The sequence below is a fragment of the Haliotis cracherodii genome, unplaced genomic scaffold (assembly GCF_022045235.1).
Source record: "Haliotis cracherodii isolate W230 unplaced genomic scaffold, xgHalCrac1.p SCAF_8, whole genome shotgun sequence".
NCBI classification, from domain to species: Eukaryota; Metazoa; Mollusca; class Gastropoda; order Lepetellida; family Haliotidae; genus Haliotis; species Haliotis cracherodii.
The window spans coordinates 47,019,455-47,086,797 of record NW_027266341.1 but is presented as its reverse complement, the minus strand read 5'-3'; the positions used below and the strand labels follow the sequence as shown (position 1 = coordinate 47,086,797).

Genomic DNA, 67,343 nt, shown 5'->3' with positions numbered 1-67,343 from the left:
CCAAGTACAATTATCATTTGGGGTGGAGGATCGAACCCTAATTACACGTTTACACGCATAAAGATGAACTTTTTTTATACACTCATATTTTCTATGACCCCATATTTCTGATCCATAAAGTAAATATGGCATCATCTTTGCATAAAAAATTTGAAAGTATAAATAACAGGGCAGATTATCATATTTTAACAAACTTTGTAGGATCGACATCAACACTTTCTTAGCTTTAACATATGTAGATTCTAGATATTTATTCCAACTTAAAGTCCGAGCAACAATATTTCAAGGTTAGTATAAGATGCAACTACTTCTATATGTGCATCTTTGTATATCAATTTCTCTAATTTTGATAATTTCCCACCGCTTTTAAAAACAAGAACTTTAGTTTTATTTAGATTGACGGACACTGACCTCTTGTCACAGTAATGTTCCAAAATATTGATTTGACGTTGAAGATCAATACCGAATCAGAAAAAAGGACAACATCGTCAGCAAAAAGTAAAAGGAATATTTCTATTAGATCCGGATATAACTGGATGCTATTTTTAGATTTTGAGTAAATTTCAAGAAAAAGTTCATTTATGAAGAAAGAGAGCAAGAATGGGCCTAATACACAACCCTGCCGCACACCCAAAGGGCAAGCAAACATACTTGTAAGGTTACAGCCATTGGTTCGTACACAATCTTTAACTGATTGGTAAATGGCTTTGTATAATGATCTTTCCATCTTTGATGCCCACCCATGTTTACCAAATAAGTGCCTGAGTTTTTTTTCTTTGAACGGAAATCAAATGCCTTAGCGAAATCAACAAAACAAGCATATAATTTACTTCCCCTTTTTGAGATATATTTTGTAATTCAAGCTTGTAAATTGAAATCTTTGTCCATTGTGGAATATCCAGCTCTAAATCCTGCCTGTTCTGCTTCTAAAATGTTTCCCACTGCATCTGACCAAAACGTTAATCTGCCATTAAGAATCATGATATATAATTTTCCTAAACAACTGAGTGCAGACATTCCCCGATAGTTATCAACATTATCCTCATCACCCTTTTTATGCGATGGAACAATGATTGCTTTTGACCATTCCGAAGGAAAACCACCTTTATCATGTAGAGAATTGAACAATACAAGTAAATATGGAACAAGGATATTACCTCAACATTGAAACATTTCACTGATTGCATAATCTGTTCCAGCTGCTTTATTACAATACAACTTACGAATATTCTCTTGTATTTCCTCACTGCTGATAGGGGCATTGAATATATCATTCGTGGCAGATTTAACCCAATTAGTACCAGTGAAGCTTATAAAACATGCATCATTCAGTTACATACAACTATTGGCTTCCGAGGCAGAGTGGAAATATGAGTCACAGCCAACATCACTTTCGAGAGTTGTGTCCCTTAGCTATCAGGATCCGTAGATTGAAGGTTCCAGTTATGACTTTGGTCTGTCATCATCAGATGATACGTGTGTGTTTGCAATGTGGTTTGGCGTCAGCTGCAGTTGCAGTCTCACGCTGACCAACTATAATCTGTGTTAATCTATCACATCTCAAACATGCGTTGAATTATCGACAGGTCGGTTATTTGCTTATAGAGTTTGGTTTGTTCAATTATACAAAATGTAAGTAGTGATTACATCTGATTATCTTTTCTTCCCAAAACAAAGTGAGTGAATCCATGGATTTAATAATATGTCGCCGTGACCTTTCGTTTGAAAATGCAGGGATGTGTCATAAAACTATCAATGACTACCAGAAATCATCTCGCTATGTGATGTGTGTGATAAATATCATATTAATTTTTATGTCGCTAGTTTGTGTCTCACTTGTGCTGAATGTGCGAATGGTCATGCACACTACTCAATGTGTGTACAATAATTGGTTCGAATAAATATTTTTTGTATGTGTTTCTCTTCGAGTTCAGTTATTAAATCAGTAAACAATCCCACCTTTCAAATTGATGTTTTTTTTAGTTCACGATGAATGGGCATTTTTTATCAAATAAATTATAAATATACTGAACAGCATTGAAAACGCACCAGCAATAAATCTTGAAATATTACAAAAACAACTTGAGCAATGACCGATTTTGATTAGTACAGACATAGACAGATTATTAAGAAAGACGACAAAGGAAACAGGAATACCACACAGTAATTACAATTACAGAGTAAGAACGACACATAGGGTTAAAATGAAAAGTCAATATCTGGTATGTCCGCCATTGCAATTGACTCAGGCCACACAACGTCTTCTCATCGATCGAATAAGTCTGCGAATAGTGTTCATGGGCACATCACTCTTGACGTAGTGTATCTTCAAGTTCTCTCAGGTTCTGTACTTGTGGACGACGTGAGAGGCGTTGCCCCAGGTTATCCCATAGATGTTCAATTGGCGATAGATCGGGTGACAGGGCTGGCCATGGAAGCAGAGGCACATAATTGTTCTCTAGGTACTGTGTTGAAACACGTGCTGTATGCGCTCTTGCATTATCTTGCTGGAAGGTGTGCATATCCTGGTGCTGATGAAAGAATGGGATGACGTGATTTGCCAATATGTTATTCCTGTAGTAAAGGGCATTACCTCTTCCACGACAAACATGGGGGTCTGTTCGATGGTTATGACTGATGCCGCCGTACACCATGACACTACCTCCCGTGGCTTTTAAAAGTATGTCTTTTATAGCCCTATTCTGCATGCTTCCCGTGAAACAAAACACGTTTTCCATGATGTGCACTCACTTCTTGTCTGCTGGTATCTGCTCAGTAGCCTGAGGACTGTTGAAGGATTGCATTGAAACCGTTGTGCAACGACTCTACTTGACGTACAAACTTGAAGCATGCCAAAGGCACGTTCACGTTCCTCTGCTGTTAATCTTGGCATTTCTTGTGTCAGTACTCTTTACGTCTGCAGCAACAAGTGATGTGGCTTTTAAAAGTATGTCTTTTATAGCCCTAATCTGCATGCTTCCCGTGAAACAAAACACGTTTTCCATGATGTGCACGCAATTTGCTGCGTTTTGGCGATTTCCCTCTCCAAAAAAATAGGAATGTGTTTTGACGAGCTGTTCTTCTTCATGCTTCGTCCAGAACCTCGTATATTACTCATTCACTTATATATTTTCATACGACTTAAGCCCGGATAAAAATACATTCATTTTCATGGTGATGCGTTTTCAATGGTGTTCAGTATATATTAATGATATGTTGACCGTGGTACTGCCGAATCATAAATATCTCTCATCTTTCCAGAAAGGTTTTCACACCCCAACAATCGAAAACAACTAAAAGTGCGGGTGTTTTGTTATTTAGAACCATCATAGCGGCGTGTGAGTGATTTGTAATATTCAGAAAGCCCACGTCCATTAGATCAACTGATAACACGTTAACCATGTCGTTATGTGTACTCTTTCCGATTCACTAAGTCCCCAACACATGTCAAACGGAATAGGACAACATGTTAAGGAGATTTATTAAGAACTCTTCGTCTTGGTATTACGGTTTATTTTACACCCGTATCGTAAGCAGCCCTCGACCGCTGTAATAACATTATCCCGACACGCCCTGGGGCTCAGCTTCGAATATGTTAATACTGCGAGATATGAGTTTTATTTACATGGTTTAATGGTTCCATTCAACACACAAACAATGAACTATACACACTTACTCTGTCTAGCTGTCTATCACCTCCAGTTGAAACACAAGCCGATTATTGCTAAATTCGTTCATGCTTCGATTGTTGGGAAGCAATGTTAGGACGGTGTGGTTTCTTGGGTTCCTACTGATTGTATTGGGATTACTTAGGTGGCATGTGTAGCTATGGACATTATGCTTACTGCAGAGGTATTATTTATTGTTATATTGGCTCCCACACCGGAACACAGCTGTTGTGCACACTCGAGAGACGGGTCAAGGAATGTATATATAGGCAGTGCGTTTTGGAAATAAACGGTGAGTTTTAAATTCAATCAGTGTTAGATATCAACAAGTAATGTAATATGGACCAAGTTGTTCTATTTGGATTTTCATTGGATCATGATTAGAAAAAAATGCGGACATTTCCAAGATGAGATACTTGTATATCGACTGTAGACAAAGCCATCAGCGAGGGAATGAGGTTTCTTTGTAGCCAATATATCAGTAAGATGATATATCAACAAACAACGCGGATGTTTTCCAGTCGAAAGTGATTTCTCCAGGCGTATAGGGATTAAATAATAAACTAGACAAAAAGAGAGTCCAAATATTTGTGCTTGTCAGAACTCCTGGATGACACACACACACACACACACACACACACACACACACACAGCTTATACATACAGATTGCTTATTGTACGGATGATGTACTGGTTTTAAGGCAATACATTCATCTGTGCCACGCTAGTGTTCATGTTCATATTTCACATGATGCATTGATGAAGTCACATCGGTAGTAACCTGTAATGTAGTTATCCTGTAGTTCATGTCTTACATAAACCTTCAATAGGTCCCGTGGCATTCTCCTTCGAATTATTAACGGCTTGTGTATTTTATGATATTACTGATTAATTTTGCAATTACCGATGTATATTTATATATCTTATTAGATTTACAGGTCATAATGAGGAAATTTTAATATTTCTTTCATGAAATTGTGTGCTTAGCCTTCACTCCAAAACACGTATATCGAGTTATCAGTTTTTTTCGAGAAATGCAGACATGGCGATCAAAAGTTTGTGGGGGAAAGTAAACGACGTGTCAAAGAAACGGAGTCCGCGTTAACGAGAATCCACTGTGCACGTTGTCCTTTATGAGAGAGTGCCCGTTGAAGCTCCATTACATCCTCAATAGCAATTTTAACACGGAAATAATACGATGATTGTTAATATTACTGGATGTAATTATATAATAATAACAACAACAACAACAACAACAACAACAACAACACTACTACTACTACTACTACTACTACTACTACTACTAATAATAATAATAATAATAATAAATGTACAAATACATGTCAGAACAAAGTATAATGTATATTTAAGTATGACCCCTTCCTTTGGTTAAAACCTTTACCTTTATCAGAGTGCAAAGTAATCAACAAACAAACCCAGCCACACGACGCCGCCTCGTAAATATGCAGCATGTCCCGCTCACTCAATACACACTGTAGCTACCTCATCCTGCTCTATTACACAGCTCATAAAGAAACAACGAAAACACACGTGCAGCAAGTAAACCCCCTTCTACACACACAGGTGATCAAACGCATGGCTGTGTTGCCCAGGTGTGCCTCGAGTGGGCACACTTAGCTGACGTTCTGCTGACAGCGGTAGCCGACAGGGCTATAAACATGCCTACTAGTATCTGCCAGCTTTACTGGTAATCGATTCAAGTTAAAGTGGCACTGATTATGTTTTCATAGAGTATCAATACAAATAGGGTTTGTTGGTTTTATATTTTCAGGTCATTTGTTATCTCGAGATCAGAATGATGGATTAGCTGAGGAATATTTGATTTTTTGGTCAAGATGATGGTCAGGTGGACATGTACATATACTTATGGCATGCCTGATGCTCTGTTGCAGTGAAGGTATACATTTCTATTTTAGTCGTAGGTGTTTGTTCTTTTTAAAATGTCCGGTTCAAACAGAGATGTGTATCAATGATAGTGTAGCAAGAGTTATGCCCCTTGGGGTCTCGCCACAGACTGTACCAGTCCAAGTCGAACAGACCTTTACATAGGTTTATATAAATACTACGGATTAAGGGCCGTTTCTGTTAAATTTTTCCTTTGTACTGATAAAGGGTAAGCTGTGTAAAATTATGTGTTGTGGTTTAGCTTGAACTATTGTTACTGCATATATTGTCGATGGCGACAAGCCTAACATGTTTTCTTTCATCATGATCAACATGACCATCATCATCAACAACATCGTCATCTCCAAGTTTATTTGGTTTGCTCTGCCTACAATATGTGCAGTGAACCTCGGCATATATTGTCGCATGGGTCAATAATACGCCAGCGACAATATGCCGTAACAACTGTTTACATGTCATTGACACCCTAATTATTTTGCAGCACTTTTTGCAATATTCCTGCAATATCACGGCGGGGGAAACCTAAATGGGCTTCACACATTGTACCCATGTGAAGAATCGAACCCTGGCCTTCAGCGTGACGAGCAAACGCTTTAACCACTCGGCTATACTACCGCCACATTGACAACCTGAACACAAAAAGAGACGTATGAAATGAGTACACGTAAATAATCAAAGAAACATATTGTCTTGTGTCTGTAACATAGGCTTCACATGCCTCGCAGGTGGAGTGTGTACTTGAAGTGATGTATCGGCATGTCGTCCATACCGTGGTTCATATTTCACAACCTATCGTCGACGACAGGTTAATTTGTACCCTCAGTCGGCCTGCCGGTGATCAGACAATGTGTGCACTATAGATAGGGATATACATTTCATGATGTCAATAGCATACTTGAAATAAGCACATGGTGTTCATGACAATACCTAAACCCAGCTGTTTATCCATTGTAGGTTTTCAATGCGTAGGTATTTCTCAAAATACCCTATATATAATGTAATGCTGCGTTACTAAACATCTGCATACCATGCATGCGGTGAGCTCATCACCGTACAACTATGTAATATACGCGAGGATGTGTTTATTGTAATATAGTAATAATGCATATACTACTCTAAGGTTTTATTAAAAAATGCATAATTGTTTTTGACATAATTTCAAATCAGGAACTTCTTTTTTTATTATCTTCAACGGCAGTTTTAGTCATGTTGATTGATGAGAAGACGAACACGGGTTATCAAAGCCGAAGTTGGATACAGAACAAATTAACTGTGACAGTTGCAATTGCCAATCTTGTAAGATTTACGATATAAGTTTAAGGATACGGTGACACGGTGGTTTCTTTGTTAAGTTTGATCCCGTCCGTTATCGATCGGTTTTAGCAGTTTCAAAAACATTCTTGGAAGAGTCCTTTACAGTGTAGGGGATAGATCGTAGAAATGTTTATCTATGTATAAAGTCACGTTGTTTCGTTCTGACAAATGCAAAGTAAAATTGCCGTATATGAAGACACAGTAAACTAGAAACATAAGTCTACTTTGATATTGACTTTATTTAAGATTCGTGCAACTAAAATGTTAATATCTTTACCCGACGTACCCTATTTTGTATAATGGGTTGTCCTATATGTGCAAGAAGAGACAACCTACCCGAGAAAGGTATTGATTTTCACAATTACTCTTGTATAAAAGGGTAGCTTACCCGGAATCCTCTTATCTACCTTTTGTTATCAGAGTGATAAAAGGACATGATTTGTCGGGTGTAGTTGTGTAAGCAGACTAACACTCCACAGCCTTGTCAGTGTCGCCGTAACGACGTGTACAGACGCTCGCACATTACAACCCTACTTTAGTGTCTGGTTGTGGCGACACCTTGGTTGTACTTTACCGTGCTTTGCATGCAGTGGACATTCAACATGGAGTTTTATACAAAATCAAGTGAGTACACTGAGTAGCTCCACTGAATGAATCTAAATTCATTTGTTATTATATACAGTTTAACCTTGTCAGCCCAAACAAATAAACCTTGGTCTAGTGGTAGTGCGCCTGCCCGGAGAGAGAAAGGTCTGTTGTTCGATGCCCGGCCGCGTCATACCAAAAGGCGTTTTAAGAAGGCACTAACTCTTATAACCTTGCCTGGCGCTCGGCATTCAGGAGATGAAACAAGGACTGGTTGGCTCGGAGTCATTGTAGTGTGTCTGAGTAGGGTATGGTAGCCATTAAACTGGCTTAAGTCCGGATTAGCAGCCACACACACGCATGCGGGTCGTTTTATAAGTGCAATAATCTTGAATGCAACATTAAGCCCCGTGTCTTCTCACATTACCGGACCCTGAATCTTGAAACGACTTCTCTTCGACGATCTTGAGAGGAACGTGTTTACAAAGGGACATTGCTATGTACTCATGATTAATAGTCATTTGCTATTTCGGACGATTAACAGGGGAGGTACTGATCGCTTTAACGGGAATTCGTTGTAAATGTAGTATTGGTTTTGTACGAGATAAAATGCCGGGCCAAAGAAAGTATACACTTGGAAATTGGACTTGGTGCAAAACGGTCAATGAATCCCGTTGAGATGGACGACATTAAAGGGAGACATTAAAGATATTGTTGAACTGTCTGAAACAGATATAAAGAAGATGTTGGACTAACGTGGACTTTTATTTTATTATATATAATATTACATGTACACCGAGTGAACATTTACCTCATTTGTTAACAATTTTAAAGTTTCAGTGGACTGGTTCAAAGCTAGTCCGTGGACAAGTGTGTGATCTCTTTAAGCTAGTCTTAAAGTCTAAATATTAGAATGTTGCTACATAACAAAATAGACCACAAATAATATCGTTACGATAATATCTCAAGTTGCGATCTGTTATCCTTCAAGGTTTTTTTTAACAAACGGCATGGGTGATACTCGTAATATGAGGACTAACGTCTCTCCAACTATACGCATGAGAACTTTTGAATAGTTACACAACATTCTACAGAGAGTGCAGACCCAGAGGGACAGCCTGGCATGTCGGAGAGAGATATGTCACACTGGCTGCATATCAACCATACCATCGCTCGGCGATAAAAGTGACAGTCTTGGTATAGGGTAGATTATCAGCCGATCTGAAATAGGCTTGTGTACCAAATTATTCAAAGCCATCCCGCGAAGCTTGACGCGCCTGGCGTGCGTACAAGTGGATGAAAGCACCTGATGTGCCATGTACGCCGATCTTGGAGCGACTGAGAGGTGTGAGGAGGGGGTTACGTTAACCCGCCGTCCGTTGTTCTGTAACGTAGTTAGTTATTTATGATGCAGGCGTGCGGTGATGAAAAAAACTTAAAATGTGAGGGTCGTTTCCATTTTCGAGTTGATGTTAAATCCCTCTTATCTTTCTCGAGAGAGGGGACGCCAAGTTAAGATTAAAAGGTATCTTTTGTTTAATGTTGACATGCATTGTGGGTGTGTTAGGACAGGAGCAAAGTCCATGCACTTGTCTGAAAATATAATTTAAGAATCGAATGATCATGAAGCGGTGGTCAGGCGACTTGGCGGATTGTGGTGAGCGTACCCCAGGGACAAAACGTTGATCATGCTATCAACCTCTGGTTTCCCCTGGTCCATCTCGATAATGTTGCCGTGATATAGCTGGACAATTGCTGACTGTAGTGAAAATGGACAAGCTAAATCGTCACAGAAAAGACAGTCATATGTAATAATGTGGATCTTATCTGGGCCTCGGATTAAAAAAAAGATTTATTCCAGTAAAAAATGGAAAAATAAAAATGTTAAAAGGTTTCATCAACCATAATCTATTTTCGCTGATCATGCCTTAAAAAGTGATTTGTTTTATATTGTCCTGCTTCTCTGCAAAAAGGTATTGGGTGCCGTATTTATGTAGCAGTGGTAAGAAAATATAATGTTTCCCAGAACCACCCCACCTTTCCCTCCTAAAAGTATTATATGGTGAGACCCTGTTCTGTGTTATGTGTACCTGACATACTGCCTCCGTGTAATTAGATTCATTATTATATAATTAACAACTAGATCAACACAATTACAACTGACTTGACATTTCGGAGTGTTTTATGAATGGTCTTATTAAAACTTACTGAGTCTGCCTTATGTCCCGAACATAATGCCTAGTTAATCAAGAATGCGTGTCTAAACCATGCATACAACTAAACAATGGTTCTCTCAAGTCCGATGCAAAGCTGCTACATTCTGTATGGCCACGCAAGCTCGGCTGTAGACGATGTCGTAAAAGGTGGATACCTGCAGTATCCAATGTGAAGTACTTAATTTAACGAGGATATCCCTGTATGTTATACTCAGAAAGCCAATCGTTACTCGTGAAATCGATATTCTTGAGCAAACCACACTGTTGATGCATTGTAATTTCAATCAGGGCTTCGGGTAGCCTTCTTCCGATTGATTTAAGCATGTGTATATATTTGTGTTTGGAACATGTAGGCAATCCGGTCCATTATTTTTAATTATCATATTGAATATATACTGAACAACAAAAGTTCCTGTGACATTGAGTAAGATTTAATGCGAAGTTATGTTTTTAACCAAATCTGAAACAATTTCGGTTTCCAACAGATAAAACACTCCTGTAACTGTTCAAATGGTTTAATTTGCCATACTGACTTCAGAAAATGCGGGATTTCATAAATAACATAAACATGCCAAAATGTCAATTTACAAATCAATAGCGTGCATGTGTGTCCACCTCTGGTTGCGATGCAAGCAACGCATCTTCGTCTCATGGAATGGAGTCAGGCGTCGCACAAAGTCCTGTGGGATATCTGTCCATATCTGCTGGAGCATGTTTCGAAGTTCCTGGAGTGTCTGTGGAACACGTGTTTGACGTCGAAGGCGGCGATCCATCTCATCCAACATGTGCTCGATTGGTGAGAGATCAGGGGAGCGAGCCGGCCAGGGGATGACATTCACGTTGTTTTGTTGAAGAGAATCCTGAACAAGTCGAACAATATGAAGCCGGGCGTTGTCATGTTGAAAGGTAATGCCTGGGCCATGACGACGCAAAAACGGTAGAACAACATGACCTATGATGTCGTCGCGGTAGCGCTGTCCATTAAGATTTCCCTCTACCACTAACAAACGGGTCCTCCGTCTTGCTGTAATCCCACCCCACACCATAACGCTGCCGCCCCCGAACCGATCTTCTTCCATGAGTCAATGATTGACGTAAAGTTCACCTCGACGTCGGTACACTCGAATCGGTTCATCGCTGTGGCTGAGGTGAAAACGAGACTCGTCAGTGAATAGAACTTGTCCCCACTGCATGGCCGTCCAGCGTAGACGCTGTCTGGACCACTGTAGACGTGCTTGACGGTGGTTTCCTGTCAAAATGGGACGTCTGGCGGGTCTTCTGGCGACAATCCCTGCACATCTGAGGCGACGACGTATGATGCTTCTTGCAGTCACTGTTGCTGGCTGGAATCGATTTCGTAGGTGTGTTGTTCGAATCCATGCAGTTGTCTTGTCGATTAATGGTTACGCGTGGCCTGCCACTCCGAGGATGGTCTCTGACTGCATTCGTCGATTGCCAACGTTGCCATAAACACCAAATGGTGTTTCTGTTGACGTTAAATTGTCTTGCAACATCACGTTGACTCGATCCTGCTTCAATCATACCAATGGCTCGCAGACGCTCATTTTCGGAAAGACATGGCATTTAGTTATGTTGAATAATTGCGTAATTTTGTTGTTTTTCTGAGTGGTTGTTGTCAGCACGATGCTAAACAATGCATATGGAATCCCGTTAACGCACATGTTCTTGGGTAGTGAAATGCATGGGGCTTGGATAAAAGTCACCTTTTGCATGGAATGCATGTTTTTCTGTAGCAGTTGCGTTTTTGTGACTTGATTCCATACATGTACTAAAATACTGAAAACCAAACTTTATTTTTTTGAAAAATACACTAAGACATATCGGAAACCAAACCTGAATAAAATATCTTTAATTTTTTAGCCCAGTTAGTCTTTATATTCACACAATCTAATACTAATAAATTATCTCGTTAGGCGTATTAATGTTTTTACTCAAATATTTAACAGCCCTTAATATGTGAATATATACATACTAGGATATCGCGATCGTCCACATTCACCTCTAACAACATGGTTTGAAGACGATGTTTTAACATAAGAAACGTTTACAAGCAAACACTGGTATTGTTTCGATTTCTTTGTGAATATCTAGACCTATAATTCTTAACCTTGAAGTAAAATTGGATTAATTTCGGAATGAAAAATGTATAACATAGATGTGGGACTGGCTTGATCATATACGAGGATTTGAATACCCCACGAAGAATCTTCTTCGCTTGTACAGCAGCATTACCAACACGTTGAGGCCATGATAAGGATCTTGGAAAAAAACCAAACCACCCAAATAGAATGAAACAGTTTCAAGCCATACAAATACCATTTGATCATGTTTGGATAGTATACCACCATTTATAGAAACAGCAATCTTCGTTTTTTCCCAAGTTCAAAGATAACTGGTGACGTTCACAGAACCAGTTCAAAACCTTAATACGTTTTTGTAAACCACATACAGAATCTGCGAGAAACACTACGTTATCTGCAAATAACAATAAAAATAGTGGTAGAATATCAGGATGCTTTTGTATCCCATGTTCACAGTTTAATTCGATCTCTAAAGCTTACTCATAAATAAACATGGAAAATAATAGTGGATTTGACAACCACTGGACAATCAAAATCTTGTGACAGATTATTGTATTCGCGTACTCGGCCCTTTACATACTCACAGATGGATATGAGAGCATTAAGCATTTTCGGCGAACACCTCTATGTGTCTGTACAAACCATCGCTTGGACCTATCAACAAGATCAAAAGCCTTTCTGAAATAAACGAATATTGCATGAAGCTTGGGTTTCATTCTTAATAAATAACGCTGAATAATGGCTTGGAGGATGGCCATGTTCTCAATCGTGCTATACCCTAAAACAATAATTGTTTCATAAGAATCAGTCTAGAACGTCAATCTGTTTATGAGTATAGATGTATACAGTTTGCTAAATGTGCTGAGAAGATATATTCCTCTATAGTTGTTTGGGTATTTGAATCACCGTTCAATGGTACAATAACTGCCATATTCCATCCCGAAAAAACAGAGGTGTCAAACAATCTGTTAAACAACAGTTTAATATAAGGTAATATAATACATGCATTGAGTGCTTGAAGAATTCAGGTAGTAAATTATCTTCGCCAGGAAGTTTTTAATTTATTGATAGCTGTGCTAATTTCCGCCTTCGTAATTGGTGAGTCCAGAATACAAGTACTCATGGGATCATTTCATCGAAGGCAAAGTCACAGTCATAATCTAACTGCCCACATGATTCATCATTATTACGTTCGCCTTGAAATAATCGGTAAGATAAGAAAACCATTCATCAATGGATAAATAAATAAATTAATCTTAGAGTTAACTGATGTTTATTTTAAAGATTCTTATGCCATTAGTAAAATAACAACATAAAAACTATTTGTTCACTGAAAAATGCATTTATTTAAGACAAGAAACCCAGCGATTGTTACCAATATTCAGAAGAAGAAAATATTTTCATTACAGCAGGAATAAATGTAACAATCTGCTACTGGATAAAAAGAGGCAATACTACAAAGTAATACAGGTTAAATTGCTTAAGAATATCACTAATGCCAACTAATTCTGGGTTACTTTTAAAGGGTCCCATCTTGAAATGTACACATAGCATCGGTACATTTCAAGATGGGACCCTTTAAAAGTAACCCAGAATTAGTTGGCATTAGTGATATTCTTAAGCAATTTAACCTGTATTACTTTGTAGTATTGCCTCTTTTTATCCAGTAGCAGATTGTTACATTTATTCCTGCTGTAATGAAAATATTTTTTTCTTCTGAATATTGGTAACAATCGCTGGGTTTCTTGTCTTAAATAAATGCATTTTTCAGTGAACAAATAGTTTTTATGTTGTTATTTTACTAATGGCATAAGAATCTTTAAAATAAACATCAGTTAACTCTAAGATTTATCTTAGCTAGGATCGTTTCGAAAATCTAGGCCCTGGTCTTTAACCTAGAAGTCTATTTGAGCGTATCTTGTAGAACTAATATATCGACATTCTTTATTAAACTAAGGCTGATTATGTTTTACACCCATGGTCTTTACCTTTCTCTTAGTAAAATCAGAAGCTTGACGAAAAACATCTGAAAGCATTTCTTTTGCAATTGCTTAAAGTACATCTGACAACACTACACTAACACACTCATCAAAAATATCAGTTATTCGCACAATCGTTGTCCAATTTGAACCTGAAGCTGTCATTAGCAAAGTGTGTAATATCGTGTGCAGCCTTGTTCTTGTTAGCTGAAACACGTGACTGGAATGAACATGTCATTGGCAGGTGTGTTGACTCTGGCCTAGTTTTTATATTGAAATCTGTATAAAATGTTTTTTTTTTTACTTATTTGTAGACGTGACACTATGATAAACTGTTCTTCTTCGTCATTCTTCAGAAACGATATATTGATGAAAGGCATGCCTTTGTACAGTCAATACATTATTATTGATTTTGGGCACACTCAGAATAGGGGGTCGAATCCCGGATTGGAGTCAACTCCAAACAGTACTAGAAGTTGTATTTCACAAAGAAAGTGAAATACCAATTGAAAGATATATAACATTTGTAAACTTTGACCACTTTCTTAAGAGCATTGTGTAGTCATAACTTTCGGGTATGGGAGCCGTGCCAATTTACACTTGTTATTAGCTGTGTATGCTGGCGATTAGGTGCCTCACACAGAGACCGTGGGTTCGAATCCAGGATTTGACTTATCCTAAAAAAGTTCTAGAATTTGTACTTTAATTAAGAAAGTGTAATCTCAAATAATACATTTGCTACTTCTTAAATCAATAAGTGTGTTGATATAGAACACTCTGGTTTGTATAATTGTTTGAAAATACTCTGACGCACAGAAAATTAGGTATAAATGTATTTTGAATTATTGTTTTATCATTTATTTTTAAATTTATTGAAGGAACAAATGTAATCAGGTTATGACATAGGCTTGCTGACGTTATGAACTGTGTTTTAATTACGTGAAACAAATGCAGCCATCTGATAGAATAAATACAACAAAATCTCATCACGGAAGTTTCATATATATCTGCAACGTATTTGCCAACGTGGCCACATTGGTCATCCATTTCTAAAGTGTTAACAACCCACAACATCGCTAGCGCTGCCACCTCCTCATCGGGCAGTAACACCTTGGCTACGAAAATTGCCTCATAACAAACTCCTTGACTGTTGTACGCACATCCAAGGATACAGTGTAAATTATTCACATCCAATCCACCAACACGGGTTAAGAAGTCACCTCTCGGCCGCACTACGGCGTCTGTAGACGTCTCCCATATTAATCAATGTCCCAGATACGGATCCTAAGCTACAAGTTCTCATCACAATACTGAATCATTGACGAAGATGTTCACCTGAACTTGTAGGATTAAATCACATGTTGTTTCAAACATGAAACTGACAGGGTGGCGGATTACAACGTGTCAAGACCATATCTTGTGTTGACATTACTGCCTGCTTGATTGCGATCGATTTCTTGTGACAGCAAACATAATTGGAATTGGAATTAATCACCTCTTCAATATGCCACCCCTAGCTCATTTCAACCAATTCCCCCTTAAGGATAGATGGAATAGAAGTGTAAGTAAACATTTTTTTTATCATTTTCTTCTCTTTATTCATGTGATGTTGAAAGGTATTATAATCATACATGCACATGTTATTGCATGTAAACATTCTACATATCGACAATTATACAAGATCGTGTATAACTGTGCTTTTGAAATTAAAGCACGCATGGATATGTTTTAGTATCGACAATATTTTCAAAATATATGACATTTAATATCATCTATACAAAGCGTCATTATGAAGAGTCACCTACGTATGTAGAGTGTCAAACATGAAAATATACCAATAAGCGTCAATAGGTCTGATATGGTGACAGTGTGATTGATAGTTGAAGAACATGTTGTGTATGCCTATATCCCACTTATCAGATGTTTTTTTATGGAATTGGAAAACTTGATAACGACTATCAAATACAGTTAAAAATTGAAAAAAGCTACCCAAAACACACACCTGAACATAACAATTGGTTTGGCCATTGCACGTGCGATATATGACAAGTAAAAGTCAATGGAGGTATAATGATTCATTCCAGACACAAAGACTCCCAACGCACACCTCATCCCCTTCTTCCTGCCTATGATTAAAGATTAAAGAACATTATCATATTCATTAGTCATATTTCGAATAATCCCTTGGAATACATCCGTTTCAAGACAATGTCGATAGCCAAATCTTTCTCTTTTATGTGGCATAACCAGTTATGTGTTTGCATTTACGAGTGTACATTCTACTTATAGGATAATAATCATTATAAAGACTGTATTAGTTATAGTATGGGAAATTGGGCAGCCAACTTACCATACTGACCTAGTACTTAACGACGCACCATTGATGGGATGAAGTCATTCATGCTCATGGTTATTTTGTGCAATGCAACATCCGATATCCTTCTCCATATATATATGGATACATGTTAGATACATCCAAAAACATATTTGTATTTACTATGTCATCTATAAATGCATTTTGGCTATTATAACGTTAACCCGGTTAAATCTTTAAAAAAGCATCTCAAGTCACATATGTTTACGTAAGTATTAGTATCAGCATTTGGCAAATACACTTTATCACATTTGCAAAGTCAACACAATTAACAAACCTACGTGAAAATAATGAAAAGGTAAAGAAGGTTGTTTGTTGTTCAGTTATATATTGTGTTAATGCTGACACTTTGAAACCGAAGCAAACTATATTATATTCCGCAGTACAAGTCACTATACGTAGATCACTCCCCAAATATGTCATTAGATTTTAAACCCCATTGGTTAAAGGGGATTATTGAAGATCAATATTGTATCGATCATGTCACTGAAACAGTGCTTTCTTGTCAACTACATGAATAACCTCTATTAAACAGTGACAGCATTCCCATGTTAGAGAGTGTCAGCATTCCCCTGTTAAAGAGTGTCAGCATTCCCCTGTTAAAGAGTGACAGCATTCCCCTGTTAAAGAGTGTCAGCATTCCCCTGTTAAAGAGTGTCAGCATTCCCATGTTAAAGAAAAGAATATGCTTGAATGTCAGTAAAACAATTTAAGTTCACAATCTTTTGACTTTAAACATTCACTGAGAGCAAGAAAATAATATCAACAATAACTTAATATTCATTCACACGACAAATGAATTTTGATCAGAAAGTCTTTAAACATGTTTGGAAATTGTACTAACATATATGTTTGTGTTTTGAAGTCAAACATGGGCATCATACAATCAAATCTTCTTGTGTTTATTTAGTCACCAAATTTAGCCAATCGCCAGGTGACATGTTCACACCATAACTGTTGCCGAGATTACCTATGTTGAAACTGTTACCATATGTAACCAATGGCCATGTAGTTATGAGCCAGTCCCGGTTGGCAATATCCTTTATGAAGAAACAATATCACCAGATCCCACATGCGTGTACGCTAAGTCAGTGATTGTTGGCCACGGGTACGTGGGAGATTTGCTATAGATTACACTGGGCGATACGTCACGTGTCAGTGGTTTGTGTCTGAGTGGGGAAGGTACATGTGAACATTTAGTCACCAGGGGTACAGTGTTGTGAGTATCAATGTTCATGTTCCATTAACATTTAGACATTGAATGAGTCGTTATATCATTTGTATAAAATATGTTTAACAAATGTATATTTGGCTCAATTGTGAGCAGAACGTACGTCGACACGTGCACGTGGTTTATAACCTCCACATCATATCTTGTTATATTACGTCGACGGGCACCAATAGTCACTCGGCGTTATGTACTTGTATAGGTAAGCATTTATGAATTGTGATTCGTTGGGAAGGTCAGGGATGCCTCTGCGTTAACTTACCAAGGCAACACGTTTTTACTCCTCAGAGATGTTTATTATATGATCAATTAAGAGTGTTTTCACAGACACAGACTGACAACTAGATATAGACTAACTAACTTAACTGTTTTTAGACGTAAGACAACTTCAAATAAAGAGGGTGCGGCGGCTGTAATATTGACTGATCCCTGGGTTTAAATCACCGAATGGGTACTAATTTCTGATAACTTTGCTGTAGATTATGTCGTTTTAATCCAAATTGTAAACATTTCCAGAATATTTGAAATGCTAAATCATGATTAATTCAGATAACGCTCACAACAGTACATTCGCCTTGGGCACTCATCCGATGTTAGATGACCAGATAGTGGAAACACCAATACGCACACACAAGTGTCAAGACGTGTGGTGGGCCAAGTAACTTAGTTCAAATGTGACTCTGTTCACCCAGCAGGGAATAGGTACCCGATATATGAGGTGGATGTAAAAACCCTCTAGTGCCCGTAGGCAGTTTAGGTCGGGGAACAAATAAACTGCACTTGAGCAGATACTAATACCTGGATAAGTGCGGTTAAACAAATGTATAATAATAATAATAATAATAATAATAATAATAATAATTATTATTATTATTATAATAATAATAATAATAATAATAATAATAATAATAATAATAATAATAATAATAATATTAGTATGTTTAGAGGATAACAATAGAGTATCCATTGGTAGAAGATTACAATAATAGAGTACATGAAAAACATTAGGTCACTATTGGTGTGTTTCATTACACCTGATTGCCTAAAAAATGTCATTAAAAAGTCTAAGTCTAATACGGCGCCAGTGCCTGATGGTATTCGAAACCGGTATTGGAAACTGTTCCCTTGTGTCCAAACGCCATTAATTCACTGTTTTTATTCTCTTGTGGATGCAGGGAATGTTCCGCATTGGTTTTGCAAAGGGCGAACAATACTTCTCCCAAAGAAAGGTGATTTGACTGACCCTAAAAAACCGCCCAATTACTTGTTTGAACACACAGTACAAACTATTTACAGGGTGTCTTACAGATCTCGTGTCATCGTACTGCGCTTCGAATGACATTATCTGCATGGAGCAGATACAGAAAGGAGCCAGAAAGGGATGTTGGGGTTGTAAGGATCAATTGCTGGTTCAGAAAATGATCCTTTAAGAGGCTGAAACTTACCACCGTAACCTCTCAATGTGTTGGATAGACTACAGAAAAACTTATTATTCTGTACCTCACGAATGGATTCCCCGAGCGACTACTTGTTTTACTCAGGTCTTTAGTGAATTACTGGTCAACTCAACTTGAGATGTATTCGCAGGGCCAGGTGGTGGCTTCGGAACCCATTTCTATTAGAAGAGGAATATTTCAGGTCGATTCTTTCAGTCCTTTGCTTTTTCTATTTGTCATTAAATCCTTTAAGCTGTTTGCTTAACAAAGCGGAAGGTTATCATCCAGGACTACCTCGGCAAAGATGCCCAACACCCCTTACTCACATCCTTTACACGGATAACCTTGAACTTATTGCCAATGTAGGATCCACACTCAAAATCAGATTCTCCTTGTCGAGTCCTTTTCTAATGATATCGGCATGTCCTTTGGACTCGACAGATGCAAAATTATTCATCTGAAACGTCGCAAGAAAGAAGAGGGAGGATCAGTCAGTTTACTTGGAGGAGGAGTTATTGACCATCTCGTGGAAGGACAGGTCTATACGTTTTTAGGGATGCAGATTAGGGACAAACTCAAGAATGCCCATATCGAGGAAAAACTTCGGGCAGAGTACAAATGTAGACTTAAGAAATGTAGACGCAATAAAGTAAATGCCAAAAGTATTTATGCTGTACCCGTCCTTTCATATTCTTTTAGTGTTGATGATTGGATGAAACAATAAATTCAGGGCATTGACACCCTCACACGAAGAATCATGTCAAACAATAGATCCTGCCACCCTCACTCTTCCCTCAATCGCTTATATTTACCAATCATTATGGGAGTACGTGGTTTGATTAACGTTGTGGCTCTTCATGTCAAGACCCATGATGAAAACAAGGCATTCCACTGTTTTCGTAAACGACCTTAGGATGTGGGACATAATCTCAATGTCGGTGTTGAAATTGTTGATGATTCTGTACTGCTGGACGGTACGAAATAAGTGTCAACCAAGCGAAGTGCCATATCAAGTCGGCCAAGACTCAGTTCTTCAAGGAGAGGCTTTCTGAACGACCACTGCATCGAGTTTATGTGCAGTGTGTTGAGATCAACAACAAGTGTGCATAGTCCTTCGCTTGGATGAAGTCGTCTCGCCTGAAAAGTGAAACAGAAGGCTCTCTGTTTGCTGCTCAGGACCAGTCACTTCCCACCCGAAACCGTCAATGTGCACCAAAATGTAAATATGAACTGTAGATTAGGTAATGAATTTAATATGACTGTCCAACTCATTGTCGGTGGATGCCCAGTTTTGGCACGAACACAGTATCTTAAACGACATGATGGTGTAGCTCGATCATTTTATTACCGTCTTCACCATGCTTGTGGTTTTGACACAAAGGTCCACCCATGGTACGACCCTGAATATGTGAAGGGCGTCATGGAAAACGATAAATACAAAATTCTTTGGAATAGGCCCATTTACAGCCTCAGGCGTATCCAGGCCAACAAACCTGAACTTTCTTTCCCCTTTGAGTATATTTTGATTGACAAGATTCAGGAAAAACATGGCAAATTTGCAGACCTCGCTTTCGAAATGTCACGCTTGCATCCCAAGTACCAAGTTGTCCGACTCCCCATTGTTCTCGGTGCCTTAGGTTAGGCTGACATTTGGAGAGTACCCGGGTTTGCTACCAGGTATACAGCCCTTCTGACAATCTGTGTAATGCAGAAGGCTGCAGTGTTGGGGAGTCTTCACATTCTCCGAAAGGTTCAGGGTGGGTTTGACAAGGCAGCGCTTCCTAGGAGAAGTCCCATTCGCTGCCTGGGCTGCGTGTAGAGGGGGCAAGGGCCCTGAGCTGATGATGAACCCAACCAGCCTGACTGTGCCAGGATCAACCAAACCCTCTTTGCTGCAAATTTTTTATTTTAATATGTAAATACTAATTCAGTATTCTCGGTGGGATACTACAGCCATTTAAATACGCAATATGTGTCATCTGCACCACGGATATTGAATATTGAATGTATTGATTTTGCTAAGTTCATTAAATGAAATGAAAATATAAATGAAACTATGAGCTAAAATGAATAATCAATAGCTTTAAGAAGATTACGTTTTTTGGCCAGTCGATTTTCTATTTGTTTGTTTATATGCTACCTCAGTAGTGCTCTACCGACTTGAAGGGACAAGTGATGCCTTGCATCCCCGGTAAACGTGGGTATCGATGATATGGTTACCAGAACCAGCCTATCGAGGTAATGGCCGCCATATAAGGCAACGAATGAATTTAACAGGAAATCTGTTTTTTCAGGAATCGTCAAAGGCATGACTGAGTACCGTTATTTCAATTAAGTGCAGGTGTGTCGGTTCTGGTTGACATTCTGCAGAGGAATTAACTTGAGGGTATTTTGTGCATCGTGTACATGCCCGTGATATGTGTTCAATCTGAACTATTCCAAAGCACCGTACAGTGCCGGAGACTATTGAGAAATATGTCAGGTTATCAGTAATTCGAGACACAGGATGTGTCCATGAGTTTTCACACGGATAGAAATGATAATAGAAAGTTCCATCGCATTAAACGAAACATCGAGTTTACAGAGTTCAAGTTTGCAAGGATTCACTGCCTCTTCAAAACTATGAGCAATCAGGAATTAATACGATCAGATTTCTTAGAATCTATTCCGTTTTCATTTCTTTTCAGATTTTACGTACGGCCATTATGGACAAGAAGAAAGTGTTGTTCCGGAAGGACTCCAGTATGTCTATGGTGTCCAATGCTGATGAATACATCGACCGTTTCAATCAGATGACCACACGCTTCAGGTTCAAGTCCTTGGTCACAGACGCCCTTACCTTGACCAGACAAAACAAGTCAGCCGCCATCGACATGCAGCGCCAGGCCGAGGAAAACAGACGGAAGCGGAAGGCACGGTTTCGACTCGCCTTCCGGAAGATGCCGAGACTCTGTTCACTGATGGATGAAGTTACAACGGTAATTCTCAGTCATCAGCCGTGTTGTGATATTGTATTGTACTGTTTAGTGAACATACGTAGTTTGTTGGATTACCACGTCGAATTCAAATAACTCATTTTAAAATAGCTTGTAAGATAAGGAGAACATGTAACTCAAGGCATGTATCTCATCGCTTATTAAAACGTGTTCCGCTGTATCGTTACTGTAAGACAAAGACACGTGAAAGTACACAGCTGGACTAGACACATGGACCGACGTCATGATTACCCCTTTGCTCAGTCCTCAAAGCGTGTCCATTTCCCTCATGGGTACATTATTAGAAGCTAGTCCTTTGTATCCAGTAGCGTGGTGCTGCCGGACTGAAGCTAACACCATGAATGATGAAAATTAACGGAACGAACTCAAAAGAGAGTGAGTGAGTGAGTGAGTGAGTGAGTATGGTTTTACGTCGCTTTTAGCAATATTCCAGCAATTATATCAAGGCGGGGGGGGGGGGGGGGGGGGGGGGGGGGGGGGCACCAGAAATGAGCTTTACACATTGTACCCATGTCGGGAATCGAACCTGGGTCTCCGGCGTCGAACGCTTTAACAAATAGGCCACCCGAGACCGCCCCCGAACTCAGAAGTATACAACATATTAGCTGACATGTCTCACACAGTTGCTGGTCCGTTCATTGTACCTGCTTTAGCCAGTATTGCTGACCGCCGGTTCGTTTGATTGCTTTCATTTAAACGTATACCAGTTGGATCTTTGCCTCTGACATTTCATGTAGGTAAACCTACAATATAAATTTGTGCGAGTGCGGTTTAACGCATCTTGTTAACACTACATTTGGTTCTGTCAAGTCAGGTTAATAAGCCTTAACTTCAGCAGTGTATAGACATTTACGAGTACACGTGTGGTAGTGATAGTTCGAAGATCACTACAATAATACAGATCGATGGCATGGACATGTGTTCCCAAACTTATTCGCGCTTATGATTATTCTTGGTTTGTCGACACCATTTATGACGACCAGCATCACTTTGGTCTTTCTCGCATTGCTATAATTGAAATACTGTTCACAGCTGACTCACTCACTGACTTACCCATACATATCATATACTCACCTATATGTCTAACCATTGCCCTCACTGGGTGACTACTGACTGTGTATTTTCCTTATCAATATTCCCAGAAGATATTCCGGGTCAGAATCGACACCAAGACTATGTTTGCTGTACGAGACGCCTAAATGAACAGGGTTGTCCGATTTGCTGACATGGCTGATTGCATTACGTCGGACAAGGGCTGGGACTTGCTTATTTTATCAATGCCTGGTTGGACTGGTCGTGATAACACACAGGCTTTCGTCATATTGCTAGAACAATTATGACTGTCTGATAAAACAGCAAACAAACTTGGACCCACATACGCTCACCTTTCCGAGAATATTAGGCATCATCACTATTTGATATTGATTCATTAACGCAAGCTCGCAATTGGACAATCGATGAATATGCAAAGTGATTTGTCGCTTTTATCTATATACCAGTTTAAACCGATTGAACGCGGTGAAGCATGATGGGAAAACCAAAACGTTCAAAATAATCGCACACTTATTGAATCTAGGTTTTAAAGTACATAATTCAACTCGGCATTCATTCAGCTGTAGCCATGCACTGACGCCTCAATATGACATGTTGATGCTATCTACGGACCAATGGCACTATACCTATTGGTTTAAGCCTAAAAGACAATGCGTAGAGACGTGCTCCTCCGTACAAAAGGAGGTCTGCTGGCTCGTCGCGTGAAGTAGTGTAATCTCACACCAGCCTTTTAAACATAATTGATCTATTGTAGGTGCTAGACGCCTAGTCACTTATAATCTCGAATATCGATTACATACAATATATGTGTAATCAACTGGCATACCCACGTGGCGGGTATCGGATCCATGGCATATGAATGTATTTGAGTACGTGAGTTCATGAGTCGCCACAAGGAGGCGATACTATAATACATTTGTTCACTTATACAAATATAACATTGTTAGTTTTAAGTTAGAAGCGAACAGTTGATTATCTGTAGTTACGATAGCGCTGCTGATGTAAAGTTGCCATCAGTATAGCAAAAATTCAATGCTGATAAAAAGCACTGTGGATACCAAATGGCAATGTACTTAAAAGAATATACTTACATATACTTATTTCAAAATGAGCCAGGTTAAAAAAGTTATGGTTAAATCATAAATCATATACATGTCACAACGTGTGGTATATGCAGACATTGAGTGATATGCATTACATGTAAATAAAAGCGATCAAATAATGTCCACATTTATAAGAAATGTCTGCTCTAACAACTGCCAATCCGACTATATCTTGCTATGTAAGTGTGTATTCATGAATAACTATCAAAATGTGATGGTATCAGGTTTCATTGAAAAGGTTGAGTGAGTGAGGGAGTGAGTGAGGGAGTGAGTGAGTATGGTTTTACGCCGCTTTTAGCAATATTCCAGCAATATCACGGCGGGGGACACCAGAAATGGGCTTCACACATTGTACCCATGTCGGGAATCGAACCCGGGTCTTCGGCGTGACGAGCGAACGCTTTAACCACTAGGCTACCCGACCGCCCCTTGAAAAGGTTGAGCGTATCCTGCACCACCGGTTGATCAAGGGCACCTGAACATGTAGCACAAGTCAGACATTCGTCAAATTTGGAATTGTCCTTTAAGTGTCTGGCATAAATCCTTTCGAAATCTTACTTAGTTTATATAACCCTGATCAAACCATTTTTAAGAAAGAGTCGTATGACGAGGTTAGTCTTCTTAGAAAGAGCATGCTCGATTGTACCCAAAGTTTGGAGATGCGGGGATATTTATCGACACAATGGAAAAGCTGACTGTTGAAAAGTTGAGGTCATCAAATGTTGTCATTGATCCTTGTGAATAGTATTTAACGCGAATGTTTAGACTTTATGACGTGAGGACAATATGCTTTATGGTAGCCAGCAGTGTATGATAATCATACCTTTCTCTGTGACCACACGTGCAAATATGTCATAAGGGAAGCCATAAATCACATAAAACACCAATAATAAACCTTTACCTTTCGTTCTCAGTAGTAACAGTCTCCACTACGGTCCATTGCTGCAATAAACATCCATCACTTTAAACAAACAAGCGTGTAAAATAGCACCCCATAGAAACCAATAAGCGAGCAATCGTTACTGTTCTCGATGGTACAGCACACACGAATGAAAAAACGATAGAGGGAACAATTGTGCCATTCGTACAATGCCCCTCGCAGTAACACGAGCTGTGGGTTTGCAATTATCGAAGTATTTTCAGACACATTTAGTTGCGTTATTGATAACACTGTGCGTGATCATGCGACGGTTAGGAGATCACGACAGGGCATTGTTTCAATACAACATGGCGGGCTTGTGAATCAGTGATTGGAAACGGATTTTATTTATACAAACATGGACGATGAGGTTCAAGAGGAACAGGATAGTGACACGTTTTTGACGGAACCTTGTGAGGATGTAAGCACATAAATATTCATCAGTAAATATTTGTTTTGTCATATCATGTATGTTATTATATCTGTCGTGCTATTGACACACTTGTCATCCTGTGCTGCACAAAGTAAACATCAGCTTGCCTGACCATCTGTGATGACTATCTGCAGTATGTGACGCCATGTTTAGTTTGTTACGCAGATTTTACTTCAAATATTGACGTGAATCTCAGGTGTACGCTGATAATACCTAACACGACAGGATGATTGCATTCATTCCATTATCTATCTGTACGTATTGGGGAAATCCATGGCCTCATGGTTATGAATACATGTTTGATCTATTGAAACATATTTTTGTGCTGAAAGAAGATTTTTCATGTCCTTTGACTGGCTGATGGAAAAATATTCCAACGGAAAATAGAACCTGTAAATTATGTAATTCTCCATCTATTGCTGAGGAATTTCACTACTTATTCAGATGTATTTTTTTTTTAAAGAGAGAGGCAAAAATTTATTTCATCATATTATAATGAATGGCCAAATATTATATAATTTGTAAAACTCTTATCAACAACAAACACACAGGATCTAAAGAATTTATCGCGATTTATTGTAAAAATGGCCATTAGTATTTAAAATACTAGGCTTATCTAGGCTTATGGTAAATGGCAAGTACGTGGATCGTCTGGTCAGGCTAAGTGAGTTGGTTAATTGTGAATAGTTGACCTAGATGCAAAGATACGTTGTTCATGATACCAATCACTGGTTTGATTGGCTCAGAATCAATCATTTACTGTACCCCGTCAATCAAAGAAAACAGACAAGGCATGTATTCTATGACGGAAAAATGTTTTTCACTCAATAAGGATTTTCAAAATGACAAATGAATAAAGTGTTACCACGATAAGTACAATATTTTATTAAAATGTATAGTACACAGAATAAAATATAATAAGCGCCAAAGAACAACGATACTCGAAACTCCACCAAAACATTTTCCATTGGGCAGGGGCAAAGTAGCAGTGAACATATGAAGAAACTCATAATTTCACTTCGTCACTTTGTATGTAGAATTTCATATTGTCACTATTAATGTTTCATCAAGAACAACACGTTATGCTTTATATGCATCACAACTCATTTGAATAACGATAAGAGGTTGGAGTTATAATGATAGAAACTTCCGTATCAAAAGTTAGTAAGTGTATATATACAGTATGTACCGTACCATGTCAATATCAATGACGGATTGTCAATATATATCATATAAGTTTAATACAACGTGTAATCTGGTGTTTATCGTCAGCCGTTTCAACGTTTCCGTCGGTGTGCCATTGCTGTGATGCGACTCATCCAAGTATGCAGAGCTTGTAAAGAGTAAGTAAAAAAGTCCTTTCCACAATGTAACATGTAATCACTGCACTTCTATATTTTGTGTCAAACATATATGCGTGTCTGACGTAATTCCAATGCATACCAATGACCTCTGTTGGCGCTCTGATTTGTTCATGAGTGTGTTCATGTGCCCACATGTCAGCCTGTATATGGAGAACTAAAAGAAAAATAACGCTCACCGAAATATGGGTTTCATTAAAAGGGGAAAAGTTTGGGTCATTCGGCAGTCCTGACTAAAAGTCTCATATCATCTTAGCTCTTCGTTAACGAAATTAATGTATGAGTCTAAAGTTAAAATTAACGTCGCATTGTGTCGCATAGTGTCACTGATGTAGCGATGAGAACAGGTCATGAAGATATGAACATGTTTAATGTATAAATCCTACATTGAAAGGCACATTACAGATATAATTTCTCGGTTTCACATAGAGCACACATTCTCAACAAAACCCCACAGTGACTTATATATAGTATTTACTTCTAGTATAACTTTCTGTAAAGTTTCAAATGAAATAATTAAATTACATTTGTCGTGTGAACAATTTTGCTATTATTAAACGTACTTTAAGTAATAAACTGTGTAAGCCACAATTCTGTTTCAGCATTTTGGCCGAAAAAGTCAAGAAAGAATCCTGGTTCACCCTGATAGACAACCTGGTCGCCACAACAGAGATTCAGCAGAAAAAGAGGGGGCCACGCCCATTCGTCACATTTGTGCCAAACGAAAAAAGAGAACTAGAGCAACTGACCTTTGACATTGGGGAGTATAGGAGGGATCGAATGGCTGAGGTAATATATAACATACTCTGAGAGAAAGAAAGAGAGAGAGAGAGAGGGGGGGCTGGTGGAAGAGGCGGGGTGGGGGTGGGGGGGAGGGGGGTGAGTGAGCGAGGATATTTCATGTGACGAGTAAAATAAGTTTCGCTCATCGAGTGATGGGGGAAAGGAGATAGTATCCATTCCTCCCACTCTCTCTCTCTCTCTCTCTCTCTCTCTCTCTCTTACACAGACGGACAGACAGGCAGAGTGAGAAAAAGGGAGGAATATATACATAAAGAAGAGACAGACAGAAAGAGAGAGAGAATGCTCTCATACAAAATAGGTCATGTGCCAATAACTATCGCCAGTTTCCACCTGGCGTGCAAACACAATCGATGCTAGTGTTACGAGATAAAGACTGTTTTCTCTCGTTGCTAGTTACACGTTTGTTAATTAAACATTTATATGGTTTATCCGCCACGCTTACAGAAGAAATGCTGTCCTAGAACCAATTAAGACGTAAACTCGATATTGTAACTCCAAACCCCAAAAACACCCGATTTAACTAATAGGTAAGTTTATGCAGGGATATAACACTGGTTAACGAGGCGCATTAGTGATAGAATTATTCAATGTTTCATTGGACGTCACTGTTACATGTATCTGCTACATACTAAATTATTTATTTGTTCCTTCCCCAAAATAACCTTATGTAATATTCTTAAGTGAAATGCAAAATTAGTGTGTGATAGACATGTCATGTTTATCATTTATAGCATAACAACGATCGAGAAGTTCGTAGGTTTATAAAATCCAGTATGGACATTTTCTACGGGTATGTAATAGAACAATGATTGTATTTCAGAGTTACATGACAGACGGCGTCCGGCTCAGTCTTCAACAGGCGCCTGGGACAAGATCACCAGACCAGATCGCCGGGGTGAGGACATATGGCAAGAGTTTCAGGGCTTATTTGTCCTACAAATAATACAAATTGATTATCATATACGTTGTTTTATCTGGTTTACATATATATGATACTCGGGTCACGGATTGCATAGTCGTCAAAGGCGCAACAAATTAATGCGCCGCGTTGTGAATGAAGGAACAACCTACAATATGCTGATCGTGGGCACGAATGTTTTTTATGCAAATTGTGTGAATGGCAGGTGCTACCGGTAGGGCAGAATATGCTAACCTTTTTTTAACCCACCTGATGTCATCATTGATTTTCAGTGGTCCATTCATATAAGTGTCACAGCTAGTTTGCTGTTTACGCCAAATGGAATCTGTTTCGGAGGATAATCTAGACTGGTTATGCTCTTGCATTAACAATTTATATTAGAATTCGAGATTAATCATTAAGGTTTGTCAAAGCCACCATTACCACCACTCTTCATGGGTTTCACCAAAACGGGAACACGCTGAGATATAACTGAACTACTTTGCAAAGTTCAGTTCCACCGAGCCACTAACTCATAAGGTACTGAATGAATGATCAGGGAATGGTGTCGCGGGCTTCTAGAATAAAATGGTCCAGGAGATACTGAACATTTTTACTTGAAGTTTTTCCACAGTTTCGCTGAAGATGCTGGACGTTCTGAAACTTTTCCTTGTGAATTGTATGTGTTGAAGCAATTATAACCTCACACACCCCACCTCATACCACCCGTCACATCAAATGATGGCCCCTTCAGTGCAATTGAAGCAAATTGTGGATTCAAAGCTAAAATGTTCATTTAAACCTCACAAAAAGGTGTTTAATTATCGGACAATTGACCAGTACCAGGTTCTCATTGATTCCTGAACCATTGCCTGCTTTCAACAGAGTACTAATCGATGGAGATACGATGTCTAGTATCAACAGACAAGCCTTCGTGTTGCCCCACGTAACCCGCTGTGTCCACCATTGAGCTGGCTGGTACAGTGTACATCGCACCAACAGGTTAACCTCTTCTTTGATTCCGCCAGGTTATACGAGCAATGAAAGGGATATCGAGAGACTTCAACAACTACCCCCTGTATGTACAGAAACAACTCGCTCAAGCCGCCTTTTATGACAAGTAAGTGTGATACTGATATGCACAATTACATTGATCCATTCTATAATTATTACATCTGTGTCATGTTACATCAATGGTGGATGTAACAGTGGCATGTCCAGGTTATATTGTTTGTATCGCCGTGTACGACACACTGAAGGCATATCGTGTCCTGTCACTATGGGGGACAAATGCCAGAACATCAGGTTGTCTTCACAGAAATTTCATTGTCGTGTTGACATTTAACGTTTTCCACTTCATTTTCTGCCTCAAACATCTAGCGTTCTGTGATCTATAGAATAACATATTCAGATGTACGGAATTGTGTCCTTCGTAAAGGTTATTCCAATCTTAAAGCCGTCATATAGCTGGAATATTGCTGAGTGCGGCGTTAAACAACAAACCAATCCAATCTTAAATGGTGTGACGCAAATATATGTGTGTCCAACATCACAAGGTAATCAACTTTCATGAAAGTAACGGTGTCCAAGGACTAAGAGACTAAAGTACAAAAGTAAAAGGAAATACTGTGCATCATGCATTAATGACATCCCATCCAGATAATATTAAGGTCACTATGAGTAAGATGTCATACATATTTTTTAATGTGCGAGACTGAATGGACGAGTGGCGAAAAGCCCAGGGTCGGACTTCCCACTTTGGTACAATATGTGATGAACATATCTTGTACATCATCATCGTATTTGTCCATGAATAATTGAACCTACTCATCACATGACTGTCAATTGTTGGTGCCCCACCGCGACGTATTGCGGAAATATATTGTGTCCACGTGTCAATTGGCTTGTAGATTTGTGAATTCATGAGGTAGCAGTTCAACAATTCGGTGTTGGATACAAATCTATCGTTTTAAAGGAAGCAATCAACCCGTACCCTAAGGCTGTTAAATTTAAAGTTACACGTGACCTTAACACATCAAAGATAGAGCCTGTTACAGCTTCCAGTCAGAAATTATGTGGAAAAGAAGCCAGTGAACCTAAAGTGAGGACAAAAATAAAATCCCCATTTTGGAAAAAAGCAGCGCATTACGCTTTACGCTTTGAACTCCCACAATCGACTGAGTACGTATACATAGTGCTTAACACAGAACCAACAATTCCACAGCTTTTAAAGGAGGTATTTTCTCTGCAACCTGGCAGTCTGCACGAAATCCAATTGCAAGACTGTCTGCAAAACGGTTGTTTGCAGCTTTGTTTGCCTGCTAAGTTATTTTTTTTATTCGATTGTTAATCATATCATATAGTAAAACAGAGATAGTGTTATTTGAACACCATTCAACAATTACAGACCGGAGCTCACTCCCCGTTATTTATTCACTCGTCGATTATCTGTTAACATAACAGTTAACAAAATGTTTGAAAATGCATAATGTTGCAGTTGGTTCCATCGAGACATACATATATATTTCTTCAGTTCATTTTTAAAACTAATGAGTGCATGTTAAAGATTTCGAAAATTTTCTTCAACATTTTCTTCTCAGCCATCTGTATTCATTAGTTCAAAGAAATTAGGCATCAGATAATGTTTAAGGAATCACGTATATAAATCAATAAAATAATCTCGAGCGTAGATAAACAAGAGCCATTGGTTGCACATTGGTCTTAGTAGAAGTGGTGTTTATAGGCAAGCAGCTTGAACAGTTTCGACCGTTTGCATACAGCTAATTAACCTAACGGGATCTGCGATATTCCGTTCACAAGTACATTAAGGTCAACAATATCCATGCCTCTCAATTTCAAGAACACTTCTTACTTATAACGCTTTGAATTTGTCTTCAATATCCAAATGTTAAATCTAGATGGAGTGATGCATAAAACAACGTTCATATCCAGAATCACGTATGAGTGAACGATGAATAAACAACGAGACGAAAGGGGCTTTCAGCATTCATTCACGATGAGCGGGGAATCAGTAGTTCTGCATATCGTTATATATGTATTAACTGGGGTTTCTTTCTGAGAAAATAAGAGAAATTAACGTCATTTTTGCAATGGAATGAGGACATAACGTGAAATATCAATCTTACAAACAAACTTCAGTGAAATATAACCAGTTTCCTGATAACGTAATGCTATTAATTTGTGAAGCCTATGTACCAAACAGTTGAGTTTTAGGTAGCTTATGCCATAGTTTACTCGTTGCCATTTTTAAATATTCAATCAAAGTAAACGAATGGAGTGTCAACTCTACAGAGAACCCGAAGTCAACCAATTGTTCAGATGACGTAACGTTGACAATACTTCTTTTCACCATTTGGCAATGTGACGTCATGACGCTCCGGCTGGAGACAGTAGTACCATGGGTGTCATTTCCTACGATTTCTTTTCCATTTCAGTTTCGCCTACAATCGAGTTATAATAAAGAAAGGATTAACAGCTGACGGATACTACTTTGTCTTGTCAGGAGTATGTGAGTAGTCCATACGTGTATGCATAGCTAGAGGTCTTCCATATTCCGGTTTTAAGTTTGACATTTAATGTCAAACATGTTTTCTTCATACGTGATAAGCATACAGCAGAATTGTGAGGTGAAATGGATTTTAACGTATTTCTATATGACTTTCTTGGGGATCGAACCCCTGACCTTTCACAGGCAAACTATTAAAAATGGAGATTCATTGCAGTCAGCACTCCTTCTTTTAGCTGGAGTTGTCTCGCTTGTTAATGTGTAAATGAAATGTTCCTCTGCATGGACATGGACATGTATGTTACTTTGCACTACTCGAGATATGAAGTAGTTCGACCAGACCTGAAATCTAAGATTTCAGGATGTAATGTCTTCGAGTTTCTCCTACGCGGATATATAGTAAATATCCACATTTTTTGTAAGGCTGAATATTTTGCACAGTGCCTTAAAATCATGCGTAGAAATATGATATTTTAGAAGCGCTTCATACCATGAACACAGATAAGTCCTCATGTGGTGTACATGTATACCCTGTTATGGTTTAATTCGGGAAGCAAGCCGTCTTCTGTTATCATAAACATGTTAACAGATGTATGTTTTAAACACTTTGGTCGGAAATTGTTTCATGAGTAATTTTTTGTGTTTTAAAATGTAGGGTCTGGGGGATGAGAAAACAATCAAATGTGGCAGGAAATTGTAATGTGTAAAAGCGTTAACATGGGGACAAAGCGGCATACTGTGAGGACTACGGGTGACGCTATGAATAGTATTTAGTCAAACTATTACAGGTCATAATTCGTGATCATGTACAACTTGTGTATGAAGATGACACTTGTGTTAGTCCTTCGACATTAAGGGGATAAAACAAGGACCGATGGTCTTGGAGTCAGTATAGTGTGTCTGAGCGTTGTGTCCATGTTAAACTGGGCATGGTACTTCAATGGGCAAGCACTCAAACGACATAAGCCAGGACTGGTACAAGCACCCCCACACACGCGTTGATGCACGTCGCTATTTCAGTGGTGCAATCATCTTGAACGCCATGTTAAATCCCATGTCACCTCACCTCACAAATTATATACAATGCTTTTGCCCTCGATCTAGGGAGGTTTGTTGCGGTTATCTATGCGTGTATAATCAAGTGTATGTATTTTCTCAGGTGGAAGATTGCGATTATGTTGACACCCCCAACCCCAAACTTAAGGCATTAACATGGCCTGTTGAACTGTTCCCTAAGCCCTTGGTTTATCAACTATCGCTATGTCATGAGGATGTGTGCGGAATCTCCTGTTTACTTTCAGTGATAGAAAAAGTAGAAGGCAGAAAGCAGCCGGTGGAGATCAAATCGGGACAGAAGTTCGGTGTAAGTACCAAGTGTCATTCTCAAAGGGGACTACATTAGTGTCTTAGAATGTTTGAACTGGGGCACCCAACATAACGTTGTATACTGACATAATACATCGAGCATGATTTATTTTAGTTTAATTGCTGGTTAACGCCGTACTCAGCAATATTCAGCTAAATGACGGCGGTCTGTAAATACTCGAGTCTGGATCAGACAATTCAGTGGTTGACATCATGAGGATCGATCTACGCAATTGGGATACGGTGACATGCATCAAACCAAGTCAGCGAGCCTGACCAACCTATCCCGTTTGTCGCCTCTTACGACAAGCATTGTCGCCTTTTACGGCAAGTATGGGTTACTGAAGACCTAGTCTACCCCGGATCTTTACGGGTCTACATCGAGTGTGAATCGTGATAGAACAGATAGAAGTATTTACCTTCGATTCGTGGTCCTAAATATATTCTACGTTCGTTGTAAAAGCAATCTTATATATAAGGAAAAGGGGGTGTTCATGGATTTGGATTTGTTGGTCTCATCGTGCCCTAATTCTGAGAACCGTTCATTTATTGGTTTATTTAGTTTAAACTCGATTATTTACAGGCTGCCTCGATCAACATGCACATAATATATCTGGAATATTGCTGAGTTAAATAAAACTCATTCTTTCATTTATTCAAGTCCTACACTTCGGATTACCTAGTGGCTGTGCGCACATAACACAAAATCAATCTGTTTACTCCACAGTTCTATTCGTATTCTAATAACGCTGAACATTAATGTATATGATAATCCACTATGTGTTTATATACCTAATTAATGTGTTATGGTGACAACACAGGAGAACGACTTGATATGCGGGTGTAAAAGGCGACACACGGTGCTGACGAGGACGAAGACGGAGTTGTTGTACATCCACAGGATTGTAAGTAGTCGCACGTATATACGTCTGTCTGCAACGTGGTAGAGAATAACAAAACGAACATAAACATCGTCAAAACAGTTTGAATTATCATCATCTATTTAATATAACTCTTCGCAATCCTTAAAATTTGATATAATATTTTTTAAAGATAATCTCACTCCCTGTGGTGTGATAAGGATGGGGCTGCACGCTAGTACATCAGGATTATCGTGAGGTCGGACTAAGTGGAGATTGTATGGTCAGACTCGGTGAACTGACTGATTATTATCGTACACTGACGTCGTAGAGTGCTTATCATGCTATTGGCCCCTGGTTGGCATGTCCCTGTCTCGATGCACTACATACTGCTGTGCATATCTTGAAAATACATGAGTAACGTGAAAAACAACAAGTTGAAACAAACAAATCAACAAAGAAAATGCTCACTTTCCATAAGTTATATTTTGTCGGAATGAAATATCCATTTGTATTTTTCACAAGATGTCATAAATGGGATTTATACTGGTCAACGGTCCCCTAGTATTTATATATATATACTCATTAATATTCACCAACTGCGTAAGAAATATGTTTGAAGTGAACAACCATGCTCGTTGGATGGACAATCACTTTTGTCTGATCACGAACTCCGTATGGTACTTACAACGTAGGAACGATAATCATAGCGGATCTGGTATTCAAACAGTCATCAGATCATGGTATAGATAAGGGAGGTAACCGAAACACTAACCGGACCCACTTAAGGGATGAACCATTTTATATTAAATCTGATGAAAAAAAGATATTGTTCTCGAAAAGGCTGGAAGAAAATAACCTGTCACAGCCAAAATACACAGTAGATTAAAGGGTATGTCCCTTTAACAAGTATATTCATTATGCAATAACATCGCGCCATGTTTGAAGTAAACACACACTGCGATAACGCGAAACCGATCTACGTGAAAAGCACGAGATAGAATGTCAAGAATCTGACAATCAATTTTGAGACAATCAACGTCGGTATTGTATCACTAGAAATACCCTCAATCGCTGCCATCACTGAGCTGATCCCTCGCCTCTGTTGACGATCACGGATGGATTGGCACAGAATCAATATGTGTAAATCTCACATCAACAAGTGCCGCGCTTCACACAGGGTCACGTGAAAGAGCTACAGTTTGGAGTGACTCGTTTGTGTGCTAATATTGGTTTCATACAATTTTCTACTTAATATTTATTGCATCTCGTTCAATGGAATTGAGATAGTGAGTGAGTGAGTGAGTGAGTGGGGTTTAACGCCCCTTTAAACATTAATCCAGTTATATCACGGCGTGGCAGCTTAATGTGGGAGGAAAGCCCGAAGTGATGCAGGTCTCAGATGTTTAACCTCTTCGGTGAAACCCACGAGCGCGGGTATGGTGCTAACAAACCTAAAAACATAATCGGGGCGAACCGGGACTCGAACCCACAATCATAGGTTGTTGGTGTACCCAAGGGACGCAACTCTGCACAGCGAATCGCGGCGGCTCAGACGACTGGGCCACCCGTGCCCCCTGGATGCAGTTGAAGGATGTATACATGAAACAATGCGTTCCCTTGAATTGGTTACCGCATCTTAAAAGTGGCAACATTTATATTAATTATGTTCGCAATTTGAACGTTTTAATATGAACATGGATGTGGATGATGTTGTTCATACGTGTAAGAGATACTATTTATTATCCATTGTATGGATAAGGAAATATGTAATAGAATTCTAAGTAACGGCTGAAACACAAATAGTGATGTAAATGCATGAGTTGAATATTTTTTGTGCGGTGATACAATCACCTAAGTCATCATTTTTTTCAATCAGTGCTCCTTGTGACATGTATTTCTCTAATATAACACAATAGGTGATACACATTATTTACAACGAAACAGTGTCGACGCATATTCACGAAGAAATGTACACCGTGTTATGGTCTTACGAAGCCTCATTTATATGCCAGACAATCATTTGATTGACATGTTGTCGTTGTTCATTGACTTACCGCTATGATCCACATGGGACCTTTGTTGACCGGGTAATGATCCGTGCTTGTGTGATTGATAGCGCTCCGTGAATAAAGCTACATTTCATGTATATTGCATGTACATTTCACAAGGCGGGGACTGACGACAGTGCGACACCGCGGCGCGGGGAATGCATTGCGCGGTTTATCTCGCTGATATTTCATAATTTGATACACGTACATAAAGGTAAATATTTTGTTCAATTTGTGAATGTAATCTTATCTGATCAAAGTTCTACGTAACAACGACGGAATTATGTCTTTATTGAATGTGTTATATTTGAAAGCGTATTTCACATGCTGTATATTTCATTCGGACTGTATGACACGACGGATGCATGGTCAGGCGAATGTGTTGTCCATTTCAGTGTTGACACATCAGTCAGGCTCGTGTTTGCAGTCGTGTGAGTTTAATTATGCATGTGTACTGGAACATGATAGCCCGCAATATATTGATTTAACCCTGAATAGCGTGGTGACATTTTGTTTCCAGGACTACAAGAAGATATTCGACATGTCAGAGGACTCTAACAGCCCGAAGAACCTCGAAATATGCAAGTAAGTAACTTGTTTGAGAAGCGTGTCAACACACATACTTTGTCTTATGTTGATCTACATTGGTCACGTCATTTGACTGTATTTCATGTGTAAGAGGCATCAATATCACGTGCTGTCTGCCCCACGCGATGTCTCTGTGGCAGCTTCTCTGTACAACACACGTATACAGGGTAAAAGTGCATTGTTAAAGATTGTTCATTGATCAGTAACCTCAGTATAGGTGTGGTGAAGTGGAATTGGGTTTAACGTCGCGGTGAAGAGTGTTGCACATTGCATTGAAAACCGCAAAAGCACGTGTGTGTTGTCACTTGTCCAGGTCTAGTCTAAAGCCGGTCTTGCCGGTCAGTTTATCATGAACATCGATACTGACACCGAGCCAACCAGTCCTTGTTTTAGCCTCATATTGACGAGTGCCAGACAGGGTAAAATGTACCGTCTTTTAACGTTACTTGGGATGGCCAGGGGATCGAACACTCTCCAGGCGACCGCAGTGTATATTACAGTAACAAAACGATTATAATTTTACAAATCATTACTACCTTCTATTGACGAATATAAGATAGCTAAGCGATAAATTGCAAAATACGACGTTTAAAAAAGTGATAACATTTATTATTTCACGATAAAACATTGTTTTATCATGACGTGATTTCGGGAGATTCGAATATGCGTTCGTAATTTGATAACGTCGTAAATTGGACGACGTTATTTTTGAGAGGTAGGACGAAGTGTCTGGTTAGTTGTTCCCAATAGATGTAGCTGGGCAACGCAGATGAACGCAGTGGCCGGACGATCGTACCCACAGGTGGGAGAGATATGACAATCGATATCCGGTGAAAATCAACGTGCAACTTATGAGAATACCAAACTTAACCCCCTGTACTGACTGATGCCGATTTATAGTGCTAGCCCACTGAGATACCCGACCCAGACACAGTATACTAACTCCAAACCCCTTAATGCCGATCGCCAGACAGACGTATCATCTTTTAGCGCGGCCGGGGATCGAACCCGGAACCTTCGGAGCGGACGCACGGAATGCGGACGCTCACCACTTGTTTACGGAGGCCCTCGGAATGGGCCCCGAACACCGTATGCTTGTATTGAAGGAACATCGGTCAGTCTATGTGGTTGACTGATTGTGTGTAATCGTTTCTCGTGCTGTCAACCTTTGATTTGCCTGGTCCAAACACAATCATGTATGACAAAACTTGAATATTGCTGATTGCAAATTTGATTCATTTGAGATTAGAATCTAGGATCAGAAGATCATTGCACGATTAGGAACTCAACTTACACAACAGTGTGCAATCAGTGGTACGGAGGACATGCTCGGAAATTATGTGGCGACGTTGTCAAAAATACAAGTTTTGGACTTCTAACGCGGGTTCATCATCGCTTCATAGTTAACTTTTCGAAAGCGATTTATTTCTTATTTCAGATTACTAAGTATGCTTCCTTTGTTTGCAGGCAGCATATTGTGTTTCAACATTTCCCCATGGCTCGGCTGGCGGAGAACCCAGGAATGTGGAGCGCTCTCAGATACAAGTGAGTTCTATCAGTTCCTCATGCTGCACTGCTGTGGTTTGGGGAAGTATGGAAGTTTAATGCTATTATTTGTCCACAGTGCGTTTCTCCAACACCCAGTTCATGGGGCCAATATGCGGTGGAATATATGTAATGCCGCGTTTCTATATAACACGAAACACGTTAGACGCATGTAACCCTACCCATGTCTGTTCAAATTTTACGACCCCGCCAAAAACGCTATTTCATATCATTTAGGGCGTTTGCAGTTCAGTAAGGGCTGGGGCTAAGGGAAAATATGGTTCAGGGACTGTGAGTGAGTGAGTTGGGTTTAACGCTGCTTTTAACAGTATTCCAGGTATATCACGGTGTGTCAGCTTAATGCGGGAGGAAAGCCCGAAGTGATGCAGGCCTCAGACGTTTACCACTTCGGTGAAACCCACGAGCACGAGTATGGTGCTGACAAACCTAGAAACATAATTGGGCGTGCCCAAGGGACGCAACTCTGCACAGCGAATCGCGGCGCCTTAGACGATTGGGCCACCCGTGCCCCCTCCAGGGACTGTGAGACAGATTAACCTGAACATTTGAAACACGTTTATCTCGGTTCTCACTTCACGATCCCCTTCGACAGTAGCGACATTTTCGCCAACGTTATTCAACTTAGCGTCTGCCGCGACACAATCGACCACGAGGGAGTGATGGCGTTAGTCGCCTGTGACTACCCATTTCCTATGTATTCACATCAATCTTTGGGAGCTTGACTCTAAACACAGTAGAGGCACGCAAGGGGGTGTTCTGCGACCAGGGCTATTATAGAAAACTCATCATGTTGTAAATCCTTCCACAATAGAGGTGGTATTGATCATAGGACATTAATCAAGTACTACAGCGCTGGTGTCAATACTATAGCAATACATAGAGGGTGTCTATTACCTTGATTAACATGCCATTGATCTCTAATCAAACCTTGGTGTTGACAGATACGGGAGGTTAATTGCACGCGACAGCAACGACGTCGATTGGATCTACGTCATCAAATCGGTAAGATATTTCAGTATTTTGTTCTGATTCATCACACTAAATGTGTTAACTGTTACACAGTTACAAACTATATCCAGTTTGAATTCCTGTTGTTGGATGTAGATTCTATATTATGCTCTCATGTGCCTGTGACCGGCATTATCTGTGTTGTCACCAAACGTATTGCAAATGCAGGATCACCCAAGCACTCTTTGCTACATTTTGATTCTAATCTAATAATAATAATAATAATAATAATGATGATAATAATAATAACAAAACAATAATAATGAAAACAAGGCATTCCACAGTTTTCGTAGATGATCACGATCCAAGGATGTGGGGCATAATCTCAATGTCAGTGTTGATTTTGCTGATGGTTCTGTACTGCTGGACGGTATGAAAATGAGTGCCAACCAAGAGAAATGTCATATCACATCGGCCCAGAGATGCCGGAGGTTGCTATCTGAACGACCACTGCATCGAGTTTTTGTGCAGTGTGTTGAGACGTACGGCAGCCATGCGGAGTCCTTCGCTTGGATGAAGTCGTCTGGCCTGAAAATTGAAACAGAAGGCTTTCTGTTTGTTGCTCAGGACCAGTCACTTCCCAGCCGAAACCGTCAATGTGCACCAAAATGTATAATATGAAATGTAGATTAGGTAATGAATTTAATTAGACTGTCCAACACATTGTCAGTGGATGCACAGTTTTGGCACAAACACAGTATCTTAAGAGACATGATGGAGTGGCTTGATCATTTTATTAGTGTCTCTTAAAATCTTGTGGTTTTGACACAGAGGTCCATTCATGCACGACCCGGAATATGTAGAGGGCGTCATGGAAAATGATCAATACAACATTCTTTGGAATAAGCCTCAGCCCTAACCAGGCCAACAAACCTGATCTTGTCCTTTTTTATAAATCCAATTAAATCATTTATATTATTGAATTTTCTGGCCCTTTTGACACTAATGTGATTGACAAGATTGAGGAAAAACATGGCAAATATGCAGACCTCGCTTTCGAAATGTCACACTTGCATCCCAAGTACCAAGTTGTCCGACTCCCCATTGTTCTCCTTGCCTTAGGTTTGGTACCTCCCAATCTGTTGACTGACACTGGGAGAGTACCCTGGTTTGCTGCCCTTCTGACAATCTGGCTGTCTGGGCTGCATGTAGGGGGGGGGGGGGGGGGGGGGGGGGCAATGGCCCTGAGCTGATAATGACACTAACCAGCCTGACTGTGCCAGGATCACCCAAACCCTCTTTGCTGCATTTTTTATTTTAATCTGTAAATAATGTCGGTGTAGTAGCAGTCGTAGTAATAAGTCAAAGTAGTAGTGGTGGTGGTAGTAGTTGTTGTCGTAACAATAGTAAAAATCAATCTTGTAGTACTAGTACTAGTAGTAGTAGTAGTTGTAGTAGTAGTAGTAGCAGTAGCAGTAGTAGTAGTAGCAAAAGTCAGCGTGATAGTAGTGGTGGTTGTAGAAGTCAATATGGTAGTGATGGTAGGAGTAGTGATAGTAGAAGTAGAATTATCAGGACTTGTTGTAGTCATAGTAGTGGTGATAATGGTAGAAGTAGTAGGCTGTTTATGTGCTCCTCAGCCATGGCTTATGCTGCTAAACAGAGAGGTAATATACACGTTGTTACAAGGTAGCAGTGTTGGGAAAATGGGTATACTGTCATAACTTAGTTAATGTATCAGTTATTAGATGAAATGTAAATACCTTTATCGGTTCCCAATATTTTGACTAATGATTCGAAAACACGCGTTTCGTATAGCCCTGCCGATAGGGATTACAGGAAGGATATTAATCTGATCCGGGTTTCACTGAATGTTATTGTGAAGAGATCTGGATCGGACCCTGCAGAGGGACAAGCTAGTGTAGCATTCTGTCATGTAGCACGAAACGGAAAGCCATGATTAAACACATAGCATACATTTCTGCGTTAATAGTTACAATGCACATGTAAAATTTCATGTCCGAAAACAATTGTTCACTGTTATCATGTAATTTCGTGATCGCTGACATGACCCCGTAGTGCGGGATAAGAGCAAATGGTTTAACATCTCACAACAATAACATGATGTGTATCAAACATGCTTGCATCATTCATGACCCTAGGTCACCTTGATATCTAGACCGATGATGGGGGATGTCTCAAAGACATGTAAATACATTAAAATGGTTTATAACATGAAATATGATTAAACTACCTCAGCATATCAACACTTGATTTACTAGAACCGTTGATTAAAACAATCCCCGAAGTTGAAAATTAGTACATTACGCAGTCGTCGAGGACAATGTCTTTTTCAACGTACTATTTAGAAGTAAATAAAAAACAAGAGGTACCCGCTTCTCAAAACTGTCTTAGCTTTTAATTTTTCTTTAGTATTGGGATGGCCCCCTTTGGTTCCACATCTGCAGATTTCAAACGTTTATCAAGGGGAGATAATTCGTTATAAAGTCCTTCGAGATATGCTGGTTGCATGCAATGTTGTCTTTGTGAAACAACGAAGAGATACCAAGGGTGTTACTCTTTTACACACACGCCTCAGGAATAATATCACGGGCATTCTTCGTCAACATATGGATTCCTCACCTATAACACTCCTGTTGGTATGACCTGAGGTGTAGGGCGACCTTGGGTCATGCATGCATCATGTATGTTTGACACACATTATGTCATTGTTGTGAGAAGTTAAATCGTCTGTTCTCACCCCCAATACAGTGTCATGTCAATGGTCACAAAATTACATGATAACAAAATATGTTTTTCGGACGGGAAATTTTACAAAACTGGTAAGTTTGGTTTGTTCAATGATTATTATTCGATAAAAGTCATTTTCGTCGGCTGATTGTGTGTTTAAAGGAAAATGATTGTGAAAAAACGGGGGCCAAAATTATGGTTGACGAGCTATAGTTCCGTAGTTGGACTGTGAGATCGTAACGTAAATTGTGAAGTAGTGTGTTGGAAGGGAGTTAAACAGCTTCAGCGCTTTTAGCAAAACGAGCTTAAAAAACGTTTAAACTCACAATACGTGCGTGTTTTGAGTCCTTGATCCTGATTCCTCCGTTCTGTACGTTGCAGGGAGAGGCCAGAATACTGAAGTATCTCGAGCCAGACAACATCGACCTCAAGGCCAGAAGGAGGAAGGTGGCATCGGCTCTGGCAGCACAGTCGTCATTCCATAAGAAGAAGCAGATACTCAACTTCATAGAAGATCGCGACTACAGTGAGGCTTGTTCAAACTCTTTCGATGGAGAACGAGTGATAATGTATTGACCAATGTTAGTTAGTTTATGTTACCCGAGCACGAAGAGGAAGAAAGACACATCAAACCATGTTAACCGAGGGACCGATTTACGTCGAAGTTTCTTTCTGCACGCTTAAATATCTTTCTTTTGTCACATTCATCGAAAACTAACAAACGACAGTAAATAAAATTATAGTTCTTCCCCGTAAATCTATTTCATTTGGAAAATATCGTAAATATTCGGAGAATGGCTTACCTAACTATATCCAGATTTATATTTCGGTTGGTATGTTTCAAATGCAATGCCTACTATGGCAATTCGAGCTGAAACATAAGAACTGTACCTTACATATTGCGGGAACATGAAAATAATAGAATCGATCTCAGCCAATCAGAATCACATTTAAGGTAAGATTATTGTCACTACGCTCGTAATCATTGCACACGGGAAGACAATTTATACCTACATCTCTTCCGAATGTTAAGGAGTCATGTTGCTCTGATCGTTGTTCCTTTCCCACACTCGTCCAGGTCATGGTGGCTCTGTGATCGTGCTCCTTGGTTTTACATTTTGTTTGTCTGTTTGTTTGTTGTTGAACGCTGCATACAGCAATGTTCTAGCGGTTCCACTCCGTCGGGGTACGATGACACACAATCAGCCAAGTCTCCGAGCCCGACTACTGGGCCCTTTTAATCCCTTTGTACATATCCCTAAAGGGGCAAGAATGGTAGTGAAGTGGTAGACGCCGACGATATGAATCACAATGGGCTTTAATCCTACATTTAGTTGAAATGTTTTAATTGCCAAACCAAACAAAGAAAACAATTGATTTCCTGGCGTACGATCCATGTCTGTTTATGTTTGTGTCTTAACTTGAGTTTTCTTTCTTGATTGATATACGTCCCTGAAGTCCTATATCTCCCATCCAGAGAAAATGTTCCAAATTATCAAGAACGTAAACAGGTTTAATATTTATCATTACATTCTACTGTCTGGCGATTTCTGACGACAATATATCGCCTATATCTTATAAGAGGAGAGTGACCTGGAGATTGTGTGGACTACGGTCGGTACCAAATCCAATAAATCATTATATCATAGGATATGTTTCGTTTCTCTTTCAGTTAAGTCATCCTACAGACCCTCCTCCTACCACCCTGGACGCCGGGACGGGGCGATGTCCGCACCCCCTACAGGACGACGCTCCTGTGTAGGGACCCACCGCGATTTTCTTAGTCTACCAGCCACGCCCCCTTGTAGAGACCCAATTGAAAAGACCCTAGTGAACAATTACACACAGTCTGTTCTCAATCAGCCAGAAAACAAACTACCTCAAATTGTTGTCTGTGGAGGCAACGACAGTGACGAGGGAGACAGTAAAGGTCAAGCTCGTTTAGAACATGGAGTCGAGGTTATTGACCTCAGTGACAAGGTCAGACAAGGACGAGTTCCGAAGGGCAATGGAACAGCGAAAGGACAAGATTCCAGGAGACAGTCCAGGGTTTCCCTTGGTTTGGGACGTCAGATGAGCACATGTCGCTCGCAGGGAAGTGGTCGGTGTTCTTCAAAGGGCGGCCAGATAACGATCGGAAAGACAACTCTTCCTGCCTTCGTCCAAGTGGAGACTTTGCATCCAGGACAAGTGTTTGTATGTGTGACATGTTAAAGTCTATGAAATACGTATCACACCATACGTTATCAGTATGTATTCCTAGAAACCAACCGTTTGATAAGCGCTGTGTGTGTGTTCGTGCAGACCTGCGTGTGCGTTGGTGTGGGTGTGGGTGTGGGTGTGTGTGTGGGTGTATGTGTGAGGGAGTCTTTTGGAAACTGAATTCGATAATAAACTGAAAAAAAACTTTGCATTAGATTAAAAAAAATACAAATAAATGCACATGGTGTTTTGTTAACCAAATATACTGAACCGCAAAAGAAACGTCACCCCAAGTAGCATTGCATGAAAAGTGGGCAATTTTTGTCCAAGTCAGATTGTGCGATAGCATCTTCAAGATCGATTTATTACTGCTGCGGAAACTGCTCGACAGACCATGGGGACACACCAGCGACACATTAGTGCGGACACCGTGCGTGGACGATGAACGAGCAGACACCTCCCCTGTCACAGGCCACACTAAGGACCCATTCTGACACCACGTCATAGACGGGACCGTCTTCAGTGGGCAACACAGCACCAGCATTGGCACCACCAGCAGTGGAGAAGAGTCCTCTTCCCAGACGAGAGCCGTCACTGTATCTCAACAGCAAATGACAATGAGAGAATCTGGCGACGCCGTGGGAACGTTATTCGGATGCTTGTGTTGTTGAGAGAGAGTTTGAGAGACTCTGGCGACGCCGTGGGGAACGTTATTCGGATGCTTGTGTTGTTGAGAGAGAGGGTTGTCCGAGCATCATGGTGTGGGATGGAATTGGTCTTGCGCAGAGGGTCGGCCCTGTGGTCTTCCAGAACATCGGTTCAGGGAGAGGCAATGGTGTCACAGCAGCTCGGTACAATGATCAAATCTTGAGACCACACGCCATACGTTATATGGCACGTCGCCGAGACCACGAGTTTCAGCATAATAACGCCCGTGCCCACACTGCGAGAGCAACAAGAAACGTCCTCCAGCAGACTGGCATTAGAACCATGCAGTGGCCTGCCCACAGTCCCGATTTAAATCTCATTGAGCACCTGAGAAACGAGATTCAAAGACGACAGAATGCCGTCCGACCAAGGCCGACAACTGCAGCTGAACTGCGTCAGGCGTTCCTCAGAGTGTGGGCTCAAGTGCCTATGGCCTTCATCAACCTCCCATGCATTCCATGTATCGACGTTGCACGGCAGTCATGTGCACAAGACGGACACACGAGATACTGACTTGTGATGCCAGTTTCTCAGAAACTAGTGTTGTGTTTCACTTTAAGAACATTTGACACTTTCATTTCAAACTTGATGATCAGTTTTGCCAAATTTCATCTTTTTAATATGACTCAAAGTATGTTTACAGTGTTTGGACAAATAGGGCTTCTCATATATCTATCTATGGTTACGTTTCTTTTGAGGTTCAGTATATATCCTTCACGATGTTTCACTTATATGCGCAACGTAAATGTGTTGCCTGTAAATCGTGTTTGGATCATAGGCCTAAACTGCAATATACATCTTGTATCGTCTTGCTTCTTTATTTATATTTTGGGCTCATACCTTCGGAGACAAAGAAGGTTGTCTTGGCTTTTTATCTGAAAATAATAAAACCGCCCCCTCCGCTCTCCCGAATATGATCGCTGGTACTTCAGTATATTGATAACATCATATTATGATACTTTGGGTTTATGACATTATGCTATTTCACAATGCTGATACTATTGTATTTCCGACCATGTACCATGGCACACAAAGTATGCCACATTCTCACCAATATGTGATGTGATGATTGCATTTGTCCATTATTCCAGGGTTTACGTGCATGCTTGGATGCAGAAGAGAGAGGACCTGCAGTCAGTCTAGTGAGTTCAATACATTACAGATGCTCTTATGAACACGTCGCGTCAATAAAGTTTTCAAATCATGCATCTTAAACTGCACGATTAATACGACAATAACTAAATATCATATACGTAACATATACAATGAGGTAATATATAATTCCATATATCAATGAAGTGAGTAAATAATAGATTAATTTTATGTTTAAAAATAGTTTTACCCTTTTGAAAGTCATTCAGTTTTTATATGAATTACTAGTATTTCTGCTTAATAGAGAGGCGAGCCTCAGATGATGCAGGCGTATACACGTACACGTGTAGCACTTAAGCACGAACACATCTACACAGTGTGTGATGCTGATTACCATGAAGCATAATCGAGGAGAATCTTGGATTCGAACCTTCGACCATCGGATACTGGAAAGTCTGAAGAGCGAGGAGCCTTGCCTTGCTTAGCCACCTACTCCCCTACCGTCAAGTAAATCCTCCTTAACGAAGTTGATTAATGAATTTAGTTGTTTTAGTTTATTATCTGTCATTTTAGGTAAGCGGGGAGTGTGAAATTCTACAGATTAATAAGAAGTTCTTCATGAAGCACTGCGATGATGCAATCTACGGGCTGATACGACTAAAGGTATTCATATTCAATATTATTAATATTTAAATGAGCAAATGATGAGAAAATATCAGATCTTAAGTGGGATCAATTTTAATAACTTCAGAGATAATATATCTTATGTTTACGATAAGATACATTTTCTAATAAATCGGGAACCTATTCGTACAGATGTAAACCAAAGCATTTCGTACATAGCTATGACACCTAGCGCAGCTCATTTGTATTCGAGACTGAAAAAGATGGGTGTTTCTCAATGACGTCACGAGGATTTTCCAGTCGCAGACTAAAATAATAATTGAAACTAGAAAAGCAAGAAGTACTCATGATGGGTTGATGGTTTTCATCAGGTCACATGGTTTAACATGCATCTATTTAACATGTTCTGCACAATCCTACGTGTATCCAATATGTAGACGTTTTGTCATCATAAAATATGCCATCACCACCTTAACATAACAGAAAGAAATGTGTTTTAGTTGTTATATGGGAAATCCCGTGCATTAATCATACAACCGACCAACTACATATTCTGTACATGGAACATTGAACTCCTAAATTAGCTCCCTTGTGAACGAAAGTCACTTTCGATTTTTGCGAGGGAGCTAATTCAGGAGTTTGTCACTTTCAAATTAGAAATTTTGAAAGTGACTAATTTGACTTTCCTTTACAAGGGAGCACATTTAGAAGTTGTCAAGTTACATGTACAGACTATCTAAGTGTTTGGTTGTATATACAAAGGTCACCACTCATAACTAGAGTATGAACTAAGATTAGCTACCACTGAGCTATCTAAAAGGTCTAGGTCATTGATAAAGGCTGCAGACACCTTCCGTTTTCATAATTCGCAAGTTATAAAAACAATATGTTGTTTCAAACTTCTTTCAGCATTTTTTTTTAGGCTGTCGAGTCGATAGCTATAGATCACGTATATTCAGGGACAACAGTGATCTAAGTTGGTACGGGCCAACTGTAAGTTGTGATTTTAGCCTACAATGATCTTGGCAGTCGGCCAACTGTAAGTGTGACAAGTACTTGGACTTTCGGATGTGCGGGGAGATGAACGATCAGCTGTGTGTCGGAAAGTTACAAAAGTGATGAAATATAGCTTGGCGATACATTAAAAAACTCGCGAATAGCTCCATATCGTTCAGTTTGTCGAGATGACCAGTTTCATTTCGGAATATTCTTGGTTTTCTGATCAATATATCATCATCATCATCATCATCATCATCATTAAATATATGTTTCTATGCATGGCAATATATGCCGCCATCTTGGCTGCAGAGGAAACGTATATGCTAACGACACGTATGGAGCTATCTTATGATATATTACATTTTTACGATACCTGTGGTATTCGATAGTTTCGAAAATAGGCTATGACAGTGTACGATTTCCTTTTGATAGATTTACGGTAATCTTCAATCGACATTAAAAATACTTAATATAACGTTTTTCGCATTGGAAAATATTGTTTTTAACAAATTTGTTTCCTGCACTAACGAATCAACTTTAATCATTTGTTTAAAAGAAAAGAAAAAAAGAGGATGGTTCAATGAACTGACTGCGTTTAATTTTATAGGCCAAACCTTTCCCGTCCGAGGAGGAGCTGGTGGACCGTCTGGATGCCAACCTCCAATGGGAAGAGTACAAACACAGAACTCTGGATGAGTTCATCAAGCAGTGCCGGCGGCTGGACAGATAAACCAAGATGCGGTTGCAATGGAAACGGGATGAGGTGGAGCTTCCATGAAGGACACACTGTGACAAATGATGAAACATACTCTGTGCAGTGTGCTCTTTCCAGGATTACTCTTGTGTTGTGAGATTCCCTTTTCAAGCACAAGGCAGATGTTTGACTATTGTGTTCATATAACCACGTTCAGAGTGTTGAGATTAAATCTCAAACATATTAAGACAAATGCAAACTTAGAATTATGAACAATGTGTTTATGGTGTACATGTGTATGTGTGTCCCTCGTCAACTCTTTCAACAATGCAAATGTTGTAACGTCTCCATGCATTGAAACAATGTCAGTATAATTTTTCGTTTTGATGGCTACTGCTGAAATCGTAGCTCTTATCTGGACGTGAATGAACAAGCGTGGAGTTCCCGAGATGTCTCATCAACATGGCTGTGATAGTAAAATGATGCTTGGACAAAAATAAAGTCGCTGCTTCTACTGCAGGAGCACTGTGCCATCCTGTATTGCATCTCAACACTTGTTTTGTAAAACAATAAGTCCTGGGTTCTGCGCATCGTAATCGTATTAGGAATCAAACCCGGTTCCTTGTGATTCAAGTAGAAGACAGAAGGATGCGGGTCATGAGTCATACGATACACAGCGCTCGATATCTGTAAATAATTGCCATGCATATTTCAAATGAATCCATGTTTACAAATCTGTGTAAAGTTGCTCAGTGATTCTCCTAAAGCGGTAACGTCTAAGACCTGAATCATTTCGGACTTTCTTTATACATTAGCTGCCTAACTGTAATACTGCTCAAAGCGACATTAAATGAGCTCAGACACCTCGGGAGTAAAGTCCAAAGTGATGCAGGTTTAAAACGATTACCATTGTCGTAAAACCCATAAGCAAAGGTATGGAGATGACAAACATGGAAACATAATCAGGGCGAATCTGGGAATCGAGCAACACCGCGGAGACATAGACGACTGAGACCACCCCACCAGGTCATAGAGGCGCCGATAAACCATAATACTTTCAGGAATCTCTTACGTGTACGCCAGCAAGAGATATTTTACGTCTGTTTCCTGAGGTTGATTGTAATAACATGTCGGTTTGAAACATAAGATTGTTGATAAATGATGTTACAGATATTTTCATCGGTTAATAGTTTGGATGGAAACCTCCTCCTCGGTCTTGATTGAGAATGTAATTCCCCCGGGGAAAAGGGAACTTGGGAAGGCCCTCCTCATCTCCAGGCTTCTCCAGGCTTCGAAGCCCACTCAAATTTTTATCATTTACATTATTTTGCTGTCAATGGTGTAGGCGCTCTGATATCTGGTCAGCCTGATGTATGAGCATCGGTAGCTACGTGGGTAAGGTGTGGAGAGTGCAGTGGTCGTCGGTTCGAATGACAGTGGCTTACTGATAGGCTTAGGGACAGACCATTTGGTATATTATGGTGTGTGTGTGTGTGTGTGTGTGTGTGTGTTGGGATTCTGTATGTAGTCTTGGTATTTATTTAAAAATTCAGGTCTTTTTATTAAAAGTATTGGCCTTATTATTTAAAAGAAAAAAACATCTTATAATGACGTATTGTTTCATTAATCCAAACTTATTCACTCCCTGTGATTAGTTTCAATGACACCCGCTTAGTCCATTGTCCTATATTAGGCCTTGACCTTGGTACATGAAATGCACAATAGTTGTAGTATACATTAAACACAAAATGAAACATTGAAGCAAACTCATGATCACTCTCGTAGATTTAATGAAGGAACACGATGCCCAAACATTAACAGGAAACTACATTTCAACATTTTTACGTTTGATATTTAATAACATAGACGACCACTTTATTCATATCATTCAGTGATATTGGTACATATGAATCCGCTAACTATTAGTTATGTGTATATTGTTGATTGGTAATCTGCATGTAATTTGCATGACATTAGTGAAAACCATTGGTGCCTTGGGGCATTGGTGCCATCCACGTACACACATATTTATTAAAACACCAGTCTCAGCACAACTATATACATCATTGTACACCCTCATTAATCTGTTAAGGCACACACGGCATGCACTGTGGACACATCACCTGTGCATTACGTGATTACGTGCATTAAGTTATTCGATTCAATTAATTGGATTATTGAATGTCCTGAAAGTAAAACCAACGGTCAGGTCGGTAGTACAATTAATGTGAATAAAAGATCCCTTCCTGCTGGTAGTGTATGGACACATTTTGAATATGTTAATAATATGCATAGGATCTCCTGTATATCAGTGTTGATGTTGCATAACTTATGTGACCAGTAGGTCAATCAGTTGGATGCCAACATTAAAAATGTTGTGTAAATATCGAGGCTATAAACTCCTTAGACCTTCTTCACGGGGGCTTTATGACAAATCTTCATGACTACAGCAGTAGCCACAGCGAAGAAAAGTGCCACACCTCCAACACAGCATCCGACAATCACCCCGGTGAAGTCTCTCTCCTGGGTGATCAAAACAACAGATTCAAGTTTGGGTAGAAATCGTCCCAAGTAAATAGCCGTATGATACAACGAAAGTCGGTCCTTGGTTTACACTTAACCCCAGTCAAATCATTCATTATATGTTCTTTTCACGAAGAATAGATCGAAAAGGGCATGCTCCAAATAAATCTAAACATAAGAATGTACAAATAAGTGTGGATTTGAATAGTTTCACAAGTTGAGGTTCGTTTAAAAAATAAGCTGTGAGCCTACACTTACAGCATCCTGTTGCTCGGACGGAACACAGTCGTACACCGGCCTGTGTAGCCCAGGGGCCAGATCTATTTGACACTCCCCGGTGTTGCCTGCAACATCGACTACAATGATGTGGACGAGCGACGTGCAGCAGCTGCCCCTGAAGTTCAAAGAACAAAGTATTAGGTTCATGTTGCTCATGTTACACCAGGAGGTCGATTAGAAAATAAATAAATAACACGACTCTGTAGCTAGATTTTTTTCTGCCATAATATTAGTAAGATAAAAACATCATACAATGATATATATAGACAATCAAATGAAATAAAGGAATCCACCATTTGATACTCATGTGATACATGCAGAAATGGAAGAAATAGACGATGAAGATATTTTCAATATGGCTGACGTGGCGGTCATATTCAAAATCAAGTCGACATTATATTTTGAGAGTACTTTGAGAGACCCCGTAGCTGTGATATAATTTCAGAGGAAAATTGTGAACTCAAACATTTTCAATACGAGTGCGTGCCTGCTTGCGTGCGTGTGTGCGTGCGCGCGTTCGTGTCTGCTTGTCCTTGTCCGGTGCTAGCCCACTGAGATTCATGCCGGAGGTTTAACATGAACACCCCACTTAGACACTGTACAGTGACTCCGAGCTGACCAGTCTTTGTTTTATCCCCTCAAAGAGGCAAGCTCACAAGAAGTAGCATATTTCCTCCTCTAACCATATTTGATGTCTTCAAAACGTTTAGAATTAACTAATCACCTCCATCAACATATTATCTGATAAACGCTCAGATAACAAGGGGTTTAGGATACACAAATGCATGTTATCTTTGGTGCATGTGATACAAAGCCTTATTTGTTTACACATGTTGCCAACAGTAGACATGTACGATTACCTAATACTTGTCTGGACAGATCCATTGACCCCCGTCTGGCCTTCAACGAATGTGCCGACCTCGAACGAGCCTGTCTCATCCATACTGGAGGTGATCTGGAATAATCCGGTTCCCTCGTCCCATATCTCCGCCGAGGCTGACCACGTGTCCTGGTGACACGTGCAGGGTTCCAGCATGTTTTCGTCACACGTGCCCACAAGTGATGTGATGTGACACTCCGGCTTATCCTTGTCTGTATCCTTTATGAAAACACAGAGATCAATATCACTTTACTTTCAACTTCACAATGTCCTGTCATATTTGTCTGAGTTACAGGAAACTGTACCGAAAGGAGATATAAATATATATAGTCATGAAATATATAAAATATCATTTTCGGTTAGGTCTAAGAGATGTTGATAGTGACTCTCGTAATGGGTAACCTTCAGTTGTGGAATCTTTGTTCCTGTTGATACTCTCTTCACGCCATACTGGAAGTCACCAGCATCTCCAGTTGTAGCAGTTAGAGTGATGGTTCTGAATATACAAATGCAAAGTAACAGTAGATTTTGTTATTGTTCTTGTTTTTGCATCCTTATGAAATAAACATTTTACATCTGTCTTAGTCGAGTCGGCGTGAAAATGTCCTGGCCAGACAAGTAGTGGTTGATATTATAAACATTCGGGAAGAAAGACACGACAGACCTTGACCATCCGATCCATGACTCTTCTCTTACAGGGTGGGAGTGAAATTGGTCTTTGGACTGAACACTTTTCCTGAACTGTGTAAGTTACTGGGGTGTCAATAATATGGTCATCGGGTAACTGTCGACATCGCCCAAGTACAGTCATTGCTGGTTCTTACAGCCTGATCGTCTTTAGACACCAACATATATGGTGATTATGCAAGAAATTATGTTTTGCAAGTTACATATGGTTACGGCTCTTACGTTGTAATTCCTTCAGTAGGACCTGCCATTATGATGAACTCTCCAGTTTTACTTTCTCCTGAATTGAGGGTGAATACCAGTGAAAAAGGTGTCTGAGCGAAATTCTGGTCATCTTTGATGGTCACATTTATCACTGATTGGCTTCCACCCTTGTTTGTCACCATGAATGGGATCTTCATTTTCTCGTTCAGATAGACAACGCCTACAGAAGAAGAGAACATAAAGCTCAAGTGATAGTATATGGATAAGCATCATACACTGTGGAGAGCAGAACACACGCTGACTTTTGAAGAAGAGTGACTACGCGTCACGATCATGAAAAATTATCAACATATTTCATTAATTTCTTTCAACATATTATTTCAATTTATATCTTCATCTGACATTGTACAATTTGGACGTACTCTCTATATTTTCTTAACTCCTTTATTGCAAACCGTCCTTAAATAGTCGTACGAAAGTATCTTGCAATGTGATATGTGTGATGATGCTACCTTCTGCTGGCAACATTTTCAGATCAATGGCTACAGGAACAATCTGACTTGGTTGAAGTCTTATCAGCTGGTGTCCAGATTTGTCACGCCCCCATACCGCTACCTTGAAGGGCTGGAAAAAAGTGGCATAGCATAATTATCATATACGACGCATTTACAGACATTTTGGGATTTACCGGCAGGTTACCAATATCCAAACAGATCGATGAATTTAAATATCCATCGCGTCAAATGTATCAGACCACCAAATCTTAAGTGTATTTGCAAGCTCACTTTCAATGTAGAGATTTTGAAATGGTACACCATGTGCTGACAAATCATCTGCCTGCATACTGGTACAACTATGGGAGAAATTCATGTTTAATAAGAGAAAGCGTTTTTACCGCTATTAACTTTGAATGAAAGTTCTACCAAACTGAAAGTCCGTCTTTGGAACGATTGCAGTTGAAAAGCCTTTGCATACTTTCCCATAAAATCAAAGGTGGCAAATCACTGGCACGCATCAAACTTGCATGTCATGTCGGGCTATGTCCACGGTGTTAAACACAAATCATACTGTGATCATTCTCTCATTAGAAAACACAACCTGACTGGACCTGTGAGGGACTTGCCGAGATGAAGATGTCCACAGAAGGCCAGTGCCGGGACAGGGTTCTTGTACGCAAGGAAGACGGTTACCAACTTCAACTTGCACCTTTCCGCGTCATAGCTGGCATGCCCACAAGTGAGTGGTTCTGCATTCAGAAGGATTAGAAGCCAGAAGACCAATAAGACGCCCACTGCTCTCACCCCAACATATGCGGGACTGTTTAGCCTGGTGTCAGATTCGAGCAAACTGGAACTTAAGGTCATGGAGGAGGAGTCATTTGCCTGACGAGAGTCGGTTTGTACTGCTCAATACTGATGGAAGGACTCGTGTCTGGTGGCAGAGGGGAACATCTTATCATCACCGCAACATCCAGGGGACAGTGACATGTGATGAAGGTTCAGTGATGGTTTTGGGATGTTGCTCCTTTGATTGTAAACTTGATTTGGTCACAGTTCAGGGGGACATTAAAAGGACAAAGGTACCAAGATACCATATTAGACCCTGGTTGTGTTGTGGCTTATCTGGATAACCATGCACTTGTCACACGTACTGTCTTCATGGATGACAATGCCAGATCTGTCCGTGCGTGAGCGCTAGTACAACACCATTGAGGCTCTGCCTTGGCCTTCTCAAAGACCAGACCTGAATCCTACCGAGCATCTATGGGATCAGTTGGGACGTAGGGTTAGAGCCAGGGAACCTGCATTACAGAATCTCCAAGAATTGACCCAGGCATTGCATCAGGAATGCAATGCACCCCCCAGTGAAGGATCAATCGTCTGATTTTGAGAAGTCTTGCGGATGTTATCCGTGTTCAGGGTGGCTACACCAGACACTGACTTTCACAGTTGATCACATAACTGTGACATGGGTACAAGGTTACTAAGATATGTACGTGTCGACCTGTCCATTTCAGTCCTGAACGTTACCTTGTACTACCTATTTATCCCCAATTACAGTCCTTGTTTTTGTTGTTGCAAATGCTCATTTGTCCTATTATTATTAAAATTAACATACCATTTCACATTAAGTAACACTTTTGATTGCTTTTGTGTAGAGTTCCTTCTTATCCTCACCCATATCTTTTCTGATTAACTTAATGGTACGATACCTTTGACAATGTGTTCAAAAGAAAATTGAATAACAAATTGCACTGTTTTGATCACGTAGTGCTGTTTTGATATGAGCAAAACGACTTACGGTTGTAGGCAGAGTGATGCGCAGCTTGAACACAGCGGAATCTGCCGACCCAGGGACACGGGTTAGACCTGGATGACGTGCAAGTTCAGATCCATCGTCAGCCAGATACAACACTTCACTCAAACTCTGAATACTGTCCATGGAGCTGCCGGTAGCCACTATTGTCACATCGTCACCTAAATATGTTGAATGAGGATTCAATCTGATCATGCTTGCTCTGTTTGTTATACTTGCCACATTACGTTATTCGTTTAATAAGTCTGCTATCTGTTAAAACTGGTCACCTACCTGCAATGGGTCTTCCCTGTATTTCATACTGGAATCCTGAAGATGGATCTGTCTTCACAAATGTTGTGAAAATGTCAAAAGAACTTTCAGCTGTGACTTCAACATCCCACTCGTAAGAGTCAGACCGGGTTAACGTCCATTCACCCGGAGTAGGTTTCTATATTTTATTGGAAAAAGGTGCAAAAGACTTGTAGTGTACTGGGCATGGGTTTCTGGCGTGTTCAAGGGCCGCAACTCTGCACGACTTGGCCACCCGTGCCCCCTCGAGATAAGATAAATGACATACACTTCAATATATACTAAGGGACTTGTCCTTTATGATAGGGGAGGGTGGGCCAGTGAGATTAAAGGGCGTGGGGGCATGATTACAGTTACACAGTTCAGGTACAGTATTCAGTCCTGAGACCAATCTCACTCCCAACCTATAAATGGCCAGTCCCCGATAATAGTTCCAAGTTGTTGGGATTGTTTTCGTTTGACATTTTAAAAAAAGTATTCCATTGTTACTGTTGGAAGAGACCAAATTAACCAGACCACATGTACACATCACTCACCTGTAGTTTGACCAGTTTAATCCCTCCACCAAGATAATCAACCGTTACATTCGTCGTCACCGCTGCCCCTGTCAGATTGAATATATTTTATGGACTGTTTTGTTTGTTAAACGCTAAGCTCATATTCCATTGAGTTGGGGTCTTCCTGTACATAATCGAATGTAGATTAGGTGTAGAGTTAGGTATACGATATTGCAGTGAAAGGACATCACTGACTTTGGTCTTGTAATTGTAATGATTTACTGAAGCTTGCATCAAAGTGACACAAATTATACAGTTACACATATACAGTTATATTCTTAAAATAAATAAGATTCTATCGTATGCAATGATGTCCTCTAATAATCATAACTGACAAGGTATATTTTATTTCAAGAAAAGTTTCCCACCTGGCGCGGTTATTGTCTGTTGTGGCTCGGATCCTCCTCTGCTCATGATCTTTACGGTTACTTCTGTGATGGTGTCGTCTACATAGATCGTGGAGGTTGTCTGGGATGATGGCATGTAGACCTTCATAAGAGTCACCAGCAGCGGAGACACAGATTCCTAACACAGAAATATAGTGGTAAGTATACAGTGATAACACCGTCAAGGTTCACACACTGCTGACACGGAAATATAGTGGTAAGTATAGAGTGATAACACCGTCAAGGTTCACACACTGCTGACACAGAAATATAGTGCTAAGTATACAGTGATAACACCGTCAAGGCTCACACACTGCTGACACGGGAATATAGTGGTAAGTATATAGTGATAACACCGTCAAGGTTTACACACTGCTGACACGGAAATAGAGTGGTACGTATACACATATATAACGTATATACATATATAATATACAGTGATAGCGTCGTCAAGGGCCACAGACTTCTTACAAAAATATAGTGGTCTGTCAAAAGTAATAACATCGTCAAGGGGTCACATTAAGGGCGCTCGGCATTAAGGGACTAAAACAAGGACTGGTCAGCATGGAATCAGTATACTGTGCCTGAGTGGGGTATTCATGTTAAACTGCGGCATGGTATTTCAGTGAGCTAGCACTATAAATCGGCATCGGTCCATACCAGTACAAGCAGCCACACACACCAGTGCAATAATCTTGGACGCGACGTTAAACCCAATTTCACCTCACCTCACAAACTCCTAACACAGAAATAAAGTGGTACGTATAAAGTAATAGCATCTTCAATGAGACACAGAACCCTGAACCAGGTATATAGTGTTACAAACATGGGGATACTTTAAGGCACAGAAGAAAGGTGCTGCATATATAATAAATTTAACTATGATCGGTAATTTGACACTTGATGGCTGTTTTTGTTGACAGCATCTTGACATACAGAACCGTTACCTCCATAAGTGACACAGGTTTCAATTACGCACAAAAAGACAGTTATAAATATTTATAAGTATAGAGCATCAACAAATATCACGCGCCACTGGCGATTGCAAAACATGAGCACAGGCGTATGAATGTTGTTCATGTGTTTTGAACACATGAAACCCCTCAGAAACGTACCTGTATAATTTGAGCAACTTTACCTATCCCTGCCTTCGTGGTTGTGTGAACGGAACCACCGGATGCCCCTGCTATCATGTCATATATACTGCCCCCATCAGGCACAGCGCGCTTATACAGGGGTACTTCTGTAAATACAATGCACAAAAAAAACGGACTGTAAATACAGAATGCCTTTCAGAAAGTGATCAAATGTAAATATTGTCTTATATTTCTTAGTAAAAGTACAAATTCGAGTACTTTTTCGGCGGTTGAGTGCAATCCAGGATTCGAACCCACACTCTCCGATTGAGGCACTGATAGTCAGCCCACAAAGTCAAAATCATCTACCCACTCAGCCACCCAGGCTAGCACCAAATTGACATACACATCTTCTGTGTATAATGTAGACTGAATTATGTATCCCGCGCATCTAGTCAGACAGATGCAAATGTTGAAGTAAACGCAGGGATTTTCTCGCTCTTCATACACTGTCTCTTACCTGCATCTCTCCTCCTACGCGTACATCGTCCAGTGAGGAAGAAGTCAACAGTAATCTTCTTTTGAAGAGCCAGAGACGCAACTGTCGATTGCATTTCTGCGTCTTTTGGTGAGGCATCCGTTGCCACGAATATTTTTGAAGATGGTAGGCAAATCTCCAAGGCTTGAAATATCAAATATGACGGTTACCATAATCACTGGTAGTTATGGATAGGCATGTAGTTGAAAATTGTTCCAGAACCATACAAAGATATTGTCGAGAACTTAACCACAGGACTATTGACATTTATATCAAACACTCAAATGGTGTGAAATGTCTTCAAATTATTCAAAATAGTATTGCTTTTATCAGTAGACTTCTAGCAAACGTGTAATTATCTGTATTTTTGCTGTGCTCAAACAATGAAGGCGCCAACAAGGAGGTTAAGCCACGAACGAGGTTGAATGCAGTAATCACTTTTACAAAACAAATATTTGAAATATTTTAAATCTGTTCTACCCTTCAAAAGACCATCCATGGAATACTCGGGGCAGTCTCCTCCTCCGTGAACTGTGATGCTTTTCAGGAATGAAATTGTTTTCTGTCCATCTTCGAACTGATGAGTTTCAGTTAGTTGCGCTGGTGAATGCAACAACAGTAACATTTAATTACGGATAAGCTCATATTACAACGTGATTTGTATTACATTACTGAACGCGGTACATTCGTTCTTAGAGAGTCTACCCTATTCAATTGGCATAGCGTGGCTGAGACGCTGGTGAATGCAACAACAATTATGTATGGAAAACACACGAAGTTATTTGTATTACATTTCAGCACTGTATGTTGGTTCTTGGGAGTCCTATTCAGTTGACTTAACACGGTGGTCAACGAACAATGCATTGATCAGGTGAATAACTATATATATAACGCTTCGATACGACCTCCACGCTGAATGTGGGGAGGCAAAGGGGAAAGATACTGTTTATCTTTAATGAAAACTCAGACGACTAAGCCGTAGGAGGGGGAAAAGGTTTGAGGTATTCTAAACATGATATTTATTCATTTATGTGCCTGAATAAGGCAATGAGCACACGATCATACCCGATACCTTTTACTACTTCAATAGTAGATTTTATGATGGTGTAATTATAAAATAGATACACTAGTGTAATAACCAAAAAGTATTGTAGTTTGCGGCTATGCAGATGCCCATCCCTGACCTCGTACAGGACACTCCTTAGCAATCGAAATAAACTCTTCCAAGAAAACATGAAAGATCAATCATCATGTACAAACCTGGATCGTTGAACAGGACAACAATGTAATTTGCTGGTTCATCAACAGTTCCTACAGTAGATGCTGTGATGTTAATGACAGCGTTCTTTACGGCTTCTATGTCATCCGCCATAGATCCAGTGGTGTCAATTACGAAAGCCAAAGAGTTCCCAGATTTAAGTTGAAGCAGGTTTTCGTACCCATGCTTGCTGATGTGTCCGCGAATCCCATCAACTGTTATAATAGAATGTTAACATCATAGTGACGCACACCGCGGCATATAGTGTATATTTTGCTCCTCAATAACATGCCGTCGTGCGTCACGACAGAAGTAAGAAAAGCAGTTGAAAATAGTTCGGCTCTTCTAAATAAATGCTCTTGACAAAAGGAAAGGTAAACATATATATAATGTGAAAAGCGACACAGGGCCACATAAATGCATTCTGTGGAAACACTATACACCTGACGTTGTGAATAGTTCCACACCTGGTAACCGGATGTACATTGCTATAGTAAGCTAACATTACCTGCTGGTGGCATAAAATCATGACTCTTATTTTACGACCAGGATGAATTAGATATTTCCAATACAAACCATTGTAACTTCAAATCGTTGTTTGATTATTTGTTGTGTGAAAATATAAAAATTGGTTGGGTGTATAAGCTATCTAACATCCACTTACAAGACCGTTTGTAGCCGTATGTCTGAACGTACACTCAACAGGAAATGAAACCCAAACATTATGTTCAAGATGTACCTTTATCATTGAAGAAGTGGATGGTGTGATGGATGGCGGCCTGTGCTGCCTGCAAGTGGAGATGGTGGTGGGGGGACAGAGAGGGTTCGGTGGAGTCTTTGTTGATACCCCCCAGGGCTGCTGTTGTGGTCGCGCTGTTGTCCCGGGGGCCACCGTGGCTACACTTTCCAGTGTATGCCAATGGATCACCTGAACGTATATGGCGTGTTGAAAGAGAAACGTTAAAGATGATTGTACCTCGTCAGAATTGCAGGCACATGCCTCTAAGTTAATTATTTACTTGCTTTACCACCATTTTATAAACCACCTCTGACGTCATTTTCAATGTTTCTCCTTTCAGCAAGTAGAAAGCCGGGAGAGATTTTGGTTGTTTGGTTGCTTGGTTTGTTTAACGCCGCACTCAGCAATATTCCCCGCTTTATGACAGCGGTCTGTAAATAATCGAGTCTGGACCAGACAATCCAGTGATTAATATCATGAGCATCGATCCACGCAATTGGGATCGATGACATGCATCAACCAAGTCAGCCAGCCTGACCACACGATCCCGTTAGTCGCCTTTTACGACAAGCATAGTCGCCTTTTACGGCAAGCATGAGTTGCTGAAGACCTATTCTACCGCGGAATCTTCACGGGTCGGCAGAGATTTTGAGTGAGTGAGTGAGTCAGTTGGCTTTATCGCCGCTTTGACGAATATTCCAGTTATGTTAGCTTAGTGTAGGAATAAAGCCGGAAGCGATGCATGTCTCGTTTTACAACTTTGGTGAAACGCACGACCACGGGTATGGTGCCGACTACCCTAGAAACATAATCGGGCCGAACCGGAATTCGACCCTTGATGATCGGTTACTGGAATGCCCAAGGGACGCAACTCTGCACACCCGTGTCCCGAGTGATTTTGATTATAAACAGGGAGGTTTGACTTTCAAGTATGACCTTGGAGGTTATAAATGAGCTTTAGTCAAGCTCAGGTAAGGTATCAAATCAATACAAAATATTTGTTTAATGCGTGTATCAAAGGATATATCGGTTCATAAGTAAAAGAAAATTTAAAACATTTCCTTGGTTGCAGTTGAAAAATGTAAACACTCGGGAGAAGAATTCCTCGGACTCTTCTGTTTCCAGTGTGTTTACATTTTCAACCGAAACTGAGGAGAAGTGTTTTCTCCCATACTTAACACTCATCAACTTGACGCATTTGTTCTATCAGGCTCGGTAACTTGGTTGGTTGCATGTTATCTTATCCCGCCGCCAACGGACTTTGTTCTTGTATTATCCGTTGTGAGGACCAGACTCGATTATTTACAGGCCGCCCTCACATAACTGGTGGAGTTTCGTGCGGGGGACGACACGCGGTTGCGTTTTGGGGCTATTCTTCCACACCAAGATGACATGTCGCCACATCTGACCATATCATCATGTGCCCATCATGTGTATAATAATGTCAACTACTTATGTCTTACGCTCTCATTGTTCAAATAGTCATCAATATGGCCGATCGTTATGCAAATGGGCGCCTTCTCTAAGACACAAGTTTTTCAATGATTCTATAGGTCTGTAAATCTGAGGTTTTGAAAATCAAATACAACATACGTGAAGGCTTTGTGATGTCCTCGCCACTCCGGTAACCACTTGTCAGGATGTTGCTCTTCACTAGTAACGTGTTCTCACATCCATCATAAGCATTTTGTCTGAAACATTTACACGAGCAATGAAAATACGTTACTATACTTAGACGACTGGGCCACCCGTGCTCCCTCTGCCATTTGTGACTTTAGCAAATGACCCCAGTGGTCTTCAGTGCAGCTTATTAACTTCTTTTGACAAGTAGTTTCGTCATGTAATGGCGTGTCTAAAAATGTGTTAAAGATTATAACAGAAATGCCAGCTGTCAATAAAATCTGCTTAAAAATATGTTGCTTGGATCCCTTGAGTAGTACATGTATATCGCCCTGATTGGCTTTATGTTATCATTTGGCCTCGACTTCCTCTCTGTTGATTGCGAGGTCAGATACTATCCCGTTCGGGTCACGAGATCTATCGAGATCTCCATGGGATCTGATAAAGTAGGTCAGTCATCTCGTGCACGATTTATGAATCAGGTTTGTCAGCGTTGCTGCATGTACTTATCAAACAGTGGCAAAAGGGTAGTCGCTCGTTTCTCGGCACTCGTGATATAAATCCGTACTGATAAAAAGAACACATGTAGAAAAACGTATTTAACATATATCTACCTAGCAACGGATGACCCTCCACTGTAACAGGTCATTTGCATTATTCAAAACAGATTCATGCCCCTTGGTGATGTTACACAGGGTACACGTTTATGTTTAGCATATATTTTAGTGTGAAAGACGTGAAAAAATGATATTTTCATTCCAGTGAACATACATGTACATGTAACACTTGATATTTCCCTGCAGCGAACATAATACTTGATATGCCACTGCAGTGAACGGAACTATTGTCTAATAAGAGTTACCTCGACGCAAACTGTCTCCCCTTTATCAGTGTCGAGCCGTACACCAACTGTTGACTTCCTTTTTACGTTAGTTCAACATGGACAAGGCAAAATATTGACAGCTGGTCATTTATGGACTTTATACTGTTTCTTGCCGTTTGTTATTCTCTTCAAAATGTGTCATTATAAACCGTAAATTTCTCATTTAACTCGTTAATCGAGACTGTTTGTTTCGCAAAGCGCCATTTTTGTTATTTAACCTGCCTGTATTCTTTCGTTTCCAACTATGGTCTCCTAGATTTCAAAAATATTTTTAGTTGAAGTTGATTTCGCATATAATCATAAAATTATCCAAATATATCACAAAGAATTGTATTGCCCTCAAATATGTTTTGTTACTTTTGTTTATATATTTTACGGTGTTGCAAACACGGATCTTCTTTAAGTAGTAATTACAAGGGATGGTGAAACGTCCCTGCGTGTCAGGTAGGGATATTGTACGTTTCAACGTGTACTTTACGACAACAACACACAAATGTTTATAATAAAAATATATTTGTTTCCTGGTCCGACCTATATTCAAATGTTTCAATCGATTCCCAAAAACTATCTTTATAAACTTAGTTACACATTAACACAAGGCGACATCCCTGACATTGATTGTTCCCGACGTATGTGTCTGCATAGATACTTTAATCATATTACATAGCCGGTGCCGGTTACATGAGGATTGACCATTTATGCGTTTACATGTACCATGAACGCAATGCATTCACTTCTTTAAACGTCACACCATATCAATAAGAAATTCAACTGACTTACCCGCATGTTTTGCATGTGTCCATTGACGACAATGCCTGGATATAAATTGGTTTATCTTTTATTCCTGAATTGAAAAACAAAATAGGAATTTATTTTTCTTTTAAATATAATCCGATGTGTTGAATATTTTAAAGTATGATCAACCTGCGCCTTCGCGAAATTAAATTTTACCCATTTCGTAGGATGCTGTATTCTATCCTGACTTTGGATAATGTTCGGATTTGGCGGGTTCTGTGATCTGAAGTTTCCTTTAACATACCTTTTTATCAAAATATCAATGTCACATCTTTTTGGTTACAAAAGATAAAGCTAAATATTCCAGACAATACATTTTGAAAGAAACAACAACAAGAATAGGAAGACATAGAGAGTGATATTACAAATTTTACGGGCCTTAGAAACGGAAGTTATTGATAAACCTGTCATGCACGGACTGTGATCCACAGATAAGCTAAATTCGGTGACATTGACAACTGGGCCACCCGTGTCCCTACTATGTAGAATAGGAAGATGGTGTTTCATAATCTTTGGAGATGTTGCTATAAAATAAATTGTGAAAGATGGATGATGTTTAAAAGATGAGTGAAATAAATGATTATCCACTTCTATTTTTTCGATAACTCTTAATCTGCCACGACATGATTGCTTGGTTGTTCAGGTAGATGTATAGGTATCGCGTATTATTTAAAGACAGCATAGGAAGAGCAGAGTCGGCTTCTGTCACTTACCGAGCTGGAAATACGGGACCCCGCCCTTCATCTCCACCCAGTTCGTGTTGCTGTAGAACATCTGCAGCATGTGCAGGAACTGACCAATCAGCTCTTTTACAGCGTCAAGATTAGGGTTGTCTCTCTTTAACATACCAAGGATCAATTCCCTGATGGAGATCATTTTCGAATGTGCTACAACAAAATGAAATGATGATTCAATACAAATGACGGGATTAAATACATGTTGCTTCTTACAGTACAACAGAAAACGTTACCAGATTGCTGGAATGTAACATCCAGCTTTACAAATATTGTTGTAACAGATTGTGCGATACAGTGCAACATCCGTGGCAGCCCTCTATAAATGATTCACAAAAAATGCTACAATTATATAAAACACCATTTGAAACATAAACCCTCAATACAGAAGAAAGACACGATATACCCAATCTGGGACCATATCCAAGCCCGTGCAGACCCCAACATCCCATGAAAGAGCATCAACGTACTTACAAGAAATGATGAAAATAGATCAGGATGCTACAAGAAGTCACCCACGTCACAGGACTCCAACAACCCTCAACAGAGATCAAGCTTATGACATCCCAATGACCTACCATGAGTTCATCACTACACTAATTTCATTTCCATCTCTTTCTTGCCTCGTGTTATCGCTTTCTCGTCACGTGCTATCGCTTTCTCGTCTCGTGTTTTTCGCGGCCATACTGGAAGACGAGAAAGCATGTCCCCTCTCGGCCACCATACCAGTTATACCACGGCGTGTTAGCTTAATGCGGGAAGGAACGATGTGACGTAGGTGGTGCAGAAGCCATTTACCACTTTAGAGTAAAGCAAAAGCTAAGCATCATCATCATATGGAATTCGAACATAGGATCCCAGTTCACCTAAGGTACGCTACTCTGCACAGCCAGCATCGACTCCTTGAATGACTGGACGCTCACGTAATTTCGATTGAAAAATAGAAAACCAAATGAATATATTCTTTTTCCATGTACTTCGATCTTCGAATCAACTCCTTTTGACCTTCGTTGCCCTGCTTTCAAAGATATTTAAGATGTACCTTCGTGGATGAGTTCCCCGTGGAAGTGCCACACCGCCTTGCCATAGTGGTCCTGGTCGACTCGGTTGTTGGCGCTGGAGATGTCTGCTATCACCTGCACCAGCCTCTTCTCCGAGGCTCCGACTTTAACACGAACAAAGACTAGATTACGGACATTATTTCATGATAGGCATGGTGAGGTCATATGGGGTTGAACTCACTTTAAAGACTCTCTTTATATAGCGACGTGCATGCTCGTGTGTGTGTGTGTGTGTGTGTGTGTGTGTGTGTGTGTCAGCTTGTGTTAGCCCGGACTATCTCCGATTTCATAGTGCTATCCTATGCCGCAGTTTAACATGAATACCCCACTCAGACATAGTATAGTTTCTCCGAGACGGTCAGCCATTCTTTTAGCCCTTTAATGCCGAGCGCCAGACAGGGTAACAACAAGTACCATCTTTACGTCTTTTGGTATGACGCGGCCGGGGATCGATCGAACCCAGCGACCTTCCGCTCTCCGGACAGACGCTCTACAACTAGACCTCGGAGGCGGCCTAATAGGCATGGTTACGGTAAGGGAGCGTTGATTTATTTGTTAAATGATGACACGATGTGATACCACTTGAACAGTTTAAACGTGAACACTTAATCACGTAGGTAATATCGTGTACCTATACACTACACAGCTGTGACAATTAGACAGTTAATTTCAATCCCAATTCACGTTTATGAAATGCATAATATATTGGCGATGGAGATCATATGAAACAATAAGAGTATACTAATGTTGATTCTGACGACGGTCAAATGTGACCATAATTAAATTTTCTTTGAAGAGCAATTATACAAACAATGACTTCATACCTCCGTAATACATCGGAAACAGTATTCTGGCAGTAAGTTCCGGAGTTCTGGCGAAATGTCCCGGTCTTAACGGAGTTGAACCATTCCTCGGATTGTCGTCGAAGAACGACGCTACTGCCTTTACAATTCCTATTCGTGTGATGTCTTCGTGTGTTAAAGTGCCGTGCCCTATGTCACCATCATAGAGTCTGTTTGGTAGAAATGCGTCCACACCACCAAGGAACAGCATACATACCAGAAGCATAGACATGATCCTATTGTAACTCACACAGCGTCTGTCCCGCTCACACAATATATAGGGAGCCATGTCATTATTTACCATGTCATTATGTTTACCAAGCAAAGAAATCAACTTCCTTGTTAAAAAGCGAAATAGATTAGTACCATTTATCACACACACGGTATTATTTCGTTTACCTTGTTTAAAGTCAGCTTCAGATAATCGTTGTTTATGAAGCTATTTGACATGTCTAGTCCAACACAATTGGGGGATTGGCAAGAGGTAGCAAATGCTTGAACGTTACACTCACTGGGCAAAGACGAACGACTTATCACAACTGTGTGTCGATGTAACCAATTGCAACCGTCAAAAAAGTGTTTTGAAATAAAATTGAACAATGACTTTTTGATCTAGCTACTACGGTAAACGAGAAGCAATTTACTAAGGACTCAGTATGTTGACGAGGGCGTAGTAGAATCGATAATGTGCGTAAGCAATCGCCCCTGTGGGGAACGAGTAGCTGAGATGAGAGGTTAAGATAACCAGAGTATTGAACAATGAGGCAGTTTTGCACTCAATTACATTTGTTTGACAGAAGTATTTCAAATACTGAGGTATCTCCCTGCTGTACCTAAATACTGGGTCACAAGAAAACAAGGGAATTTCATAGCCCTTCTAAAATTGAGTGAGTGAGTTGTGTTTAGCGTCGCTTTTAACAGTATTCCAGTTATTTCACGGCGTCTCAGCTTATTGTGGGAGGGAAGCCCGAAGTGATGGAGGTCTTAGACGTTAACCACTTCGGTGAAACTCACGAGCACGGGTATGGTGCTGACAAACCTAGAAACATGATCGAAGCGAACAGGGATTCGTACCCACAATCATAGGTTTCTGGCGTGCCCAAGGGACGAAACACTTCACAGCGAATTGAGGCGCCTTAGACAACTGTGCCGCCGTGCCCCTTCTAAAATTGAAATTGTCTTTCACGCCACATCCGTCCCAGGAATCTGGATGGACCACAGTTGCCCCTGAAACTATAAGCGTTAAAGTAATGCTTGTACAACAGTTGATCAATGTTTAACGCTTTGCTTCGAAATATGCAACTA

At 40.0% G+C, this 67,343-nt stretch overlaps 2 protein-coding genes across 2 annotated transcripts; one reads left to right on the top strand and one right to left on the bottom strand.

Annotated features, from left to right (window-relative positions):
- Window positions 1-21,533: 21,533 nt before the first annotated feature.
- On the top strand, window positions 21,534-48,732 carry LOC139450594 (uncharacterized). Its single transcript, XM_071232361.1, has 16 exons — window positions 21,534-21,806; window positions 26,605-26,675; window positions 27,296-27,482; window positions 28,318-28,392; window positions 29,424-29,515; window positions 31,851-31,924; window positions 33,223-33,284; window positions 34,108-34,191; window positions 36,718-36,782; window positions 38,253-38,330; window positions 39,293-39,353; window positions 42,432-42,576; window positions 43,723-44,246; window positions 46,052-46,102; window positions 46,626-46,715; window positions 48,283-48,732. Exons 1-16 carry the CDS (start codon window positions 21,534-21,536, stop codon window positions 48,403-48,405), a joined length of 2,055 nt encoding a protein of 684 aa, XP_071088462.1. The 3' UTR covers window positions 48,406-48,732.
- Window positions 48,733-50,772: 2,040 nt separating this feature from the next.
- LOC139450774 (von Willebrand factor A domain-containing protein 7-like) lies at window positions 50,773-66,270 on the bottom strand. The gene is made up of 20 exons (XM_071232604.1): window positions 66,021-66,270; window positions 65,178-65,300; window positions 64,115-64,288; window positions 63,387-63,450; window positions 61,697-61,794; window positions 60,104-60,292; window positions 59,367-59,579; window positions 58,587-58,706; window positions 58,089-58,250; window positions 57,608-57,735; window positions 56,475-56,631; window positions 56,086-56,153; window positions 55,532-55,688; window positions 55,244-55,419; window positions 53,455-53,566; window positions 52,961-53,162; window positions 52,454-52,547; window positions 52,032-52,270; window positions 51,151-51,286; window positions 50,773-50,892 (listed from the first exon to the last, which is right to left on the bottom strand). Exons 1-20 carry the CDS (start codon window positions 66,268-66,270, stop codon window positions 50,773-50,775), a joined length of 2,982 nt encoding a protein of 993 aa, XP_071088705.1.
- Window positions 66,271-67,343: the final 1,073 nt, after the last annotated feature.

Coding starts and splice junctions, on each gene's coding strand:
- LOC139450594 (XM_071232361.1), top strand. CDS start 21,534: ATGGACAAGAAGAAAGTGTTGTTCCGGAAGGACTCCAGTATGTCTATG. Junction 34,192..36,717: donor TGTTGTACATCCACAGGATT/GTAAGTAGTCGC, acceptor TTTTGTTTCCAG/GACTACAAGAAGATATTCGA. Junction 38,331..39,292: donor TGGAGCGCTCTCAGATACAA/GTGAGTTCTATC, acceptor TGGTGTTGACAG/ATACGGGAGGTTAATTGCAC.
- LOC139450774 (XM_071232604.1), bottom strand. CDS start 66,270: ATGTCTATGCTTCTGGTATGTATGCTGTTCCTTGGTGGTGTGGACGCA. Junction 58,707..59,366: donor TGTCCTGTTCAACGATCCAG/GTTTGTACATGA, acceptor TGCATTCACCAG/CGCAACTAACTGAAACTCAT. Junction 53,567..55,243: donor GCATCACTCTGCCTACAACC/GTAAGTCGTTTT, acceptor ACTTTTTTCCAG/CCCTTCAAGGTAGCGGTATG.